The sequence below is a fragment of the Eutrigla gurnardus genome (assembly GCF_963514095.1).
Source record: "Eutrigla gurnardus genome assembly, chromosome: 6".
In the NCBI taxonomy this organism is placed as follows: Eukaryota; Metazoa; Chordata; class Actinopteri; order Perciformes; family Triglidae; genus Eutrigla; species Eutrigla gurnardus.
This window is the reverse complement of record NC_139920.1, coordinates 13,340,966-13,412,788: the sequence shown is the minus strand read 5'-3', so window position 1 is coordinate 13,412,788 and position 71,823 is coordinate 13,340,966. Positions and strand designations below refer to the sequence as shown.

At 40.8% G+C, this 71,823-nt stretch overlaps 4 protein-coding genes across 10 annotated transcripts in view; 2 read left to right on the top strand and 2 right to left on the bottom strand.

Moving 5' to 3' along the window:
- kng1 (kininogen 1) overlaps positions 1-1,988 on the bottom strand; it is a 5,013-nt gene extending 3,025 nt beyond the window's left edge. Inside the window, exons 1-5 of one of the 2 annotated variants that reach the window (XM_084011952.1) lie at positions 1,852-1,988; positions 1,670-1,771; positions 1,058-1,201; positions 548-664; positions 258-333 (exon numbers count right to left, since the gene is read on the bottom strand). In XM_084011952.1, coding sequence (XP_083868078.1) covers positions 258-333; positions 548-664; positions 1,058-1,201; positions 1,670-1,735 — 403 coding nt within the window. In that variant the 5' untranslated portion in view covers positions 1,736-1,771; positions 1,852-1,988. The remainder of the gene's footprint in view (positions 1-257; positions 334-547; positions 665-1,057; positions 1,202-1,669; positions 1,772-1,851) is intronic. The other variant, XM_084011951.1, reaches the window with a different exon arrangement.
- On the top strand, positions 1,822-7,022 carry lamp3 (lysosomal associated membrane protein 3). Of its 2 annotated transcripts, none has more exons than XM_084011954.1 (7): positions 1,822-1,948; positions 3,628-3,732; positions 4,226-4,308; positions 4,712-4,837; positions 5,954-6,026; positions 6,132-6,302; positions 6,546-7,022. In XM_084011954.1, the coding sequence occupies exons 3-7, from the start codon at positions 4,234-4,236 to the stop codon at positions 6,677-6,679; spliced, it is 579 nt and encodes a 192-aa protein (XP_083868080.1). In that variant the 5' UTR covers positions 1,822-1,948; positions 3,628-3,732; positions 4,226-4,233; the 3' UTR covers positions 6,680-7,022. The 2 variants fall into 2 exon arrangements, with proteins under 2 accessions (XP_083868080.1, XP_083868079.1); XM_084011953.1 differs by lacking the exon at positions 1,822-1,948 and adding an exon at positions 3,145-3,277.
- A 230-nt stretch (positions 7,023-7,252) lies between these two features.
- Positions 7,253-16,246, top strand: mccc1 (methylcrotonyl-CoA carboxylase subunit). 2 transcript variants are annotated; one of them, XR_014597303.1, is made up of 19 exons: positions 7,253-7,458; positions 7,933-7,976; positions 8,656-8,795; positions 8,997-9,092; positions 9,223-9,344; positions 9,508-9,655; positions 9,910-10,031; positions 10,135-10,246; positions 11,011-11,092; positions 11,183-11,310; positions 11,393-11,576; positions 11,687-11,796; positions 11,878-12,094; positions 12,199-12,289; positions 13,044-13,090; positions 13,490-13,627; positions 14,178-14,285; positions 14,472-14,543; positions 14,649-14,766. XR_014597303.1 is itself a non-coding variant. In XM_084011714.1 (19 exons), the coding sequence occupies exons 1-19, from the start codon at positions 7,403-7,405 to the stop codon at positions 14,784-14,786; spliced, it is 2,154 nt and encodes a 717-aa protein (XP_083867840.1). In that variant the 5' UTR covers positions 7,254-7,402; the 3' UTR covers positions 14,787-16,246. The 2 variants fall into 2 exon arrangements, 1 of the variants encoding a protein (XP_083867840.1); XM_084011714.1 differs by having other exon boundaries at positions 7,254-7,458; positions 12,199-12,285; positions 13,041-13,090; positions 14,649-16,246.
- Positions 16,247-18,014: 1,768 nt separating this feature from the next.
- atp11b (ATPase phospholipid transporting 11B) lies at positions 18,015-71,081 on the bottom strand. Of its 4 annotated transcripts, XM_084012175.1 has the most exons (32): positions 70,789-71,081; positions 62,216-62,332; positions 59,734-59,823; positions 57,935-58,015; positions 57,238-57,345; positions 55,122-55,250; positions 54,081-54,184; positions 53,242-53,289; positions 52,603-52,667; positions 52,170-52,251; positions 51,921-52,071; positions 50,248-50,445; positions 49,914-50,072; positions 49,409-49,596; positions 46,132-46,200; positions 45,896-45,969; positions 45,140-45,243; positions 44,372-44,553; positions 43,444-43,647; positions 41,459-41,612; positions 41,256-41,358; positions 41,019-41,164; positions 40,770-40,829; positions 40,055-40,182; positions 39,695-39,833; positions 39,134-39,157; positions 36,782-36,847; positions 36,008-36,111; positions 35,432-35,597; positions 34,119-34,204; positions 30,344-30,480; positions 27,512-27,647 (listed from the first exon to the last, which is right to left on the bottom strand). In XM_084012175.1, exons 1-31 carry the CDS (start codon positions 70,813-70,815, stop codon positions 30,393-30,395), a joined length of 3,444 nt encoding a protein of 1,147 aa, XP_083868301.1. In that variant the 5' UTR covers positions 70,816-71,081; the 3' UTR covers positions 27,512-27,647; positions 30,344-30,392. The 4 variants fall into 4 exon arrangements, with proteins under 4 accessions (XP_083868298.1, XP_083868300.1, XP_083868299.1 ...); XM_084012172.1 differs by lacking the exons at positions 30,344-30,480; positions 34,119-34,204 and adding an exon at positions 18,015-21,583 and having other exon boundaries at positions 27,360-27,647; XM_084012174.1 differs by lacking the exons at positions 30,344-30,480; positions 34,119-34,204 and adding an exon at positions 18,015-21,583 and having other exon boundaries at positions 27,484-27,647.
- Positions 71,082-71,823: the final 742 nt, after the last annotated feature.

Genomic DNA, 71,823 nt, shown 5'->3' with positions numbered 1-71,823 from the left:
ATTTTTAAAAGACTCCTCATTTTTAATTCGGTTTCAGACAAATCACTTGTCCTTTAAGTGACAGATTATTTCACACTGCAGTAATCACAAGTAAAGCAAGAGGCTTTATCTTGCATTCAGACACTATTTATAGGTTTCTCTGGCCAAGAAGGCAAATTAAAATGCATTTGCATGAATGAAAGCTAATTCTGGTGGTTTTGGTCCGAGTTGTGTCGTTGCTGCTAAAAGACAGTCAAGCTGGGTTTGGTTTCACTCACCTAGCTGGCAATCCACCTGTTTAGTGTCTGCCTCAGTCTCTGTCATGTAGACCGTGGCGTTGCATGAAAGTGGTTTCTGGAGGAACAGCAGGATGGATGATGTGAGGCTTTACATGAACTTTAAGCAATACATTCCCCTCTTTGAGGAAATCTTCAGTATTTATTATAGAGATTATTATTATTATTCTCCTCGGGGATGAACGGAGGACAGTGTTGGAGAGATTGTGTGTCACCTTGACCAACAACATGAACATCTGCAGCTGTATTTCATCTCATGGTTGTTACGCTACCTGGTTATCATAATGCAGATAGTTGCACTCTGTCCAGGGTTTGTTGCTCCCAGTTGGACAGTCACTCCTCCTGCTGGTGAACTGCAGCGAGTACACCGAGTCTGAGCCATTCTCTGACTGCACGGACACACACACACACACACACACACACACACACAATCAGTGTGTACCAGAGGTTAAAGTGCCCAAACACATATTCCTAAATGTCCTTATTAGTGTTATTATTATTATTATTATTATTATTATTATTATTATTATTATTATTATTATTATTATTATTAAGTAACTTCCTCACAGTGTCAGTGAATAGAAGAACTTCTATGTACTCGGATATGATTTTCCCCATGTGTAGGACAACAATGCAACAGTGTCAGAGTAACCAAAAAACCTACAGCTCTTAACACCTCTTTGCTCTTTGTTTAGATTATCAGTTTGCAGGATTAATGTGTCTTGTCTGTAGTCAAAATATATGAGAGAAAAGCAGAAAGCCTCATTTATGCAACAGTGTACCTTACTGGCCGTTAGTATCTGATAGAGGGCCAGCTTGTGTACGCTGCTCGTCCCCTCGTTGAACTTGTTCAAAGCGCTGTCGACGGCCTTCTGCACAGACGGGTCGTCACAGAAGATCAGGACACCGGGCTGGACATCCAACGCCTACCAAGGAGCACAAACAGAGGAAAATGCATTTCTGTTGCAAAAAAAAAGACGTATGACTGAGGAAACAAGGGTATTTAATCAAGTAAACGAGTACTATTTATACACTTCCTGAGTATTTCCATCCGCTGCTACTTCTACTCTGCTACATTTCAAAAGAAAATATTGAATTTTTTACTCCACAACATGTATCTATACAGCTAAAGTTCCTTTACAGATTACATTTTACATATAAAACATGTCATCCTCATATGGAATATGATTTATTAGTGATTATAAGTAAAAGGTGCTTCCATGATGCATCAAAATGACAATGACCATACTGTATTACTTTTAGTCTAGATATTTTTACTACATTTTCTGGTTATTCTGTTAGTTATCAATAATGCATTTGTTCTCCCAAAGTAGTCGGGGGTCTTAACACCAGACACCAGTGAGAAGTTCTGATTCCCAACACTTTCTGCTTACCTGCACAAAGACTGAGCTGTGGAGGCACAGCAGGCCGAGCACACACAGCCCCACTCTGCTCCTCATTGTCTGGTCCTGGTGGATGGTTTGACTCTCGCTCTGCTTCGGGGCAAATAAATGTCAAATGTTGCTGATGAACCCTTTCAGCCACAGTTTATCTATGATGGTGCTGCAGTACTGACCGGTTCTGAAGCTGGAGGCCTGCTGTCCTCTCTCCTCTCTGCACGGGGACGGACGACTGAGTGGAGTTCTTGTGAAACTGTGGACGGGAATCCTAAAGTAAGATGATGACTAACAGACACAGAGAGGACAGGAGGGCACAGAGGACACACACACACACACACACACACACACACACACACACACACACACACACACACACACACACACACATTCATGCTACTGTCGGTAAAAGGAGAGTAAATGTTTGCTCTTTTGTTTGCCCTCCTACATGTTGGATCAATACACAGTAACAAAAAGAGAGAAGTCCATGTCAGGAGATGTACTGACTTCATATATCGGTGACTTTGAAGGAGCAAACATTCTCCTACCTCCGCTCATGTGCTCACAAATTAAACCACGCAAAAGTAGCGTATGGTTGCAACAAAACAACAACAACCCAACCGGACGTGTTCGGGGGCCCACTGTGTGTTTGCTCGCTGCGTGTTTTGTGTGTTTTAACTGGTACTTTGTCCCCGTCGACCTTTAGCCTATCCCACTCTGATTTCCCCACTGCTCCTCTATGTAATAAGGTCAAATATGTTTCGCTCCATAAAGACTTATAATGCAGACATTGTGTTTGCTCTGTCTGCGTGTGCTTACTATAAAGGATTACAGCAAAGTTCATCAGGTGCAATGAGGTCGACTCTACCTGCCGAGCTGATGACGAGGTGCCAAAATCTTTCACGTGTCCCTGGCTTGTCGTTGACTCCCTAACACTTAAAAAGCCACGTTAGAATCACGATACAGCTAGTTATTGATACAAATCAGGCTTTACCTTTGTGACAATGTAAAGAAAAAGATGTGATTGTGTAAAAATCAAGAGGTGAGCAGATTTGTAGGAACAGGATTCTGCCCTCTTGTGGTCACTAAAGAAATACTGAGCTATCAGGCACCACACGAGTAGAAGCCTGCAGGCCACAAGTTCCCGTTCCAACATGGCCACTGTTTGACCTGTTTGTCTGTTACATATGAAGCCAACAGTTGGTTTGAGGGTGATGATGAACGTCGTCCACTTGGTGCTCTAAGCAAAGGAAAGCACTCTGATTTTGCTCTCTTTGTTTGATCAGTCATTCAGCACATGAAGTTAGACTCATGTATGGGGTAGTCTCTGCTCATAGTCAGTCTGTTTGACTGACGCACAGTTACCATCAGAGGTGTCTGTTCAGTGGTCTCCCTGCCCACCTTCTGTGAGACTTCACTTCCTCTGCGCGGCTCATTTAGCTGTTAAAGTGTTCAACGGTTTCACATTTACAAGTCAAACCACAGCTGCAGCACTTGCACCACACGCGTGATCTATTACCGTAGCATTATTCTACTCCCTTCTATTCTTCTCTTCACTGAATATGATGCTACGGTGTCTTTTCTTCCTGACTGCTGTTATTCCAGGTAAGTTTGGTAACATTCAAATCTCATTTCATCTCTGAAAGTGGACTTTACTGTCTTGTGTTCTCTGTCTCAGTTCACTGTTTATGGGAGACTTTGACGGATGAATTGTGAAGGTTTCGTTATGTCTTCACCACCCAACTGATGGTTTAAAGAAACAGATTGTATATCACGGTGATCATTTTCTATGTGTTTATCACCGATGCCACTACATCCTATAATTATGCCTAAATATCTTGGAAATGGAGCTTAAAGAAGGAAATTAGTCAAAAAGTGAAAAATGTATATAAATACATCTTTAAAGCCACTGCTGATGCAATAACAGTCAAGATGTATTGTCTTTCCTCCACCAGGTGTCCACCTCCAGAGAAATGATGGCTGGTTTGACTCTGTGCTGCCCTTTGAAGCCCCGACGTACCAGCCGGCGCTGCAGCCCTCCGAAGCCGCTCCTCCAATAGGTACACGCCAACACAACACCAGCTTTATTACAAACAACAAATGCACCAGACCTCATATAATCTATCATAGAAGGAAACACAAAGGGGATGGCATCAATAACATGACAACAATATGTCTATAGGATTTATTAAATACAAAATTAATTCATAATACAAGTAAAAACAAGATTTACACAGTTAGAGAAATAAAACATCTCAGTAGCACGCTATAAATATTTGACATACACTAACAATCCCACATCACGAGGACATAAAGCTGCTGGTATTCCCAAGAATATACATTCATTATTGTCAACACAGTTAGTTTACCTGCATTTTGAGAGAGAAGGGTCAGACGAAGGAACATATTTGGAAGTTATAGACGTGTGTGTGTGTTTGTGTTTGTGTGTGTGTGTGTGTGTGTGTGTGTGTGTGTGTGTGTGTGTGTGTGTGTGTGTGTGTGTGTGTGTGTGTGTGTGTGTGTGTGTGTGTGTGTGTGTGTGTGTGTGTGCAGGGACCTACATGCTGAAAACCATTACCGGGCAACTCTGCATCAAAGCCACCATGGCAGCAGAGTACATTGTCTTCGAAAAGAAGGTTAGTGGCTGTGACTGGCTTAGCTGTGTGTGTGTGTGTGTGTGTGTGTGTGTGTGTGTGTGTGTGTGTGTGTGTGTGCTGGCTGCATTGATACATATTTACATGTAAATCCATCCTCTCATATGTCTCCTGTATAAGTGATGAGTGTTAATACAGTCACATTTTGGCAAACATTAAACAACATAGTATTACTCAGATGAGGATCTAACACTTGTTCTATTTTTAGCTCTTACTTCATCGGCAATGATATGTTGTGGTTTCTTTGTTTCCTTCTTTTGACAAATGTACTTATTGTAAGTCGCTTTGGACAAAAGCGTCTGCTAAATGACCTAAACGTTAATGTAAAAGAGACACTTGTGATACTCGTGATGTAAAGTCATATTTCTCCCCTGTGTGCATCCAGAAGTCTTGGTATTTGAACCTGGACCCCTCCAGGGTCAGGACCAGTGGTTACTGTGGCAACGAATCAGCTGTTCTCTGTCTCACGCTGCCACACAATGCTGCCAGTCTACAGTTCACCTTCAGAAAGGTATTTGACAACACACTTCACACACCCTCCCTGTGCATGTTCACCCAGTCCTACACTTTTACTCAAGTACTTATGTACAGCATTTGAGGTACTTGTACTTTGAGTGTTTTCATTTTATGCAACTTTATACTCCTCTACATCTCAGAGGCAAATATTAAACCTTTTACTCCACTGCTTCTGTCTTACAGCTTTACTTACTTACCCTTCTCAAATCCAGAAAAAAAATCTATATTTTCAAATTTGGAGATTTTGAATGAATTTGTTTTACCCTCATAGTCTGAATGATGAAGTATTCCTCTTTGGCTTGAAGAAATGCTCCTACTTATTTTGATTATTAACTATATTAAAACATCTTGGATCAGCTAGAAAATGCTGAAAGCAGGGCTGTTTTCTGAGCTCATGAAAAGTTGACTTTTAAAAAGATGGCCCTCACAAGACAATTATAAAGTTATGTTATAAAATGATCTTATAGAATATGATGCACATCTGGAGTTATAATCAGCACAACTTTAAACATCTACAGCAGTGGACTACCACAGTGATATTAAACATAATATATCATAAAACAGGATCTACACAATAGCAAAACACTGGCAGAGGCTACATTTCTGGATTTTACTATTTTTGATCATTTAAGTGAATCTTGCTGATTAATACATTCATATTTTCAAGGGTTTGTATGCAGGGCATTTACTTGTAGTGGAGTATTGTGGCATTAGTGCTTTTATCCAAGTAAAAGATGTAAATACTTCTTCCTCCACTGTATGCAGTTTTATTACTGGTAACAACTACGCTGTAAAGGCCTCATTGTTACTGGTCTATCGATACTCCTGCAATGCAAAATATCAGTTCATGTTTGTGCCCCCGAGTTTAAAACCGTCTGTATTTTTTTATTAACACCTATTCTAATTTTGAAAGGTCGTTACACACAAACTGTTCAGGAATCAAAGCTGGATGTAAAAGCAACACAGTCCATCATCATCAGGGTGTCTTCAGGCTTCACAGCGAGATCAAAACGTTTACAACAAATGATGAAATGATTATACTTAGTAAGAAATGTGTGTATCTGTTACAAATGTCTGGATGAGCTTCAATCGCTTCTAATTTTGTCTTCAGGAAAAGAACATTTTCTACGTCGACAAGCTGACTGCTCACGTGTCTCCTCTGCCTGTCTGCCAAGGATGTGCCAGTAAGATCACAACGAGAGAGGAAAACAGGTATCATGTGATGTGGAACAACGACCTGCAAACACAGAGGATGTAACTGTCCCTGTCTCGCATCCTCTTCCTCCCAGATAAGACTTACTCGGGTTTGTTGGACCATGACAAGCTGTTCGCAGCAGCTAACGGACAGAGCTTCAAATGCAAATCTGAGAAGCTGCTCTCGATGTCGTCGGAGCTGAGTATCAAGCTGGTTCATCTGCAGATTCAGGCCTTCACCCTGCCCAAAGGACAGTACGGAGAAGGTGACTGAGCTGATCATTTGGGTTCAGTGATGCAGGGACACATTTAGTCTGCTCCACAAATTTAAATGAGATCTAAATAGATGCATCTAGATCTAGAATAATAGCTGCTGAAAGTCTAGTTTTATTATTAATCAAATCAGAGATTGTTCATGTTTCTGGTTAAATAAGTCAAGTCCTTGTTTGTCTTAAATAATTCTCCTCCTTCTTCCTGATTTTGCTCTCCTTCTGCATCGTGTGTTTCAGAAGTGGAGTGTTGGGCCGACTATAACAAGCGTGTTTTCACCATCGTTGTCGGTGCCACAGTGGTGGGTCTCCTTCTGATTGCTGCGTTGACCCTCCTGCTCATCAAAGACCGCCGAGGATACGACAGGCTCTAAGCTTGTTGTGAAACTGGAGGGAGATTTACTCCATCTGAAAGCATATTTCATTCTCAATTAATTACACTTGCAATATAAATGAATCAGACTGTTGTAAAATGTGATTTATCATGCTTTGACTCTTAAACACCTTAAAACCTAAATGGTAGTGTACCCCACAGATTATGTTTTGAAGCTTCATTACCCTTTATTTGTTAGTTAGTGAGCAAAAATACCTTTTTTTAATAAAATATATTTTGTTTTTAACTGTTAAGGTAATGCGTCACACAAACATATTAAAGTGTGACCTATATAGACTGTAAGGCAATTCTTCCTTAAAAGTAAAATAAAATGTGTTTTATTTTTATTATTGAGTTTGATTTTCTTTTAAATGTAAACGCTGCACTCTGCTGGCGGCTTGTGGTAATTGCAGCCGCCTGCAGCTTCCTCCACCTCCATACCCCCTTTTCTTATTGGCTGCTGGATACTACGAGTCCTTGGGAAGGTCATAAATACTAATACAGATATAAGTGATTGGCAGTCTTTATTAGCGCGAGTTTAACATTGCAATGCCCCAATTACTTCTGTCTGGTTTGAGTTGAGTGGTATGCTGCAGTGAAAATAGAAATATAAACGGTGTACGAGCTGTTAACTAAATTACCACTTCGCTTTTTCCTCCTCGGTTGGTCTGTCATTTAGCTAGTGAGTTAGCTAGCTAGCAGCTAGCCTCAGCAGCTGGTAGCCATGGCTGCAGTCATTCTGAGTTTCCCAACTCTGCATGGTCCGAGGATATTTACACAGTGAGTAAACCAAAGCGTTACCCGGTTGTTATTTGTCTGACTTTGTCTCCCATCAACCGACTTACTTTGAACGTTAACAGCTAATGTTTGTGCTACTTCACGTCTGAGCTAACTTCTGCGTTGTCGCTACCTGAGCAGCTATCATTGCCACACATCACAATATATATAAGTAGATGCTCATCATCGCTGGATAGTAACACTATTACGTCATCTATCCCCCCGACACCAACGTGTTGATAAAATGTCATTTACCATTTTGCCAGCTTAGTGAATCAGATAAGGTCTGAGCAAGGTTAAATAGAGGTAGCAAACTGTCGGCTAGCGTGGCTAATGTTGCCGTTAGCCTTCACTGGGTGTCAGATCAGTTATTTAGGCTGGCTTATGGTGCTATTATAGGTGCTATATAGCACCATGGCATCCCCTCGCAGCCACGTAGAGATGTGAAAGACACTGACGTTGTCCTCCCCTCCTCAGAAAACTGTCATGGACCAAAAGAGGCGTACGGCTCGTTTCAGGAGGTGAGTGAAGGAAACGCTGCTTGCAATATCATAAGCACTTAAAACAGAGTAGAGGTCGACTTGAGTGACGGCTGTGTTGGGTGACATGTTATCAAGTGTGATGGTGATGTGGTCAAAGTAAAACACAGGAGCTATTATTTAATTACCACACCATTAATTGATTGTCTTTTGATTGATCCAATAACTGTTTAGTCTATGAAACGTCAGAAAGGGAACATGAAATATCCATACTGCTTGTTTTATCCCACCAACAGTCTAAAGCCAAAAGATAGATAGATGGATAGATAGATATTCACTGTTCGCTTTAAGTGATTAACATGGAGCAAAACAAAGCCCTTACTTTTGAAAAGTTTCTAAATTTTTTTTAGATTTTTGCATGAATATTGTTAAGATATTCATGCTGATCCATTATCTGACTAATACATTCTTTAACTCTATAAATATTATCTAACAGCTACACACTGTGGATCCCAAACCATTGTCTGTGCTTTGATCAGTGTGTTTGTTCATGTTTGTGTTGCATAAACAAGTATAACTTACAGACCTCAGGACAATTATGGTTGCAAGCTCTTATTATTATGGGCACTTTCGCTTTTATTCGTGAAATGATGACTGATCATTTTAGGAATGTTTTGCTATTTTGAGATGAACACCTAAGTGTCTGCTGTGTCTTCTTTAGGGGTGGGAAGGATAGAGAAGGTGCTGATTGCCAATCGAGGAGAGATTGCGTGTCGTGTGATGCGTACGGCCAAGAAGATGGGCATCCGCTCTGTGGCTGTGTACAGCGATGCAGACAGACACTCCATGCATGTGGCCATGGTGAGATCCTGGATAGCTCTGTCTAGCTCAGAGCTGTGTCTTAGTAATTGTAATCCTCTACTTCTGAGTCTTTCCTTTCTGTGTTTTGCTTTAAAAGCATAATGAGGAATGAGCGTGTTGTTAAAGTGGTGTTTTTTTAAACAAATTGCATTTGTTGTGTTCATTTGGAAATAGTCTTATTTAGCTTTTTTTCTTTCGTAGGCAGATGAAGCCTACCACATCGGCCCTGCACCCTCCCAGCAGAGTTACCTCTCTATGGAGAAAGTTCTGGAAGTGGCCAAGACGTCAGGATCACATGTGAGTAGTCCTCTACAGTTCTGGGAAGAGAAGTGTCACTTTCCTTATAGTCTTGCTTTAAGGTGCTACTTGAAAAGGAATAGAAGATTGGGAAGTTGAGGTTTTTTAAAGGCCGTGGTTGTGTGTCCAGGCGGTCCATCCTGGATATGGCTTCCTCTCAGAAAACACAGAGTTTGCAGAGGCGTGCAAACAGGAAGGCATCATCTTCATCGGGCCTCCTTCCTCTGCCATCCGAGACATGGGCATTAAAAGGTAACACACACATAACAATTACATTTATATCCTATGTTAATTTCTCACTAATTAGATTTAATAACATTTAATAATAGCTTGAAACATCATTGATCCCAGGGGAGATAGTGGTAAAATATATAAAACATAAGTACATTAGTGTTATTGCTTTGTCTCCTTTTAGCACGTCCAAACACATCATGTCAGCTGCTGGGGTGCCAATCATTGGTGGCTACCATGGAGACGACCAATCAAATGAGAGGCTGCAAGCAGAGGCCGCCCAGATAGGATTCCCTGTGATGATTAAGGCAGTCCGTGGAGGAGGAGGGAAGGTGAGAGAACCTGGAAAAAACAATATTATTTTGACAAAGTAACTTCAGGAAACATAGGGTGTGTGTGTGTGTGTGTGTGTGTGTGTGTGTGTGTGTGTGTGTGTGTGTGTGTGTGTGTGTGTGTGTGTGTGTGTGTGTGTGTGTGTGTGTGTGTGTGTGTGTGTGTGTGTGTGTGTGTGTGTGTGTGTGTGTGTGTGTGTGTGTGTGTGTGTGTGTGTGTGTGTGTGTGTGTGTGTGTGTGTGTGTGTGTTTAGGGAATGCGTATCGCACGGTCAGCCTCAGACTTCTTGGAGCAGTTGGAGTCGGCGAGACGAGAAGCCAGGAAATCCTTCAATGATGATGTCATGCTGGTTGAGAAGTTTGTAGAGGATCCCAGGTAATAATAATGAATTTAGAACCGCTAACTAGCCAGATCTACCATGCTTCTTATGTTTATTTAAAGCTTAACTCATCCTTTTATGTCCGTCTGCCTCCTGTAGACATGTGGAGGTTCAGGTGTTCGGGGACATGCACGGTAACGCTGTCTATCTGTTTGAGAGAGACTGCAGCGTCCAGAGGAGACATCAGAAGATCATAGAGGAAGCACCGGGGGTGAGTGCATGATGGGGGTCAGGAAGAACAGCTGTGAATGCCCACAAATGAGACTAAAGCAACAGTATAGGTTTGAATTAATTCAAATTCTGACTTTTAAAACTCTTAATCTCTTCCTCCAGAGGAAGGTTAGAGTGTAAAAGGGCTCAACATTATGATGGAAGTGTATTATGGACAGTTTTTCACCACTCGAGCATTGATAAAAATGGTCAAAATACCACCTTAAAACACCAAATCTTGAGGAACACACTAGAAATATCCATTTGGAGAGTTCTTTAGTTTTTCAGTGATTGGATGGCGAGCGCTTCCGAAACCCTACGTCCTTAAATCCTAAGAGTGGTTGAAGTTTCAGGAGGCTATGATTATCATAGAGGTCACAACTGGTCATTTTATACAGAGACGTCTAGTTAAAAACATGGTCTCTATGTGAGATTGCCACTATGGGGACTAACGTCATCAAACATGAATACAGTTGAGCTCATTGAATACACTCATTGAGTCTCAGCTGTCCAGTTGTGCATGCTGCAGAAATATTCATATTCATAGGTCATTGGGAATATCTGTACCATGGTGACATAAAAAACACTTTACACACAAACTACAGTCAACCTGTGTTGGTAGAATTTACTGTTGCATTTTTGTTAAACCAATTACCAGCTTGAACGTGTCACGTGCATCTATATTATGGAACAGGATATTAGGGTTATGATTACTTGAATATATCTGTGTCAACTTTTGAAGGTTTCACTGTATTTTTCCCCCAGCCTGATATTAGTGCTGGAGTTCGGAGGAAACTTGGCGAGGCTGCTGTTAAAGCAGCGAAGGCTGTGGACTATGTAGGAGCAGGTGAGACACGCAAACATTCACCTGAGACTCACCAGCCCCACAACACGCAGTACATTAACATGAGACTTCTTTGTCTTCCTGACTGTGTAGGTACAGTGGAGTTCATAATGGACGCCCAGCATAACTTTTACTTCATGGAGATGAACACGAGGCTGCAGGTGGAGCATCCCGTCTCTGAGATGATCACTGGAACTGACCTGGTGGAGTGGCAGCTCAGGGTGAGAGAGGAAGGCAGACCTTGTGCCAGTGAAATGTTTTCTTTGAGTCACACTGATAACTCTTGGTGTGAATCTCCTCCAGGTGGCAGCAGGGGAACGCCTGCCTCTCCTCCAGGATGACATCATTTTAAGAGGACACTCTTTTGAGGCTCGGATCTACGCCGAGGACCCAAATAACGACTTCCTTCCAGGGGCCGGGCCTCTGCTGCATCTGTCCACCCCTTCACCAGACGAGCACACGCGCATAGAGACGGGAGTCAGGGAAGGTAGGAAGTCCATGGCTTGATGCATCACACGACGAAACAATACACAACAATGATCATCCCATCTCATGAGACAACGCCAGTATATAAATGATCCGTGTGTTTGTTTTCAGGAGACGAGGTGTCGGCACATTATGACCCAATGATCGCCAAGCTTGTGGTGTGGGGAGAAGACCGATCTGCTGCATTAAAGAAGCTGCGGTACTGCTTACGACGGTACAATGTAAGACGCACACAGTCAAATGACCCTTAAATAATTAATGTTTCTGTGTTTTAACTTTCTTTGCACCGTTTCCGTCCTCAGATCGTGGGACTGAACACTAACATTGACTTTTTGCTGAGTCTTTCGGGCCACCCCGAGTTTGAGGCTGGAAACGTGACGACCAGCTTCATCCCTCAGCACTACGCGGACCTCTTCCCCGCTCCGAGGGCTCCCTCTGGGGAAACCATGTGCCAGGCGGCCCTCGGCCTGGTGCTGCAGGAGAGGAAACGCACACAGGAGTTCACACAGACCTCAACTGGTGAGAGGATAACGTGTTCCTTGTTAGGATTAAATGTTTGTAGCACATTTATTTTGAAAAAGTAACTCAGTGTGCGTCTGTGTGTTTGCTGTTATGATTTTTAGACCCCTTCTCCCCGTTTGGCTCCAGCAGCGGCTGGAGGAGCAACATTGAGTTTAACAGAAACATGACGCTACAGCTGGGAGACAAAAGTAAGTAACGGCTGTATTCTGAGCTTTTACCGCCCCCTACTGGACAGGAAGGTGGATGATCAATAGACAAATGTGGAATTCCAACTGGATTTGATCAAAATCCCAGTTTAATTACAGAGAAGCATTTTTCTACTTAACTTCTTCTCTAGTCGAAGCTTATCGTTATTTCTTTCGATGGACTTCAGCACTAATTTAGAGTGATGGCAGGATGGGAAACTCCTATTAGTCTCTTTCAGTTAGACGGGAATCATCTGAAGAAGTACTTTTTATTTAGCAGCATGTGGTTTTTATTATAGTTTATTGTCTATATCCACAACTCCATCCTATGCACAATAGGTGTGCAATGAAAAAACAAGTAATATACTGTATATGAACACATGATAAATAGATAAAATATATACATTATGTTCATGGATTCCATGGGTTATTTTTACAGGACCTCAGATCACTACTTATTAAAACACACTATACCGTTCTCAACATACTGTGTCCTGTAAGACTCACGACTGTTTTATGACTATTTGAATAATTAATATTAGAGCTGATCTGGTCTCTGGCACTTTGTTAATGAACTCATATTCATTATTCAATGTTTCTATTATTAATATCACTGCAAGGGCAAAAATAATAAGTGATGATGATGTTCAACGAAAGCCTTGAAATAACTCCAGAGTCTCCTCTTGTTTGCTCCCTTCTTCCTCTCAGACGTGTTAACAATCACAAAACATGTCATTTGTTGTGTTTGGTGTCTTTAGAAGTCGATGTGGTTGTCGTGTACAACAAAGATGGCAGCTACAGAATGCAGGTGAGCTGGAATATCTCCCGTTTCTATTTTTATTTGTCTTTTATTTGTTGTTTTCACTATTTTTAAATACTGTTTGTAGCCACATTGTTGTATGATTGTGTATTTTTTCCCTATAATGAAAACAAACAACTCAGATGAATTCTCCAACACTTGATCGTTAGGAACAGTGCTTTGACTTTTTCTGGAGCTTTCAACCACATCTCACGGCCTTTATCAGTGAGTTAAATACTGAGGAAACTCACTGATTTACACTGTTAAAACGGTGCAAAAAGCAACTTAGTGGATCTTGAGTTAAGATTATTTTGTCAAACTACTGTCCCTAAGGTCAAGAACGAAAGAAGAATTAAGAATTTAGGTCTGCTCTCTTAACATTCATCATGAATGCACTTGTACTTTCAGATTGGCGAGGAGGTGTACCATGTGACGGGGGAGGTGGAGCTGGAAGGTGGAGCATCGTTCCTTCACTGTTCTGTCAACGGCATGAAGTCACGTCCCAAACTGGTGATTCTGGACAACACGGTGCACCTTTTCTCCACGGTATGATCCCACCACCATGAAGTTACTCTCATCACCTGTCATGGGATTTGTGTTTATTCAAAGGAACAGAAATATCTATAAGTTAAATAAAACAAGGAGTAATTATTTCATGGCTGACTGCCGATTTGATTATTCTGCTGTTTATCTTCTTGATTAGTTGATTCATTGTTTTGTCCATAGAATTTAAAAATATATTTATTATCACAAAATGGTAAACATTTCAATCTGGAGACGGAGATTACTTTTGACTTGAAATTTAAACATTTAATTATTTATGTTTTTAGTGGATGGGAAGTGTGAGAACGTGTTTCCTAAACCCAAACAAACGTTTTTAATTCCACATGTATTATAGTAAATTACAAACAGTCATCCTTTCACTGAAGGTTCGTTTTCCCACTCAATTTAAGGAAAGCTACACTTCACCTTTCGTCTCCATTTCCTGAATTTAACCGCCGCCATCTTTTGTGATGTCGGGGAGTTAAAGTGCGTTACCCTCGACTCAGATTAGCCGTCCCCTCTCTTTCTGACATCTCTACACGTTTCTCTGCAGGAGGGGAGCTCCGAGGTCTCTGTCCCCGTGCCCAAGTATCTGGCTGGTGTGAGCGGCTCTGGGGCCCAGGCTGGAGCTGTGGCCCCCATGACTGGAACTATTGAGAAGGTGAGTTTGTTTATTATTTCTATAAATACATTATAATTGGCAGTGCATTACATTTTTTTTCCTCACAAGGGAATCTGTTTACAAACTAGTTGTTGTAAATGTTTTTCTAGACATTTGAAGGACATGGAGGTCAGAATATTAAGTAATGTTTTATTATTTATAAACAATCTGTTGTATTATGTTTAGGTGATGGTGAAGGCCGGAGACAAAGTGTCTGTAGGAGACCCGCTGATGGTCATGATAGCCATGAAGATGGAGGTGAGGGATCCTGCTGACTCTGCCTCCAACACATTCTCACATTTACCTCATAGGTTCACATCCTCTCGGCCACGTTTCTAAATCAAAACATGTTTCTGTGTCTAGCATACGATCCGGGCGCCCAAGTCGGGGGTGATCAAGAGGGTTTTCTTCACCGAGGGCTCTCAGGCCAACCGCCATGCTCCACTGGTTGAACTGGAAGAGGAGGAGGAAGTGGTGGAGGTGGAGGGCAGCAGCCAGTGAACAGACTCGAACACACAACCACACCCATGAATACACACTGACAGGTAGGAGCTGGGAATAGTTACTGCAGCAGCTGGACGTTAACGGAGTCAGCGGGGTTGGTGTCCATCACGTCGTCGGTGTTTCTAAAAATGTCAGTCGGGACTTGAATCATGTGTTGGGAGTGAGTCTGGATCAGACCACGGATACTTTCTCCCCAGAGACCCAGCATGCATACAGGAAGGTCAGAAACGGTTTCAGTGACCTGACATGATCCTGGGTTTGACTTGTGTGACAGCCAGTGAGTACATCTCCCATCTACAGCTGCCTTTTACACATCAGAATATCACATTTGTGTTGATCGTAGAGCTTTTGTTTGTTTGTTCCTGCCTTTCTTTCTTGGGTGTTTATATGTTTGATTCTGTGAACCTCAAGTCTCGTCTGTTTCTGTCGTGTTAGTATAAGAGTTGGGTAATGGTTCAGTACAGTTTAATGCACTTCCCTACTGATGAGATTGATGGCTGAGCGTCCTCTCTATGGACACGCTGTCTTCTTCTTCTTCATCACAGAATTTAAAAAATGAAATGGTTGTTTGTAAGAAGATAATAAGTAGGTGGGATAGCAAATGTGAAATCAGATAAAACTACTTGCATAATAACAACACAGTGGGTTATAGGAAGAGTTACTGATTACTGAGGATGAACAGCTTTGCATTTACATGAACTTAAAATATTAACTGAGACAATACCACAAACTAATGCTTTAAAACCGGTTTGTTGGAGGAAAAAGGCAATAAAAGGTTTCGTCACTGCCTGGTAGAACCATGTATCTCAAATTGTGTCAATTTCTAAAATTGAAAAAGAGTTTAGAAAACTGTCCGACTACTTGTAAATATCATTACACCTTCCAAAATCAATTCTGTTTTTTGTAGTCATCGAAAATTGACACTTTGAAGCTACGTGGCTTTCACTGGACAGGGATTTAAAAAGGAAGGAGCCTGAATGTAAACTTGTTTTGGTGCAAGAAAATATTTGGTATTGGGGTTTGATGATGTCCAGTGTTTCAACATCCACATAATCTGTCCTTCCGGACTGACTCCAAAGAGTGTTTGCTCTTATAAACAAAGCAGAGGTCTGCCGTGTGTTGTTGTAACAGTGTAGACGGTGACGAGGAAGGCCTTTAAAAGGCAGAAAAACACTCCAGAATTATCAAATCATTCAAAACTTTTGTGACCGGATTTGGCTCTGATTTGACAATAACTGTATAGGATGAAAAGTCGGCCACACGGGGCTTTAAACTGATGGACGGTTTGTTTGTATGTGCAATCAGTCCAAGTGACCTTGACCCGTTTGTGTTGATCACTGTCTGCTTGTGTGATATGAGGCCTTGTAGACTAAAACTACACCTTTTTGTAGATGTGTGACAGATGATTTAACAAATATATATTGGACTGGTCAGATACTGTAATAAAAATGTTTCTAAAGTACAAACAGCTCTGTGTGATTCTTCATTCTCTGTTTAACACTTCACTTAAGAGAACACCTTATGTTTTATTGATCGACATCACTGTCATCCTCTTATGACCTTTGTCACCCAGCCTTAACTTGGAGGAAGTCTTTTCAATCAGAATTAGTGGCTCTGTGCCGAGTCATGTCACATTCAGAGTGGAAGCATTCATCATTCCAAAGAAATACTTCACCCACTAAAATTACTCTCCCGGGCTTCCCTGAATACTTCCTCCATAGTGAACAAAGAATTAAAAAACGGAGAAAATTGTTAAATTGAAGTAAATGGGGGCCGTTATATCAAAACGTAATTTTTCCACTCTCATTACTGCTTCCTAAACACATGCATCTTCGCTCAAACCCTTACCAGTTTAAACACTTCCCCATGAACCGTGCATGTGTTGCATTTACGAGTAACACACAAGCTCAACACTTTTTATGGGAAGAGTTTTTAAATAGAAACATTTTCTTTAAATTGTCACTATGGGGATGAAGTATTCCTTTAAGGAAAAAGTACTAATAACAAACTGAAAACTCCATTACAAGTAAAAGTAATGCATTGAAAAGGATCCCAGCTGACACTGGGAGAAGGCGGGGTAAACCCTGGACAGGATGCTAATCTATCACAGGGCCGACGGAGAGACGGACAACGGGAGAACCTGGAGAGAACCCACGCTTACATGGGAGAACATGCAAAACCCAAACCCGACCCGGGAATCAAACCCGTGACCGTTTCGCTGTGAGGCGACAGTGCTATCCACTACACAACCATGCACCCCCATTTCATGACTTGACTTTTTTTTTACATACTATGTTTTTCATGACTTTTTTTCAACATACTAAACTCACTTTTTTCATGATTGTTTTTGACAAATTAAACTATGAATTTTTCCCATTAACATTTTTTGACATAATACACAACTACTTTTTTCAACAGTATTTTTCGAAAAAGTCATAGTAAAGAATGTATTGGGGATGAATATCTATCTATGTATCTATCTATCTATGTATCTATCTATCTATGTATCTATCTATCTATCTATCTATCTATCTATCTATCTATCTATCTATCTATCTATCTATCTATCTATCTATCTATCTATCTATCTATCTATCTATCTATCTATCTATCTATCTATCTATCTATCCATCCATCCATCCATCCATCCATCCATCCATCCATCCATCCATCTTGTATGTTAAAAAAGTCAGTATTATATGTCGAAAAGGTAATGAAAAAGACTATACAATGCTGCTATACTATGACTTTTCTCGTGAGATAGTTCGACATACATACAATCCTTTTTTCATTACTTTTTTTCAAAATACTATACTACACCTTTGTTGGATACTATACCATTTTTTCCTATAAACTATGACTTTTTATTTTTTCCCCCCCGACATAAAATTACTTTTTTCTACAAACTGTGACTTATTGTTTTCCCCCTGACATAAAATATGACTTTATTTTTCCCCGACATAAAATATGACTTTTTTCTACAAACTATGACTTTTTATGTTTTTCCCCTAATATAAAATATGACTTTTTATTTTTTTCCCCCTAATATAAAATATGACTTTTTATTTTTTTTCCCCTAATATAAAATATGACTTTTTATTTTTTTCCCCTAATATAAAATATGACTTTTTATTTTTTTTCCCCTAATATAAAATATGACTTTTTTCTACAAACTATGACTTTTTAAGAGCATTTTGAAATGAATGAATTTCCACTGCCCAGAGCTTTTTCTTAAAAATTATTTATTTCGTAAATATAACTGCATCTTCATTAACATCAGCTATAAGACAGTTTATAGACAGAAGTACGAGGAAGGACAGACAGACAGACAGACAGCGACAGGTCAACAGAAGTGTGATGATGGCGGTGTGTCTGGTGCAACATGATTTGCTGATGAAAATCAGTTCAACAAACGTTCAGCTCAGACCTGTAACTTTGTGTCATAGTGGCTGATGCTCATTCACAGGACATTCGGCTGATTTTAATTTAGATTCCTGTTTTAAGCTTATCTGATAAAGAAAACCACATTTTGATTCATGTTTACAAACTGAGTTCTTCAATAGTATCTCTGCACTAACAGCATTTCTACATGTTTAGTTAACACTTTCTTTTCTGCAAAACTTGAAGATTTAGCTTGATAAGTTTAATTTATGGTAAAAATCGGTGGTTACACATATTCAATAAATGGCCAATATTTCCAGAAGCAGGAGTAATTTAACTGCTCTAAATAAGGTATCCAATTAAACTTGGATGGTGCAGCTGATGAATGACCTGGTAATCACCTGTAGTCAAGGTTTCATAAAAAAAATGAACAGACCGTTTCTTAATTATGTCATTCAGTAATCTCCTGCTTCTTGAAATACCCAGAGGCCTCGTATCAAACCTTGCTGCTCTCTTGTAAAGAAGCTTGGATGACGTCAGTACTGTGATGCTTTAGAGAATCAGGTCTTGGTTGTAACTAATGCACCTTTAACGTTAATTTTTCCTCTTCCAGGTAAAGATTACAGATATAAAAGGTGTAACCAGTTAGACGTTTTAATAGGAGATATAAACTCAAATGATCTAAAAGAGAAAAAAAAGGGTAATTTTCTGTGTAAATGTGGCCGTATCATTTTCTGTTGGGTTCTAGGGGGAAATGATCTAACTGAAGTTCCCAAACGCCCTTTTTCTCAAATGTCCTGTAACATACAAACATCAGGCTGACACCTTTCAGGTCAAGCAGAACAAACACCGCTGAGATGAAGATGTTCAACCTCCCGATTACATGTTTAAGATCAAGTAAAACATTGTGGGCAGTTGCTGCATTCAGCCAATCTACAACAAAGGACACATGTTATATCAATATGTAAGAAAAGTTCAACACAAACACAGGAGAAAAAAAAAAAGTACTGCAATAATAAATAGACATTTCATTGTCAGTTGTACCTGTATGAACAGAAAGGATATAACAGGCCCAGGTATGCAGCAAACAATGTGTACCGTATAGAAAATAAACATTAAGAATATTGAATGAATTAACCGACAAAGACAGCGTTGACTCTTTAAATGGTAACCATAGCAACAGAAACCTCCTATGACTCTTTATGTCCCCTGTGTGAGCTGAGGCATGCACTGGACATTATCGTGTGGTTGTTGATGTCAAGTTTAAAACGGTTGTCTACATTACACTTCTGGAGTCAACTCAGTTTTCCTACAAACAACAACCGTCAAACTGGAAGAAGAGACGTCAAACTAAATATGAAGAGAAACATTTGACCTTTGACCTGCGTACACCCTGTGGCCACTGAGGTCGTACAAAGAGCTTTACAACAAGGCTACGTAACGTCCTGCCTTCAATCGACATGGCTGCCGTACAAGAAACACTTCCACACACACACACACACACACACACACACACACACACACACACACACACACACACACACACACACACACACACACACACACACACACACACACACACACACACACACACACACACACACACACACACACACACACACACACACACACACACACACACACACACACACACACACACACACTTCATCAACAACGTAACAGCAAAAACATGATTCGGATGATTACAGCGATGACAGATGAGCAATGATTGAGAAATAACAAAATGTGATTTTGATATGTGACTTGTGCAAACGTTCTGCTCTTCTTCTCACCTTTGAGGAGGCTGGATTATATTCGTGTGATAAAGCGATCTCTCTACAGATAGAGACATTCTGCTGTCTGGGTTGGTGTGCGTCAGCCGGGATTTGGAAAAGCATCCCACCATTACGGCCATTTCATTCTCGTGGAAATGAACACGGTACCTTCATCCGATGTGATACTTGGGTAATATTTTTAGGCAACGCAGAGGTATGATTCCACCTATAAAACCTCTGGAAGTCAGGTTTCAACACTGATCCTGTTACCTCCAAATATTCGCTGAGTGTCACGGTCCTTAATGCTGAGATGCCCTTGCTAACCCGGCTGAATGAGCAAAGGCATTCAAGGGGAACAACTTTACACAAAAGTAATAAGAACAGACTCAAACCGCTTCTACCTGCAGTACCTTCAATGATCTTTCAATAATATAACCTCCTGACAACGTATGGCTTTATAAACAGACCCCATCTGGTCTCTTTCAGAGCAGGGAGACGGAGGCCTGAACAGTTGGAGGAGAAAGCAGCACGAACAATAATAAGAGTCCTCTGTACAACCAGGCACAAAAATAAACCGTTTCCTTTTTAACTCGTTTGAATCCTTTGGTCTTTGGTCACACGGTAGAGATGAATCTCCTTGTACAGTTTTGAGGTTCTGTATCAACAGAACCAGCAAGGCTCTGAAAGAGGAACAAAGGTGCAGCGGGGCCGGCAGCTGTAAGAGGAAGTTTATGGAAGCAACATGATGTTGGGCTGCACGCCGACACCTGAAATGTACTGATAATGCAGGCTGGCTTTGAGGAGCATCTGACCTGGTGCTACATGAACCATCCTGGTCTGTGTTGAGGTTAATCAGCGTGTCCAAACCACCTAGATCAGGTTACAGTCCTTAGGCTTGCTTCAAGCAGGACTGCTGTCTGACAACAGCTAGCAAAGAGTCCAGATCGTCAGGAATCTTCATTCTGGGTCTACAAATATGTGAGACTTACAAGATGCCAGTTGCAAGAAAAAAAAGTTTGGCAACTGTACACAGAATTAAAAATAAATATCCTTTATTATTATTATTATTTATTATTATTATTTTTTTTTTCGTTTACCTGGGCTAATCTTAGAGGGCAGCACCTGTGAGCCGACACGTCTTCTTTAACTTCTAAAAGAGGGCCTGAATGGAAATATGATGTATATGGATACTTTTGAAGGACTTGCAGACGGTAAGCCGCAGGAATCTGATCGGTGTTGCTCAGATGCTGACTGGAACTTCTTCGAGGAGTAGCTTCATAACGTGCTGACTTGCTCCACACGTCAGCTTTTATTCCGTCCATGTTGCAGCTCCCGTCTGACGTCCTCAACCTTTCTACTTAGAATTGATTTACTCGGGGGAAACTAGTTGGTGAAAGCAGCCTGCCGTACCGAGCCCGTTCCTTTGGTTTCACACGACGTGTCCGTGTTGCATCTAGTTGAGAATGCGCTGAGCTTAAAGTAGGTTTATAAAACGGTGACAGGGACTCAGGGGATGAGTTTGTGGAGTAGAAGCTCCCTCCCAGCGGCCCTGGGAGTCAGCAGTGGGTGGCCTCGATGGGCGACAGCGTCAGGATACTGCGATCGTTGGAGTAGAAGTTCTCCGTGTCGCTCCAACACCTGAAAACAGGCAGCAGTGACTGAGGGTTAGGAGAACGACGGAGTGTATTTGAGTATAAGTGTGTGTTTGAGTGTAGTGGGCAACAGTGGGAACACAGTGCTGTCCAGATGTTTGCCATTACAATCCACACAACCAGGCTGGAAGAAGCAGAGAGGAGCGAGGCATGGAAGAGTGAAGAGTTAGTAATATGGGTGTGATGATGTCGTTAGTGATGAGTATCTATAAAGTTCATTACCTCACACCAATCCAGGTCTATCAGGGAACATTTCATTTAAATGAGTATTATGTATTTCCCGTTTGTTCTGAACTTCCTCTATCATTATTGGTTTTAAGAGACTGTGGCATATGTTTTTTTTCCCCCCCAATACATATGAAAAATCCATTGTACCTTAAATAGGGAGGTTTTTAAATGATAAATTAAAGTAAGAGCTAAAGGGAGAACATCATTTTTGAAGGGTATTAAAGTCCAGGCAGGAGCAATGACTACTGGACATTACACTGTTTCGTATCCATTTTAAATAGCACATCCAGAAAAAAAACTTTTCGGTGCACTCTAAAGAATAAGGTCACTAATTACTGCACTAAGTCCATAAATCTTTCAAGCTGCTAATACTCTCATCTGGATCAAAGAAAAGCCTCTCCAGTTCTGGGAAAGAACAAATACGTTCAAATCCGTCCACGTCCTTTGCAGTGCTTTTAAATGCAAAGGTCTGAAACGGTCTGAAGGTTTCCATTTGATCAAGCTGTTCAGAGACACCTCATTAGCAAGGTTCTCTGTGTCCGTGACCTCCCACTTTAAATATGAAGGTAAAGGTTCCTCGCTGCATCTGCTCGGTGCTTCTTAAAACACAAGTTACTGGAAATGTTCACGCGTTACAACACGCTTCTGTTGTCTGAAACTCTCTGGAGACTCTGGAGTTGGGGTGAGACTTGAGCTACTAGAGCCATGGATAAAAATCAAAACAATCATCATAAAGAGAAATAAATCATGATAAACAAACATCAACATTCTTGCCTCACATATCCACTCTCAAGATAAACAGGACTAGCATCCGATTTACCGCAGGTAAAATATACATCCTATATTATATTCAAATATCTTCACTTTTCTACTAGAAAAATAGGTATAATACTATCTTCTACAATAATAAACATATATGCATGTAGTATAAAATCTATGATATACTGTGTATTTGTATTTAGAGACATGACGGGCATGACATGAGTCCCTTCATGTTATTAGCTTAACTAGCTGGATATTATTTTTGAAACATACCTAGTACACAATCTCATCCATTTCTAGTCCCCTCAAAACGTTTTCCAACTACAATGCCAGTGATCGGGCTGGACGAGAAATAGCATTCAACAAGGACACAACGTGAAAGTCACAGCTTGCCACCGTTTGATAGGTGAAGGTCACAACAAACCAACCACCAGCATGCTGACTCGCATCAAAGTAGAACCACCGTCAGCGATCAGAGCTTCTACCTTAAAGCACCAGCAGGGAGGAGCAGAGAGGCCGTGGTTCAACAGTTCAAACAGTGCCTCCATTCTGGCCGCCACACCTGATCTTCACATGACTGCACGAGTAACGCCGGATAGCTCCGTAGCTGAATGAGTGGGAGACGGCACCCGTCCATCCACATCTTCAGATAGCCTTTGATTTCTAAATGTCAGCCGCTACACTCTGAAGAATTCTCCTGACCTTTAATTCAACGCTAATCTCTGAGATGAAGACAACCGTTTTAAGACCTGGTAACCGGGAAAACAGGGCCACCCAGGGACTTTAAATAGACTGGCGCTGATGACTCAAATGGCGGTTTGACTGGAGGCGCACTCACGTGCTACATCACCAGCTTTGCTGTCTAACAGGGCCGGGGTCAGACTGAAACATCTCAGTGCTAGAGCCATTTTTACTCCCCGGGCGATGGCAGAACAAAGAGGATGTTAACACTTTTTTGATAAGCCGGTGGGAACATGAACCCAAGGAAAGAACAGAACAGGCAGATTTCTGACCAGACGAAGCTCACGGGGGACGTTAACAGCACATGAATAATTAATCTGGAAGGTCGAACAACATTATGCAGATTTCAGACAGAGAAGGACAAGGACAGAGACAGACAGAGAGGACAGAAAAACGACAAGTGCTAGAGGAGGAGTGTGTGAGGGGGGGCACGGATAACATACAAGTTTACATTGTATACAAAGTACCAAAGGCAACAGCAGCCCCCATGCAACAAGACAGAGTCTGGGCATTCTTGTTTTGTAAGCCAGTAGTGGACAAGACAGGTGGAGTTAAATACTGTCATTCAAACCGGTGGAGAAGGGAAGCTCCACCCACCTGGAACACCCCTGGTTCTAAAACAAGCATGTCCCCAAAGATGGCCTCCTCTCAGAAGCACATATAAGGCTTCGGGATCCAGTAGAAAAAGACGGATAGATACAGTAAGTAGCAAAAGACGAAGACTCTCTGAGACTATATGTCCCAGCAGCCTCTCTGGTTTAGGGTCCCCTTGTTCGAGATGTGGAGCAAGGGATGCCAGACAGCTGAGTTTCCATCCAAGGAGTATAAGGATATAGAATTATAATGCATTATGTAAGAGAAGGGGTGTAACAATACCTGTATTCACATTGAACTGTTCGGTACAGGACTTTTAGATCGGTATGCAACATCCTTTTGGTAAACAACTGCTTGAATGCACTCACAGAACAGAAATTCTGGAGCGGACTTTTACCGGGAAAATTTGGCGGCACACCAGTTGTTGTCAGCTGTTGCATGCTGGTTGAGCTCAGTCAGTTAGGTTAATGAAGCTCAATGGACCAAGATCTGGGTCAAAATGTATGCCGCGAAGTTAAACTGAAGAAGGGTACACCCCCAAGGGGGAATTGGGTTACATTACAGACAATTCTGTGATTTATTTTAGTTTTCATTTTCATTTTTGAAATAAATAAATGACAAACCTTATTTTAAGATTTTTCTTTGTTTTACCTTTTGTACAGAAAATGAACTGAACTCGTACCGAAACATGAATCTTGTGTGCCGTTACACCCCTAATGAACAGATGTTGCAAAGCTTAATCAAATTTCCAACAAACTGCTTTTAAAGCAGACACAAAGAATTAAGTTTGTTGATGAAATAATCATCAACTTTTTAAACATTTTATATAGATTTTCTGCATATTTGGCTACTAATTATATCCAAATACTACCAAGTAGTTCTATGTTTACTCCTAATTTTCAACTACATGAGTAAAAAGGTCTGTAACAAAAGTGTTTGCCATTTGGATGGAGATGCAGTTGCAGGGAATAACTTCACACGGGCATGTATCTCAGTTATTATGGAAATCATGTTTGACTCCTGACATCCGTGTCGGTTCCTGCTTTCCCCCTTGAGCCACTCAGCTGTAGCCAGCTTTCAGCAGCCGGCTACAGTTGGGCTTCCAATATATAAACGCTGTATGTATTATATGAGGTTGAAAATATGCTTAAACATACCAGTTATTGAGTATGTTATATAGGACTGAGTGGATACAATCCCTTTCCCATATGGCAGTATCCTAGCATTAAGGCCAAATGTGGGCTGAGTCTCACTTGTTTTTCATTAATTCTTTGTGGTTTTATGCTTTATTTCCTCAAACCCTGAAGATAAAGAAGAGGGTGAGAAGAGGACAAGGAGAGAAGGAAAGAAGAGTTGACGGTAAGGGAATTAAACCAGGGATAAAAACTAAACCTTCATATTCAGCCCCAATTCTGCTGATTGTGTCAATTTCTGAATTCACAGTATAAAGCCCACCTAAGCAGAGTATTTTCCTGATGTTCAGTCTTTATGTGCATCCTTCTGGAAGTACAAATCGGCTGCTGTTTGCTCAGTTGGAAGAATTAAATTGGCTGCTCCGTGCCAAGGTCAGAAAACAAATCAATCATTCCCACAGGAAGCAATTCATCTAAATTGAATCACACATTTAGTGACAGTTTGACCCCCGGAGCGAAGGGAATAGTTTCCTTTTTGTCAGTTAAGTGACCCTGACAACAATTGAAATATATTATTCCATGGAACGCATCCCACCCACCTCTATCTGAGGAATAATGAGTTACAGATATTAAGATGTAGGACTGATATTATGCTCCCAACTGGCTGAATCAAAGTAAAAAAAATAAATAAATCAGATGTTAATTCTTTGGCCAGAGGCCTGGTATCGAATAACATTACTGCCAAAGAGATGTTGTCGCAGCAAGTGGCAATTTTGTGCCTCTACTTTGAGAAAACTCATAAGACTGCTGTATCTCCAGGGCCCGACTGGCATGACACAGCCCTTTACCACAGAGAGTCGGCAGGTTGCTGTCCAGAGGGGCTGAAGGGAGGAACAGTGTATCCCTTATTTGACCCGCATGCTGTTATTTCCTTTACAAACACACACATAAAGGAGCAAACATGCGTGGCTCTGTGCAAGGTCCACTGCAAAACTCTCACACACACACGAAGAACAAGAATGCTACATCTTCATTACTGATGTAATCAATACTGAGCGTCCCAAGCTGTTTTGGGGAGTATCGATTACTCAGCAGGAAAGGACGATCAGATAAATGAATCCATGACCCCACTGAGTCACGGGGATTCAGGCAAAAAGACATAACAACACTGAAAGTGCAGACTGGGCAGCCCGGCAAACCGTGAACTCAGCTCCCTTGTCTTTAAAGCTGCATTCGGCAATAACTTTTCAAGAAAAAAAAAAAAAAAGAGAAGTTTCCATCTGCACTTACTGAGAGCTCACATTGTGCAGGAAATTGACATCATTGTTAATTACTTTAACTGCTTTCGGCAATTTTTAGGTGACCAAAATGCAAAATTACCAAATGCAGCTTGAAAGCAAAGTCGCCATATCACTTATGATGCATGTTCATACTAGAGATGGGCATATCCAAATTTGGTACCGTTCAACCAGCAAGCCATGATTGGGCCTTATCTCAAGTGGAGAAGCTGTGAACAACAAGACCTACAGGACTTAAAGATAGGAGTCAACCTAAAGATAATATGTCATCTTGACATAAATACATTAGTGTCATCTGATAAAGTGCATTATAGATTAGGTAGTTCTCCTTGAAAACCGTCTAAACAGGCTAATTTGGACACCAGCCTTTCGATTTTAAGGGGAGTATTGAAAAGAAACAGAAAAGACAGACAGGACAGACAGAATGAGCAATCATAGCATAGATGATTAGGACATAGACACATGGACTATTAGACAGACCCGCCCTAATGTAGGGGCTACATAGACAAGACAGGTTACATCGTGTAATACTGAGACCTGTTGGATGCCTGTGTATTGCAGCAAGTCTCCTTTGTAAGGGCCTTTATATAAAGACTAGAATCCAAATCATCCCTGGCTAGTCTGCCCAACATCCATTGCAGTGCATGCTATCTAGAAGGCATTGCCATTACAATCTATGAAGTCATTGGTATCTATGATTTTGGTTACACGGTGTACCGATATATTTCTGATAGTACACTACAGTTGATATGAGAGCACAATGTTCGGTCTGCGTAATCAAAATGTTCAGACTCCAGACTCTCCTCACCCAGACTTTGATAAAAAGGAGAAACTCATAATAGTGCAGTCCATGATAACTTCATCCACGCATCTTCAGCCTCTCCTTGCTCGGTTGTTATCCACAAGTTATGCTAAGCAGCACCCTAAAACCAGTTTCTTTGACCAAACCCTGCTCTCCCACAACTGTGTACTCAACCTGCAACAGATCTGAACAAGAAGGACTTACAGTAGAGTTGGAGCCACATTATGGGACAAAGCAGTCAGGACTGCAGGCCAAATTTTTGACACCAAGATCCGGCGTCGGTTCATCAGGATTCCTAATCATTGTTTCTTGCAGTTGTCCTCCCCACCTGTTGCTGCGGCTGGATGTGTGGCAATGGTTGGCGCTGTCTTGGCACCGCCCAGTCATTTGCTCCAGGAGGTGGGCCAGGCGGGAACAGCCGCTCTGCCCATGTTGGTAGCAGCACAGGGACTCCACACAGCTGAGGGTCTGCGCCTGGGGGGCTGATAGAGACTGGAGGGAAGGAGAAAGAGGAGGGCAAAGAGCAGGAGGTAGAGAGGGTGACGTGAAAGGTTGGTGGCGTAGAGAGAGCGAGACAAAAACGAGAGGAGAAAAAATAAGAAAATGAATACCAACACTATGCAGGCTCAACGTCACATTCTGACAAGATGATGGATGACTGGAGGATGACATATTGCATGCTGTCACGGGAAGAATGATTTACAGGGAAAACATTCAAAACGTGCTGCACAAGTGGCTGAAATGTCACAAATAAATACATAAATCATAAAACCTGTAAACAACTAAAAATGTGAGCGAAAAAAAGCTCTAAAGTTTGGATTTTAGGGTGGTTGGAAAGCAAATTTACTCTGTCTTGGCCATTGTTTATACAATATTTTGACTAAGTACCAAAAGCCCCAGGGCAATCATATCATGTGAATGATAAGAAACTAAGACAGTGTTAAAAACATGTAAAAAAAACAACAAAAGAGAAATACTAAATATTGTCTGTTTTAATGTAGAAGTTGACATTCACTGCAAAGAAACATCTCACTGACTAAATGAAAACACTGAACTATAGTGAATGACTAATCAGGCTTTTCAATGAGGCAGCGGTGCATCGGTAGAGCTGAATGAAGTTGCTGCCTGGAAACCTGCAGGGTCAGGTGGCTCTATTAATCTGAGTCAGCACTCAGAGTGAGACAGTGTGTAATGGAGGAGAGAGAGAGAGAGAGAGACAAAGAGGGAACAGACACAGTGTCTGTCATTTAATGTGAGTGTGAGCTTAGACTCATGGAGTTTGCATTCTGTATGCTCCTTTCTTACAGCATGACGGGGAAACGTCATCATAGATTAGATACATCAATTTACAGGTTTTGCTGTTTTCCATTACAGGTGATATTCTTGAAGATGTTTCGTAAAAATAAGCAACTTTTCGGCTGAACGCCCATTTCAGTAAACACTAAGATGCTTGTTATGGTCTACAATCGGCAAGAAAACACAAAAAGCATTATCATATGTGCCCTGTGATGTAGCCAAAAGGTGTCCTATTAAGTAGCTGAACAAGCAACCTATGGATTCTACAGTGCTTCAGATTGTGATGTTGCTGCAGAAATTGGAGACAGTCTTGGCATGAAATCAAACTTCTACCTCTTGGCTGACAACAGCAAAACAGAGACCCGACAATGTGACTTATTCTGGCAAGGTCAGATGTCGCAAAAATAAATAAATAAAAGTGTTTTGCTCATCCTCTAACGGAGTTATTTCTCCTTTTGAGGAAAAGGTAAACCGATTTGTGCTTGTAACTGTAAGAGTCACCACTTAGGCAAAGTGAAAAGTTGTAGAATGTGATTAATCAGTTCAAACCACAGTAAAGCCACAGGGACAGCAGCTACGCCACAGCTGCAGCCCTGACTGTAATGAATCCTAGTGTTTATCTGTTGGTGAAGAGGCCTTAGTGTATCTATGCTGGTATGACCATATGAGTGATAACCCGTCAGCTTTTCATTAGCTTGCAGATTAATGCACTAGCTTGCATTAATCTACCGATCAAATCAATCTGCAGGAATCAGTCATTGCAAGGTTTGAACTGCAAATCAGAAACGACGACAGGCACAGTTGAGATATTTCAGGGTTCAGTGGCAGTCGTGTTTCAATAAAACTTCCTCTCCAATGATGAACAAGAAAGAAATGAGTTTCTGAGGAACTGTTTCGATCCATGTTTTAGATGGAGAAGCAGTGATATGATGCCCTCAGGCCAAACCTTGAGATGAATAGCTCTGTTGTAAACTCGAGTTTTCCAAGAAAACCATGCCAACCCCGGAATTGAAGGTTTTGTCATAAATTAGCCTCAGTGACAGCTATATGGGCGACATCATCCCCTCCATGACTTACTATATTAGCTATAAGGTTCAGTTTAACTTCATTTAGCACAACCTTATGTTGGTCTACCCAACTAGGACAGCAGAGTGACTATGATGGATCTTTTTGGCGACTCTCTGCATAAGAAAATGTATATTTTAATTTTGGATTTATAGTATGATATAGTGTTCATAAAGGTATGTAGAAAACAAAACAATTTAAGTCTTCACTTATAGAACAAACAAAACAGAAAATAACTTAAAACCACACTTGAAACTCAAAAGGGGTTTGTAAGACATCAAATACTTACAAGCAGACCATGATGTATCATTCAGGTTTCAATATGGAGCATTATTATGGTGGGATTAGATGGTTGAACAAAAAACAACAACAAAAAACAGCGCGGACAATGAAATCAAACACCAACAGCATTCTCTCTCTAAATTCTGATGATCCCAGATCTGCTCAACGACAGTAAGGGGGAGGGGCTGAGATGAATAGGTAGGAATGAGACAATAAAGGGAGGACCAGTGATGTCTGTGTAGGGAAGGATGACGTTATTCAAGGAAGGGTTTGTGTGGGAGAGGATGGGACCATTCATACAGGAAGTGAGGCTGACAGAGAGACATACAGTACAGGATTCATATTTAGAACATGAAATAAAGGGGCAGGCAGGGACAGCTGGGGAACACAGCCATGGGTCAATGACTGAAGGTGCAGGTTGCTTTAATCAAATATAAGGACATATGGGGTGGACTGCAGCCGTTGGGGGGTGCAGAGGGTTGGTTGGTCGTTAGGTGAAGCTGTAATGCTATGAGGGGGACAATGGGAGTGAAGTATGGTACTACCTAGGGGAGCAGGGGTCTGGGCCTGGGGCAGCAGGGGGAGGATAAGCAGCTAGCAGGTGCCAATTGTCCTCCCCTGGGCTCCGCTGGGCTTTAACAGGGTCATATTCTGGGCCGACTGAACCCTCACCCTCTTCCATCTGAAGGACACAAGATGCTTACAGTGAGCCCTGCCGGCTGGTCAAACAGCTCATCAGTCAGCCAGGTAGACTGTTGGTAGGTCAGACATCGACACAGCGACATAACCCGTAAAGCAAGCCTGTTAACTAACCAATCACGCTGCAAACATGACGTCACAAGTCATTTGGTCCTATATTTAGTCACGAGTCAGTTGAGATGACTGCTCGTTTACAATTCAGTTTCAGTTTTCCATTAACCAGTTAAGAAATATATTTGAAAACAAGTATAAGTTATTTTTATTAGAATGTTATTTTTTTAAGTGATTTTCATTTGGGGAAGATTTTAAATGAATCTCATAATTGTCATCTTTTAAATTCTGTTTTGTTATTCTATAGACTCAATACAAGACTAAATGACTGTGGATATAGTGGTTCAGTCCAGACTGCACTGTAGGGGGGCAAACCAATTTCTGACCTTCGCTCTGCAGCGCATTCTTATACACATAAACATAACGGTATATAGAAATCAAATACATTCTGGTCCCCTTTTAAAGCCCTTCACAAGTGGCCTCACCAACAATAGTCAACAGAGTTGAGAGCAGGTTTTTGTCTCACACAGCAAACAGGATCCGCTGCTTCCTGCTGTTTCCAACAAGACACCGATGTGTTTCCCAGGTGTTATTCCCCTGCCACCGATCTGAACCTCGTTTTAATTGGCACTGTGACAGGATGATAAATCACTGAAGAGGTCTTTCATAAAAATTGGAGTCGGGGTGATGAGTCACTTGAGGAGGGCTTTAATTTGTCACAAAAGCCAAGACAACTGAACGCGGAATGAAGCTGCAGGCATTAGAATTATGACTCATGGGGAACGCATCTTTCTAGTGCTGATAAGAGCAAATCTATTAGGATCAAAACCAATTAACCTCATGCTGAATCTATCAGAGCAAAAGAGTAGGCAAACAACCCCAAAACACAGGAGAGCCCTCTGGGTTCCTTTGCGATTACCTCCTTCTAATCCAATTAAGAAAATAAATTAAGAGGAAAAAAAAAAAAAGACTGATAAGATACAGTAATTCTTTCAGCAGAGCTGAATCATTATTGAGCACATTAAAATGAATACACTATGATTTTGAATGCAGTAAGAGCATCTTGCAAAGATTTGTTCAAAAAACAAATGACTAGAAACTAAATAAATAGGATAGGATCTCTTTTGCATAATGTGCTTTGTGCCCTCCCTAACCATAATGGGTACAATGCTTCTGATCAGTAAATATACACATTATTTCTGCTCATTCAGTTCGTGGGATGGGATTGCCTACATCATCTGTGACTTGGAATAAACATTCAGTTGCCATTTATTTGGGGATATATCTCGTTAAAACTACTGCAAGTAATCCTACATTTAAGAAGGTAACAAAAGTTCAGTTGTGGTGAAACTGTTTCTGAGAGTTGTTTTATAGTCTTCCCTTGATTGATATAACTGTTAGTGATAAAAAAAAGTTCAACAGCACCACAAACTGCTGCCTCCAAAATAACAATTAAGTTGAACGAGCACCTCTCTAAATGTTTTTTAAAAGCGTTAAAACACTAATGAGGGTAAGATTTATTGGAGAGCTTTCATTATTTTTTATTAATTCAGAGTATTCCCCTGCCAGTGCTACAGAACCAACAGCCATAGAGCTGTATGGATAAAGATATCCATGCAGCAACATTAGCCTTTTAAAGTACTTTACCGTTCTAGGGTTCCAAATAGTGGTTATTTCTTATCATCAACTAATTTGCAGATTGTTTGGGCTATAAAATAGCCATTATTACGTTCAACAGTCTAAGGGGTTGTGTTTAAAAAGCTTTGTTTTCTTTGACTCGTCGTCTAAATCCCAGAAGATATTCTATTTACTATGAACATGACAAAGAAAAGTATTAAATCCTCATCATTTGGGACTCAGATGTTTTTCTTGATTATTGGATTATCATAATAACTGCCGATTAATTTTCTGTCTTTGTACAAATCGAATAATCATATCACCTATAAACTTTACACAAAATACAGTTACAGGAATATTAACCCTATATATTCCACGTGATCTTGGACGGTTATCTAAGCAAAATTAGAACCTTTAAAAACGTAACATTTTGTGTGTTCACTAGTCAAGACCGGTGACGTGTTCAACAAAGTGAACGCACACAATTGCAAGCATTTCCCTTGCAGGTTGTTTAAAACAGCACAAGATCTTCTCGTCATCAGTCTGATAACACAGCGATCCGTCATGCTTCTAACAGGACAGCAACATGCTGCTGTACAAGGCAGCGCAGACCAGTCTGCCATGCAGCCGTGGGGGAGCACCAGTCTTGTGCTGTGGTTCTGCTGAAACCATGCAGGTGGACTGGACTCTGAGGCAAGGACAGTGTCTCAAGTGGTGAACCCAGTTTGAGGGTGTTTGACACCATGTCGAGAGGACGGACCATGCTAGAGATAAAAGGGGTGGCGTGATGAGCTGCAGCATGCCAGCCTGTGGTTTCATGACCAGCCCATAGCCGATGGCGAGGTGGGTCTGACCAGGATCTGGGATTGGTGTCTAAGGCAGATGCAGGATGTCACAGTCAGAACCACTCAGGACCCCAACAATACTGCTGTCATTATAATGAGTAATGAGGGTAGGGGAAATCAAAATGAATGAATGAATTCCTTCACTCATTGATGTGATCATGCAGAGGGGGAGTAAAAACCATGCTGTAACTGTAACAGGCAGCGCTGGATGTCTCAGAGCACATTCTCTGTCAGCCTCTCACTAAAATGCAACACATGCAGGTGAAATGCAAGATGCCACATATTTTTGCGTTATGTCCGAGCCCACGAAGCCCCAAAATATGTTTATCCTGCCCACCCGTCCCATTAATGGAGAATGCTGATTGGCTTGTCTAGGGCATGCAGTCACAGATGTAACAGAGAAGCAACTGTTCCAACACTAACAGCACACGTCTCTGCAGTCAGTGAGCTGCCAGTGTTAGAAACAGGCCTTGGAGGGAATAAATTGAGTCTACACCGGGGAGAAAAGAACATTTCTGTATTGTTTGAATCATAAACAGGAGTGCTTGCTTCCTAAAGCAATATTTATTTTAAGAGGCTGTCCATAAAACGCTGTAAATTAGACTTTAAAACCTGATTTTGTATCTTAAGCTCTGCATCAATAATGCACAAGTAAATGTATCTGAAAGTTTAAGAGTCTTGAAGATTATTAAACATAACACTTTTCAAAAGAAGTATATTTTTGAAGATGCATGGTTAATGGTCAGCCTCAAAGAGAACATTGAAACATTTCCATCATGTAAATTTGTTTTAGCTTGTAAAAATGCAAAGCAAAAAAACACAGACCTCTAATAACTTCATTAAGTCAAGCTGTCAGGAAATGCAAAACATTTGCAACAGGCCTTTAGGTAGTTTCTTCTAATGGAAGTAAAATTACATTTAGGAGCAGCATCCAAGTAGGGAAATGGGACAATCCAGTTATTTAGGCTGACACAAACATATAGATGCATCCCCAAACCTACTAATGAAGAAATATTGCTTCTGAATAAAGCACTCCTGGGATACCCGTTTAATTTCAATGAATTGGGTTATTTTAAGCCCAGGTCTGAATGAGTCTCATCTCCTCTACCTAATTTTGCCCAGCTGGCTCTTGGCTCTGGACAGAGGCTGCAGAGCGATGAAGTCATCACCTATCGCCACGCGGTTGGAATACATCTACGTCAGGAGAACATACAGAGAGGACAGGAGGAAGAACACACACACGAACGGAGAGGTTAGGAATCAAGCTCTCACATACAATTCATACTGAACCCCTTTCAGAATCACACACACACACGGTTAGAGCAGACAGGACAAACACCACAAAGGACTGGTAAAGGCAGTCCATTATTTTGAGAAACAAGGAGAGTTTTGAAGGAGGAAGGAATAAGCTAAAACATTAACAGTCCCCAGCTGGACCAATCAATGTAACAACAGTGTGGGTCTGCTAGAGGTGACCATGCACACCGTTTGATATGTGCGTGTGTATTGGAGCAGAAAGAAGTCATGTGGTGTGCGTGCAACTGAACACCATGTTGTTCCTGTTAAAAGTAGGTAACCCATGACGACAAAGGCTGAGAAAATAAAGAACTGTTTAAACAATAACTGTTTAGACAATGTGACACACATTTTGTCTCTGAGTTACCTTAAGATTTCCCTCCCTCCAGGCTCTTGTCACATTACAGGAAATATCATTTCCATTTTTGTGGAACTTCTGTTTGGCATTGCCCGTGCCATTTCATCACTTTGAATTAGTTTTGTTTTTTAGCCTGCAGACTATCAGGAAAACCCCCAAAACTATACACATTGCTTTTGACCAAAAACAAAAACAATAGATATGATTATCTTACAAATGTGGTAATGAATTAGCTAGTGTCCAATTGGTCAGAATAATTTAAATAAATATGTTTTGATCCCAAATGCAGCATTTGCCTTATGATTGATTTCTTTGTGAGCTTTTGCAGAATGTTTGTTCTCCATACCTGATCTTCTGACTTCTTTCTCTCATCCTGCTTTTCATTATTTTTAAATCATGATTTTGCCTTGACAAAAAAAAAAGTTTACTAACACTTTACTAATATTGAGAGCAGAGATAAGCAATGGCGCCTGCCATTCCGTTTCACTAAAAATCTATCAGAGAATAAAAAAGCAAGCAGTGAGTTGAGACCGGCTGTGACTACACTGCACCTTGACGTCAGGCTGCAGGGTGGAGGGCATGTGAAAGAGAGGGAAACCTCTGGGAAAAAACAGCCTCTTTAAATCCAATTTGAAATAAAACCTGTATTTGTTTATACCAAGTAGAATCCACTTTAGAGGAATGGCTGGACTTCTTTACAAAGGTTCCCTGTAACCAACAAATAAGAGATCTTCTCATTAACTCTCCGCCCCTCCTCTCAATGTTACCTGACTCTTCTGTGTGCTGGTGGGCTGCAGATGTCGATAGAAAACCTTCTTCACCACATCAGGAAAGAGGCAAGTTATGACGATGATGATGATGGCGAACCAGGCTGAACCGCTGGACAGCAGCTGTACGAATACAAAGTACATGTCCTGGGTGTGGAGGAAAGGCCTGGAGGGAGTGGAAGGGACAGATGGTTATGCACTGGAGAAGAAAGGGGAAAAATTAACCATTTATATCTGCTGCTCATCAGGGGTGGAAAGCATCACTAAACAAGCAGTCTGGCGATTACCGGCCAAGTGACAAGATCAGTGAATCTGTATATCAGTTTATTCATTCCAGAGCCTCAACACGGAGTTTATAACAAAGTATGTTAACACCTCTTTTTTTGAAGGTGGCATTAATGAAATAATTAATTAATTTAATGTAAACAACATATTTCTCGTGAGCAACTAAGGTTTTATGAAATTATTTTCAAAGCAGCTACTTCAACTACATGTTAAACCACAGCATAGCATTGTGAGTGTGAAATCAGTGTACAAAATAAAAGGAACATTTGTTATGTAAGAACTGATTCCTACCAGATGATCCCTCCATAGAAGAGAGAGAAGATGAAGTAGAAGGCAATCGAACCCCACGTCACAAAATGGTTCATCCATGTCCAGAAATGAGTCTCTAAAGCAAGCTATTACACACACACACACACACACACAAAAGAAGGCTAAGTGTCAAACATGGAGACAGGGACAGTTAGGGCATCAATAAACCACAGCAGTCTGTCTCTCTGCTGTGAAAAAAGACCTTGACCCCAACCTGTGACAAATGATTTCCTCTTAATGGCCACTGACATCATCGTTGTGCTTCACAAACACTTCATATTAGGACTGTGGCGATAGTGTGTCCCTGCTACAAAGCTCTCAGCTGTGAATCATCTTAAAGCTGCATTCAACCTTTTGTGACCATGAGAGGGCGCAACGTCTCAAAAACAAATATAAATTGGAAAACATGTTTGCAAACTGTTTTAGGCTCAATATTCAATTGCTTTTTTTGTGGTTGACTGGCTACAGAGTATAATATCAGAGTCTCCAGCGTGCTACCCTACTTTTATTTTCCAGCCATTCATTGTTGCTGTTTTGTGTAGATGCATTACCATTCAGAAATGGCTGAAACCAAACACTCCCTACACTAATATTTCACTGACACTATATACAAATAGCTTGCATATTTGCACCATAATATAACAGAAATTATGTTCATATAGCAACATTAGATATGCAAGAAAATACAGTTGAAAGTCATGAGAAATATAGTTAAAGAAAGAAAGAAGAGAGAATATAAGATTGGGTGTCATTTACCTTTAATGTAACTGTGATGACCATGACAGTAAAGACCAACGTGCCAAATGTCCAGTTCCCAAACATCTATAAAACAGAGATAAGACTGTCAACAGTATCACACTATGACAATTTAAAAAATATATAGTGGCTATGTTTGCATTTATGGACCCGGATACTAGCAATATAACAATACTCTCACTGTGTGGCCATCCTATTGATATGCTTTTATACCCTGCATATCTTATTACTGTTAATAATAATAATAATTTTATTTAAAAGGCGCTTTTAAGGACATAAACAAATCTACAATTGCTACAATTTTCAATGCATTGAATAATAGTCATATTGTCATATACATTTACAACAATTTGTTAGCATTTCATTTTCCTCGTGGATACAAAAAAATAAAAAAATAAAACACCAGTCACAATTGCTGTATGTGATATTTACTGATTATGTTGCTGGTATATAATCACAAATCTGGCTAAAGGTTGAGAGTCAGGACAGCTGAGACAGAGGAGAATGTTGTGCTTCAGTTGTGGGATGGAGAGAAAACAATCTGCCTCGGTGGAGTGTTATTACGATGCCTGTAATGAAGGCTTGCTCTCCGACCGTGACTATTGTCGGTGGCTCCACTGCTTGCTATGAGAATCACTCTACTTGCAGGGTGAGAGCTGTGGGGGGCATAGCGTTCTTTGCCAGCCAATTCAGGGCCCTTCTAGTCTGAACACTCAAAAACGAATTGGGAGTCGGCACTGGAAGGGAGACTGAGCAGCGCATAAGCGTTCTGTCATCCATTCCACAATGACACCGTCTACCGTAAACGTCTCTGCCCCTCTGTCAGCAGCAGCTCCTGGGAAACTGGGTGGACAGCAGCTCCCTAACCTGCCTTCACCAGGCAGATTTCACCAAAATAGATTTCATCTCAGTTCCAAGGGGAAAACATCAAAAGTGTTTGTAGGCCTATGTATTGATTGATTGATTTAATTTCCCCACCCACCATAGCAAGAGAGGGGAAACTGCCTGTAGTGAAACAAGCTCACAGAAACACTGGGAGCCTTGATCAATCAATGTGGATGCGGTAAATACCTTCAAAACACATTTGGGTGATTTAAATTGCTGTCTATGCAGATTATGCTTCATTAAACGCAACTCAAATGGACCTGAAGCAGAAGTGCATCTCACATAGCCAGTATTGATTGATACATTTTTTTAAAAATGAAATAAAAGCATCTGTTCCTTGAAATACGCCTCTAACAACAGTTTCAGTGGGGACTGGCCGTAAGAGTGACTAATATATCCACAGAAACACTCAGGGGAGTAGCCGACAATTCTGGAATGTTGTTCAAGTTCTAGTTTATTTATGTCCCAAGTTAAAAAAAAAACAGTCTGAACCAAAGTCCTTTACAAATTCTGCTCTATGGACCCAATTTTTTTGATACAACTTCTTACATTGGCCTTTTTCTACACCACCACCTTTTAACCTGCTAGTGACAGCACTTGTAACACTTTAACCTTGCATATTTGTCATGATCAAAGTACGAACTGACCCCTGATGTGCTTTCACTACTGCAGTGCGAGTTGAAAACATGCCTGTTCAGATAGGACCTTGCAGCTTTCTCGAGAACCGCTTATACAAGCAACTTCATGCTCAACAACAGGCTTTCTATGCTGCCCACTTGCTTGTCTGTAGAGACCTGAAGCCCTCCCCCCTGCTGTTGAAAGAACGTTGTTTACTTGTTTATTCATTTTGAACATGCCTTGTGCCATAATTGCACCAAATTCGACAATGCACTACCAATATTAACTGCTAGGTTGTCCACGATGATGACTGTGATGTTGTTGACCTGGAGAGGCAGTGACTCCAACTAAGTAAGAGTAGGAGAGCTATACGTAGGGAAAGGTCTGCTAGCCACACGAAAGCATGCAGTGTAAAATGCCATAGGCATTCTGTGTTCTCTCTAGAGCTGCCACTGTATGAAATGAAAAACATATTTTTGTAAATTACAGCGCACTTGTAATTAACTGCAGGAGAATTAATGCTTTGGTTTTTTTAATGGTCATGTTTTGTGTTTAGCGTTTTATATCATAGACTAATGTAGTCTGATTTTAAAAGCACGTTCTCAATAAAACAAGCTCAGATTTATCTGACTGGTTGTATATGCAGTAAGATGAGAAACAAATTATCTTTGCACCTTTTGGCAGATGAGGCCAAAACTGTAGCTGTACAGCTCATTTCAATGTTTAGGACAAAATATGTCAACATGTAAATATACTGTAGAGGATACATATGAAAAATTATCATAAGCAAGAACAATAATACGGTTAGGAATAAATTCCCCGCCCAAAAACTGCAGAGCAGACTCTTACCAGCTGCCTGTTAGCTCGCAAGATCTGAAGACATGCACACCGTGAAGGCAGAAGGAAAAAGAGAAATCAACGAAAGACAGAAGAAAAAGACAAGCAAGAAAAACAAAAGGAGTGAGATTTCCACCAAACTTCGAACAGAGAGGCAGATGGTAACAATATGCAGCCGGTAAGAAAACTGATTTGATGTAGAACCAGAGAGAAACAGAACATAAGATAAGAACAATAGGTCAAATTACTAGACATTACTTATCAATTAGTGAATGGAAATAATAGAGAAAAACAAACTGTATACATGGCTGTTAAACAAAACGACAGAATGAGGATGAGACGGATAAAAACAAAGAGCAGGATTAAGTGAAGCGTGACTGAAGAAAGACCAGCGGGCATCCAGCCCCATACATAACAAATAAATCATCATAACATGCACTGTAAAATGACATTTCTTTCTTATCTACCATCCAATTCCTAAAGCAACAGTTCCCTAATTCCTCTCAACAGGACAGTATATTTTCCTCAGAATTCGACCAGAAACACAATACAAAGAGAAAGCCAAGTACACACCTGCCCATTGCCCATAAGTGTGGTGTCCTCTCCCATCAGTATGTAGGATCCGAAGAAGAAGACAAAGGCGTGACAGAAGCCCAACAGAGTCCAGTACAGGAACGTCCGGAAAGACAGCAGAGAATTCTTGCTGATGTCCCTGTAGGATACAATTAAACCTTAGAGGATATACTGTATTAAAGTGCAGTCAAACTATGTTTTGGTTGATCTTATTTAAAGTTACATAAAATTCTGATTTTATTAATTCTCTTATTTTTTCCATTAAGTTATGGCAGATATACATTTTTGGCATACGAAAGCTTCCCACAAACAGTTAATGCTTTTCTACAGTGTGCACCTCCAGATGACATGTAAACTTACCTGTACAGGCCAGGTTTATTCTGCAGCACGTGTGGATGGACCAGCTGTTCAAACAGACTGTACACCAGGATGGGCAGCGAGGTGAAGCAGATGTTGTACAGTGTCAGATAAACACTGTCATACAGGGTCTGGGATGGACACGGACAGAATTTCACTTCACACCAATCTATTAGCTTCACCTGACATACACAAGGCATCTAAACTTAAAACAAAACGGGCCGAGCACTTTATCAGATACACAGGCAAAACAGAGAATGGCAGTCTTTTAATGAGGTCATTTTTCTTTTGTCTCAGATGAAAGTAATAACCTTAATATCAGACTAAAGCTTGAGCAACACACTTAATGCTAATAATGGTTTCATTAATCATTTAACTTGAAGCCAACTTCATTGATATTAAAGAGTTTAATGGCAAAATGTGAGATCCACTGTTTAAATGTTAAAGGACTTTTATGAGCTCCATGTATTAAGTAAAAGTCATGACTGAATCTCAATGAAGTTGTGGCTTCTCGAGCATTTACAATCTTCTAATTAAAAATCTTAATCAAACTGGATATCAAACTGCCTCATGCCAACATTAGTTGTGAAAAGAAACTTTTGGTAAAGTAAAGAAGGCATTCCATGAAATCAATGACAGAATGTGCAACATTAAAACCACATATAACTCTACGATGGCATATGAGAGAGTGGAGAGATCGGGAGATAAAGAGACTTACTTGTTGTGAAAACAGACAGAAGAACTGGTATAAAAACTGGGGCGTGATAAAACACACATTCTAGAAAAGACAGAATGAAGGAACGAAACATTAAAAACATTGCAGTGAAAGGAGACATGGTCGAACTATCCAGTTGAGCTCCTAAGGACTAATTCCTCCTCAAGGAATACGTTTAATTAAGATGCAATGTTTTTTTCAAACCACTGGATTATCATAGAAAGCATGTGCAGATACAGTTAAGTTGCTTACCTTGTAGAAAAAGTACTGTACAAGGGTAGCTATTCGAATGTAGTAGAAGTGACCGTGGACAAGCAGAAGTTTAGCCAGGAACTTAAACCTGGCAATTGCATAGTCACTGTTTCTCACGGCCTGACGACCCTCCTTCCCCATGATACCTGGAGATACACGCACATATGTTGGAGGACACGCTGCAGAATACCATTTAAGGCTTAGAGACCATATTGTGTGTGTGTGATGAGTGTTTACCTATGCCCACATGAGCTTCCTGTATCATGCTGACATCATTAGCTCCATCCCCAATAGCAAGGGTGATAGGTTTCTCTGGGGAGGTTTTGAAAAGACGCACCACCTGGACAAAACAAAGTAAGAATGACTCTAGGTCAAAATGAGGGTAATGTATTTGGGTGTGTGTGTGTGTGTGTGTGTGGGGGGCGGGGGGCATCCGGTACCTTGGCTTTCTGCAGAGGGGCCATGCGGCAGCACAGCACAGCTGAACAGTTTTTACACACTTCCATGAAGAGCTTCTCGTGTTCCCTCAACGCTAAAGACAGACTGGCCCCATCCACGACTAACCCGTGCTGAATGACGTGGTCCTCCTTTATCCTGTAAAAATATAGAGATAATGGTGAAGATACTGTCTGTACCTTACAAACAGGCTCAGTAGTGAATGAGCTGCTACTGTGTTGGCAGATACAGTGTTGTAACTGAGCTGGACCCGAGAGGAGTCGGTCAAAACAGATCAGCGATGCCGTTTTGTTCTCTGTGAATGATGTAATGTAATGTAATGTAATGTAATGTGCCCCGCCTGTGTATTTTGTGAGCAGTGAACAATGTGCTGAACTCCATTTAAAAGATTGGAAACCAGTCATCAAACCAGCTTTAAATGTCTTGTCTCTTTTAATATGTGCTGTGTGGTTATTCTAATTTATGCCGATGTGAATAGTGCTTCATGTGGATTTTGAAATTAGTATTTGGAAAAAGTATTGAAAAAAGTAACTGATAAATATTTAACTTAACTTCAAAAGGGTGAGAACAGAATTTGGTGGTGGGGTAGAATGAGTGTTTAATTGGGTTATTTCCTTTTGATGTTGCCAACATGTTGGTTTTACAATGAACAAATACTCTCGTTATTCACAAAGGAAGACTGTTCACATAACGAACCGTCATTCCAATAAAATGGAATGTTTTAGTAATAAACTGTTTTGCAATTAGAAGATAAATGAACTGTAATAATTTAAAGAAAAATATAAAGCTTGTTGCTACTTCCCTCCACCTCCCCCCTGTGATAGTGGTACGACCCGAGGGGGTAGGGGCTCTATGTGTGCACGAACACAGCCCTGCGTGCTGAGTGGACAGGATGATCAGCGCTGTCGATCTTTGCAAAACAAATAACAGGCTCTACGTGCACGTAAAGGCGCGTTTTTTTCTAAAACCAGATGATTTATGTTGTTCTATCGGAGCATAGTGTCGGCTTCAGTGAATAATAAAAAAAATGTTGCCGGCTGGGGCTTTAAAGGTTCATCACTCAGGAGCACTTTTGAGCTTTGTTTTTATGCAGTGTATGTAAGTAGACCCAAATATGAGATTAAATATTTAGGTCCAGTTTCAGAGCTATTTGGAAACTAGCATACAAATCAATGGTCAAAGTGGGCCAGAACTCACCGGTACATTTTACTCTTTGGAGTAAAGTCACTTTTCTTGCCACTTCTCACAAGCTGTCGCTACTGTTTTCTGCCCTCTCCATATCAATACTCTCTGGGTGATTCAGATTTATACGGTGCACCGCCAGCATGTTTGGGTCACGCCTCATAAGCCGCAACATAAAAATACTCCTGTGAATGTCTGGATTCCTGAAGAATACAACTTTCAGATGAACGCTGTGTGTGAAAATGTTATATTATGTGTATATAAAAATATTCAATTATAGCGAGAATTATAGCTTTTTGGCCATTATCTATTATAATGAAGAATTTCCACATGATGTGAAATTGCTTAGTTTTCAGTCAAAAATATTAAAATATTACAAACCCATTATCACCTAGAATTGATAATTCACTGTTTAAAATAATGATTGCTTATTCTGGTCAATAGACATGGCAACATGCGACTAAGGAGAGTACTGGCACTTTCCACTTCAAGTACAGATATAAACAACATATTCACTAGAGCCATGGCCGTTCCTTTCTGCCTATAAGCTTTATCAAAGAACCAGCACTTTATACAACTTGTGTAAATCATAAAAACATGACAAGTTGAGTTCCAGAAAGTTTCACACTGATGGAGACAGTAACAATGCAACATCAATCAAAGTGAATGTTATCCAATTAAAACCAAACTCTAACACTAATAGTTAAAGAACTCCATTGTTAGAATCCAAGGCTTCAATGTTGTTCAAGATACACTGTTAATAGTCAGTAGTCACAAACACACTCACCTCCTGGCGAGTCTGCGGAGCTGCTCAGCACACTCGTTGTCAGACTGCTGTTGCAGCAGCTCCAGGATGTTCATGGTTCTGTGGAAGTGGCCACAGGACAGGCTGACGCTGACTGCAGTCTCATGTTTGTCCCCTGTCAGCACCCATACTTTGATCCCTGCCAGACGCAGAGCTTCAATGGTCTCCTGGACTTTTTCTTGGAGTCTGAGAAAGACATGGTAATAATTCTCTTTAGTTGGGTTATTTTCTTTAATCCTCTAGCTCTGAGCAACTCCCGTCATTATTATCCCGTCTCCTAAATCCATGACTACACAACCAATAGTTGTTCAGATATTTCAGTCTGGATGAAAGTGGAGGACTGACCAACCTTCAGCCCAACATTGCCATCCACACAGCAATGCTGCTAGCGTGACTTTGAATGCACAGGAGGCACTGAAACGCGAATCTGGGGCCACATTACATAGATTGTTGGAAAAGACAACCAGGCGGAAATAAGACATATGTCTCAACCAAACAGTAACTACATGTTATGTTCTCGCTGCCAGTGGCAACACACGAAGAAGAAAAAGGAAAAAAAAAACATGGGTTACATAATTTGACATTATATGGTATGTTGGATTTCACTGTAACTGGGTAGTATGAGTGACTACTAGATGATGGTGGTATAGGTCGTCAGTCAAACCTATACCTTTCAGTGGCTTTAACTTAAAGCCAGTAGCCATACTGTAGTCAAAAGCAAGACACTGTTGATTTAGAATCAATCTCTCGCATCAGTCTATATACATGCTACTGCTTTCTGTATGGAAAAAAGTATAACAAGTAAAGACTTCAAGTTGAAGTGAAAGACGTCCTGTCCATAAGGGGAAGAGAACTGGTTTTCAGGAGGGACAACCAAAATATATTCTAATTTATTTGTCAGTCTCCATACTTGTCCTCAACCCCCGTTGCTCCCAGCAGCTGCAGGTCTCTCTCAATGTAGCTGAAGGCCTCTTGCAGTCTCTCCTCCCTCTGCTGCAGCGCGGTGCGGGCAGCGTTCAGATGCCTGTCCACATCAATGTATTCCTCTGGGCTGAAGTGGCGACATGCGACAACCAAGGTCCGCAGACCTTTCTACAGGAGGAGGATGAAAAAATGATGAAGATGTGGTTAGGAGAAGAGGAAGCAGAAGGAGAAAGGACAGAAAAACAAATTATCAGAGCTTGGCTTTAAATCACACAACCAGCCTGAGGGGTAGATAACCACGAATCAACCGAGTACAGAGCCCCAACTCCTGGGAACTGACGTCCCATGACATGATGTGGAGGCCAGATATGCCTGTATGTTTTTATGTGGCCACTGTGGTGAAGGGTACAGTCTAATGAATCTACAGTCTAATGGGTAACATGGAGCAATAAAGCCAAAAGTAATCACTTCAACGCCAGAAAATGCCAAGCCTATGCACAAAGAGAACGCAATTGTGAACACATGGAACAAGAGGCATTTCGGAGTCAGATATTTAAAGGTTTCACTATAAAACCGAGGAGTTTTTTTCTGTAAGAAATTCTTTGAAGTGGCAAATGTGTCACGTGTCTCAAAAGTCTGCACATCTTCCATCCCTTGTATGAGGAAAATATACATTTTTACATCAAGTTGCCGGTGAAGCTATTGTAGCAACATACACATTGAAAAAAACTGAAAGTAAAAAATCAAATCTCACCAACGCAAACTCGTCAACGTGCAGTCTCGTCTTTTCTATCTCACCACTGGTAGTTAAAGGCAAGATGGACGACTCCGCGCCCTTGGTGAACAGCACTTTGCCTCCTTGAAAGTCAGGCCAACAAGAAAAAAGAATACAAGGTAAAACAAATAAAGAAAAAATATAGAAAATATATATATTTGTGAAAAGTACTATGAAAAACTGTAGCTTTGGACAAAAATAAAAAATCTTAACATTTATATTCGCTCTCTAAAACCATTTTAATGTGTTTTCAATTGCATTTATTTTGCTTTTAAAATCTCCCTTGCATATTTTTTTAATCTCTACTCTTCTTTTTGACCTCATGATCAACCTTTCATTCTGAGGTGCTGCAGTCAATAATTCTAAAAATAATAGTTAACGTTAGGGCTGGGCGATTTGGAGAAAATTAAATATCACAACATTTTTGGCTAAATACCTCAATATCGATATTGCGATGATATTGTGGGATTTACCATAGGTGCTTTTACACAATGGGATTTTTGAAAAATAATCATCAGTAATGTCCATATAATGACTAAGTGGGTTAAAAGGCAAATAATAGATCAGCTGGAACAGTGTGGTAGATTCCTAAAATTATTTTACTGTAATGAAGCCTTAAAAAAAAAAAAGGAAAACAATAATGCCATATGATGACATCCAAAATCTCAGATGACAGGTAGTCTCATATGAAGATAGATATAAAATATATTGTCCAATCCAAGTTTAAGGTGTTACCTGAGGGAGTCTGCAGTATGACGCTCATCCTCCTGCGGTCAGCATCAAACTCCAACACATGAAGCAGTTTATATCTGAGAGAGGAAAGAGAGGAGCTCCTGTTAACCTCACTTTGGACTCACAGGCAATATTTTTCAATAGTAGCTTACGCAGCCATTTTTCTGTCTGCAGTCTGGATCATGTTTTTTATTGCATGGGTATTTGTCATTTAAGAAAATGAACAGGATTAGACGTACTTCTCTGATTTGCCAAATGTTTTGATCTCCATGGTATCTCCACTGCTTCGTGTGAAGGCCACTCCAATCCTTGGGGGAAAAAAACAAGATGGCAGTTAAAGCTGGAGATTTTTGGAGAATGAACCTTTACATACTGGATGAAAATATAATTTGGGAGGATTTTGAAGGTTACTGGGCCTTTAAAGATACAAAAATATAATTTTTAGCTATAGCACTCCCCCTCAGGCTGTTGAGGGCCCTATTTCATAAACAACTGCAAAGTGGTAGGTCTTTGGAGCAGGGACTACATCTCTAAGCACTCCTGCTATTTTGGTTCATGCATTTGCAGCAGTGCAAAGTGCAAAAGGTCTGGGTGAGGTGGTTCACTCAACTCTTCCCTTAACTGGTCTCATCTCTCTGAAACAGCTGAGCCAATCACAGTGACAAACCAAAACTCCAAAAATATTGAGGAAAACATATATGATCGCACTGTATTACATGTTGTCAAGGGTTACGTCATACATCGTTAATTCAATTGTTAACAGTATAAAGCAGCCCAGGAAAACAGATACTGTTAGAAATACTCATGCAGATTTAAATGCATCTACTAGTTGGAGAGTGATCAGTTAAAATGGTTTACTTAAATTTTAAGAATTACTATATCCACATATTTAGTTTGTGCTTGTTGCTAAAATCCCCAAATTGGGGACAAATGGAAACCCAATGGTTGTAAAATGTCTATTCCTCAGCACTCTCCAAGACCCAGTTTCCACCAAAGTACCAATGACTGGCTTAGAACTGCCTCACACCTGTACAGGCAAAACAGATTTCAAGGTCAGGAAAATACCAAATGGTGGGAGCACTGCTTGTGCTGGTCATTGAACTGCCACGAATGGAGGACTGTCAATCACTCATCTATCTAATTATTAATCTTCCTCAGGGTCATGGTCACGGAGAGATAGTGCTTAAAGTTTATGGCAGACGTGGGATAAAATCTAAGACCTTCTTGCAGCAAAGTCACAGAACACTTTCCATTTCAATCCAGTGCCATGATATGTAATCCCTATGAGGTTTGTGTAATCTGACCAATAGTGTGACATTTCAGATAACTGATGTTTAAACATGAAGTAATTGTGTTATTTTTGCAGTTAATTGGACTTGGATGGTAAATGGACTACCATTTATGTAGAACTGTTCTAGTTTCTAGCGGTCAACATTAACCCATTGACACACACATTCATACACTGATGGTTGAGGCTGCCATGCAATTGTTGCGGCTACGCTTCCAACTGTGCCCGCTTTCGGTTTAAATCAACACACATACATTGTCTGTGGCTCAATGGAGCGTGAACAACCTGGGTCATGGGCGCAGCCTCTCACTTCCCCCGACATAATTCATTTTGATAGTATGAAACTACATTGACCAGGATCACTGACTCCATGGTGTTACACAGTCCGATGAGTCTATGTTCAATGCTCCACTCTTTTAAAAATGCCTCACCTCCGTCATCATAACAGTCAAGGCATGTGATCAAAATAATGCGCTGTCACTCCGAGATAACTGTGGTTGCTGAGTGAACTCTAATAGTCCCCGGTGAGCGCAACGGCTACTCTTATTTTCTGCTCTTCATACACGTTGTGTATCTTGGAGGCAGTTCATAAGTGCAGTCGTTGGATGCCATCCAAAGTTTTTCATGCAGACCCTCATCCAGAGCAATGTTAATTGGCCTGCAAGCTGTAGCCACTCAATTAGCTACTGCTGTAGAAGGCTGGCTGCTTGCAGTTTCGTCCAGGGGTTTCCCTCTCACACTAACAGCACGCAGGGCTAACGGGCTGTCGGCATTAGCTGTGTGCTTTGCTTGACTCATCTGACAGGGCTTTGTAGCCAAACTTATCAATCAAAATCTCTTTTTCTTTATTATAAATTATTATATATTATTATTATCAACTTTAGTTTAAGGTTTACCAAGACATGCCACAATGTGGCTTAACATACTGTTTAACTACAAACTTAAATGCATTGCTTATTAAACGGAAATAAGCAAGTTTATTTTCATGCGGAACCGGTTTGACCCCATCTCTAATCTAGATCAAGGGTTCCCAAACTTTTCAGCCCGTGACCCCAAAAATAACACTAGCGATAGACACTAATAGACACTGGCGACCCCCAAAAGGTGATTGAAAACATCAGAATGCGTGCATACGGGATAAACGCACTAATAGGCGCATCCAAACAAGGGCATAACGACACACAAACACACAAACGAACTGAACAGTCTGACAACCTTGATATGAATTTTCATCAACAATTTACTTTTAGATAAAAGCAGGATACCTAAATCAAAGCAATCTCCATGTAACTTATGAGTGAACATTGTTGCTGTCATGTGCAAACTTAATTTTGACACAATACTTTCATTTCCATGTTACCAGAATAACATCTCAGTCAAAGTCATGAAAATCATCTTGCGACCCCTCTTCTGCAGTCCCGACCCCCACTTTGGGAACCCCTGGTCTAGACTATGTATTGTTTAAAATTAAATTAATGAAACTGTTGTCAACAGTGTTTTATAAACTAGCCAGTTCAATGAGGATGCCCTGTCTGTGTAATTAATACAATTCTTAATGTGTTTTGTCATCAACAATTATGTTGCTAATATTTGTCAAACACTGAAGATGACGCTTTCAAATCAGCGGGGACAAACCCTCTCAGCTGAGTGCCTGCAAACACATTCATGTAGAGCATGTGGGGGTGGGACTGATACAGGTGGACTGGCACGTTTCTCTTCCGTCATGCTCGCATTGCTTTGAACTTTGTTTGGAAAATGTACAAATGGCAAAAAAAACGTATGTAACAAAGTGGCCGGCTGGATATAAATGAGTAGTTTGACTTGCAGCCAGCACTTATATTTGGTGAACTTGCTACTAGCTATTTGCCACTTCATTTGAATGAATCATACTGTCAATACAGTGGTGTGTTCAAACTGCTTTTAATTTGCTGCTATGTCAACTACAGTCCAGCAAGACTAGAGTAAACAATAACCCTGCACACTGCAGTTCACTTACATGAGCGTGACGGAAATACACAAGAAATTCTTAATTGATAACTGTCACCATAGTTTTCCAATTGGTCATGGAGCACAACTGCTTTTGATTAAGTTAGGGATGTGTCAAATGGGATTTAGTGACGATGGTTATGCAAACAGCGGAGTTGAAGGGTGGAGTAGCTTTGTGCAATTCACCTAGCTTAGCTGGTTCCTCAATCTATGCGCTACATTTACAGTATAGGTAGCCTTACCTCTTTGTTGCCTCTACTAAAGCTTTCTCGTCCGGGGAAGAGGCGTAGTATTCCATGTAATTGGAAGAAAAACCGTTTGCATGGGAGAATGGGTCTCCTCCCCCAACCAGGCAGTCTGGCTGGTCGTAGCTGATCTGAACCGTGTGACACAATGACACCGCCTTGAGGAATAACAACTCCTCACCAATCTGGATCCAGAGACAACAGGGAGGAATGAGAGAGAAAGAAACACCATCACCATCTTATTCTAGAGCGACACACTGTATGTCATTGTAAATACAAGTGAGATGTTATAGTTTATTAACAAGAAATGGTATCGTATCACATTAGTCCACTTATCTATTGTTGATTACCTGAATGGCCTGAGGCAAAAAGACATGACTAACATTTTAGGTTTATTTAGGTATAGAATATGGTTCTGCTTGTTTGATGAGAGAAGTGACAACAGTATACTTGTAAAATGTGTATGTGTCTGCCAAAAGAAAATGAATGTAATGATTTATACCAGATCAGGTATAGAACCATCTGGTGAATCGTCAGTCATTCCCTCTGGCACCAGTTTGCCGTTAACTTCCCGGTACTTGGTTCCGTTAATTGAACACTCGCGGAACTGCATCTCGTTCTCCGTCAGCGTGCCCGTCTTATCTGTAAACACATACTCCACCTGGGAAACAGAAACACACAGATGCACACATCCTAGAGTATTATGTTGTCGAGTACTAAAGTTCTCTTTCATCCTATAAGAATAACATTTTATGTGTTATGTTCCTAGTGGTGTGTTGATTAATTAGCTTTACTCTTCTGCTTCATGTATGTATTCCTGCACTTGCATTCCTTACCTGTCCCAGCTCCTCGTTGAGGTCAGAGGTGTTGACCTGAGCTTTCTGGTCGCTCTCCTCATGGTAAAGGTCTAAATCCCAGCCAATAAAAAAGGAGCCCAAGAACTTCTGCATCTCCACAGTAACGTAGAGCGAGATGGGGATGATAAAGTTATAGAGGACCAGAAACGCCAAGAAGTCGGAGATGAATTTCAGGATCTAAAAAATGATAAGGGTAGATTTTATTAGAATGAGACACAAAAGGAGGGCAATGCACCGAGGATAAATTTAAGCTGTGAAACAAGATAGGAAGATAACCCAATAAGTCAAGTAAACTATGGGGTGGAAACAGTTGAATTTTTGTTGGAAGCAAAACCGAGAGTGGGTGAAAGAGAACAAAAACTATAATTAGCACCACATAGTTGTGTGTTTTTGCCAACCGGTCAGTCAAGTTGCCGTTTAAAACATGTCCAAAATGCTATTACTTCATGATTTTTTTCCTATTAGACCTTTGTGTGAAATTCAATGAGCATATGAATTTTCGAGTAATGGCCGAAAGCATCTGTTAATCTCTTCAGCCCTGAGTCTAAGTGAATGTTTGAACCATATTTAAAGTAATTCCCTGGTGTTGCTACAGAGATATCGGGCTCACAAGAGCCTTCCGACGGACAGATAACCCCGAAAAATTCCTTTGGCCATATCGGTCGCTACACACAGAAGGATGGTCTGATCACTGATTCTAAATCAAAGCAGGCAGGGTAATTTATTCCCATTATGGAGTTAATTACTTCATGTGACAAGAAAGGAGAGTGAGAGAGGACCACAGTGAGAGAGCAGGGCTTCAGGGTGCGACCATTTTGGGCACACATGCGACCAAAAATCAGTGAAGTGGGACTAAAAAATGGCCTTGGTCACACCTGTGCGCCTAATATTTAGCTGGTCTGTTTATGTGTGTAGTGAATATGGGAACTGTAAGTTTGATGTCTAGGAGAAGTATATCAATACTATGTTTGAGCCGGTTTGGACGTAATGTTTAAATGCTTTAAATTTAAACATTTTTCAGACTGTTGAAGGACTAAAAGATTCCCTGGAGAGCGTAGATAGCCGTTATACTGAATGTAAAAAGGCAGCCATCATTTGTTGCTGGTATTCTTCTGTTTGTCTCAAGGGAGGAGTGAAGCAAGTATACTGGACTGTGTGCCTCAATACATGGAAACTGCTGTTCTCACTGACTGATTCATGATGGCAGGTAGGCTGATAGGCCGGCAGACCGTCCCCATGAGCAGCACTTCCTCCCTTAAGCACCCTTCTAGGACTGTGTGTGTGTGTGTGTGTGTGTGTGTGTGTGTGTGTGTGTGTGTGTGTGTGTGTGTGTGTGTGTGTGTGTGTGTGTCCATGTGGATTCAAGCGTGGGCTCATCTTTATATCTTCACTTACTCCCTCGATTAACTTATATTGGCAGCAGAGAGAAATATCCTACTTTGTGTGGAGGGAAAGAAATAGAGAGAGAGAGAAATAGAGAGAGAGAGAGAGAGAGAGAGAGAGAGAGAGAGAGAGAGAGAGAGAGTTAAGTGGGGTGTCGACTAAAACCAAACCCTCATCTCATCTCTGGGGCCGACAGCCTGAACAACTTGTAAAAGAAAAAAATCTATAAGAACCCATCCTTCTGATGCTTGTATTCTAAGAAGACTTACCGGACTGCTGTTTCTCTCTTGTTCAGTCTTTTGGTTGTAGAAAGGCTCATCCCATTTGTCCTCAGCCTGCCAGGCGTACTTCAAGATGGTGCTAAGGACGGCTTCGAACAGCAAGATGCCCAGGTAGATGATTAAGAAGGTATTCATGGACCTGAGGGCGGGACGGTATTTTGAAGTTGAATGTTAAATTAACAACACGCCAAAAGAGCAATATTTTGCTTACTCTGAGAGATAACAGAAAGTGCTCACTTCTCTACAGTAGAGCGTTTCTGGGACTTGCACTTGTAGTTCAGGGCCATCTTGGACTCCATCCCTGTGTAAACTGCCACACCTGGGACAGCATAGTTGGTTGAAGTATTACATTGACACACAACACCAAAATGATCCATGTGTCCACAGTAGGCAAGATTGAGCAGTGAGTATCTTGTTCTAGCCATAATGTCAACTGAGTTTTGCTCGCTATTTTCACAGCTCCATTGTAAAAGTGTCACCTCTTTATCATACTTCCTATATGTAGGGGAAGTAGTTCAAAAGCAACCTGTCCTTTAGTGGATCCATTTTGCTTTTTTCTCACTCAATTCAGCCGGGAAATAAATCATTTACCCCCTTAGCCGTTTCCCTCTCAAGTGGAGGTTTTGCTTTTGCAGAATCATTTCTTTTGATTCCAAGGGTATTGACTCACCAAAAATCTCTTTGGTGTTTTTCAACCTGGCTCCTCTCAGCAGCAAATTTTCTGGACCCAGCGGTCTGACACAAAAGCAAACAAAAGCAGCATGAATACAGAAAAAGATGGACATGGCTATATGACTTTGGCACAATCAAAACACAATAGGCTCTTGACATAAACTCAGATCACTCAACAACGATCTGTGAGTCTCATACATCTTCTGCATATCAGCATGAAAAATCATCGGGTGAAAAATGTGACAAAAATGATCAATCACTTAAGTTAGGTCAACCTTGGCTATATGGCAATGTAAATGCCAGTTCATTCTGTAATTGTTTTATCCCGTTCTGCTTTTGCAAGATCAAGGCTGCCTGAAAGCAGCCAGGATAAGGACTTGGCTGCAGTGTGTGTTTTTTCCTTGTCCCGGTGATTGGTACATCTTGGTGATGCTGTCGATTGTGCATTAGAGTGTCCACTATCATTCCATTTTATTTGTCTGATGCTGTATGCTTGGTAGCAGCCCGTGCACTAATCTGAAGGCCATGTATCCAAAGCATCTTTATGGTGACGTCTGTTTAGCAGACTTAAGCTCAAGTGCAGATATAATTATGAATTCAATCATTGGCCAAAGAAGCTGGATACATTTTGTCTCACCTGACTATCTCCTCTCCGTGTTGAGTCACCATAATCCGACCGACAAACCTGGAAAACACCATTTCATTGAGAAAGGCTTTCAAACGCATGTCAATAACCCTTCCGTTTCAATTGGTCTTTGGAAAAATAACTCCATAAGACTCCATCCTGGTAAATAGTATACAATCAGGCTCTTCCAGCAGGACAATGTGGTTTATATTAATGCCTGAACCTGATTAAGGAAACCATGTTTAATTAATAAAAATCCAATTATTGCAGAAAGCTCACATTGGCTGGATAAGTTAAGTGCATTTAAACACAGACAGTTTTAAGAGAGAGAGACCAAGAAGGGGACACACACACACACACACACACACACACACACACACACACACACACACACACACACACACACACACACACACACACACACACACACACACACACACACACACACACACACACACACACACACACACACACACACACACACACACACACACACACACACACACACACACAGATCGATCCTAAACAGCCAGCTGAGTCAGACAAGAGTAAGAGGGGTTGTTAGAGGCCATGAAGCAATCTCAACCTGTCATCCATTTAATAATGCATCTCTTGCAGAGCATGTCAAACATGTATTTATCTTTTGGCTTTTAAAGTGGTAGTTTTACAGTTATACAATTTTAAATAAAAAGCTAGAAAACAAAACAATAAAGAAAAAGATCTTCCGAAATTATTTGAAAGGCAGGATCTTTATTTCTAATGTTCTTGATTAGCAGGGAATACCTGTGTTTATTGTATTGTGACTTCACGCACTTCACACTTTCAACCTGACGGTGTTCACACATGTTTACCTGTACAGGTCAGCGTCTGGTTGCTGACACTCCACCACAGCCTGCAGAGCCTCCAGTTGGGACACTGACTGACACACTGCTGTTTCTGCCGCAGAGTGGTGAGTCTACAAACATACATACAAGAAAAAATAAGTTAACGCTTACAAAAGAGAAGCATTGTTTAAAATTGGACAAAGATTTTCATACAAAAGAAAATACAAAATTCCCCAAAATATGCCAACTATTTGCATTTACACAGCTTTAAAATGACTCTCAATGATGTAATTCCTCAGAGCATACAGCGACACAATTAAAAGGTAGCCTGTGGAGTTTTAGACCACTTGTAGAACAACACTACCATTTGTATAAGTGGCGTGAGGTTGCACACACACTCAAACGAGTTACCATGAGAGGTCCTTGAGCATACATTCAGAAATACGTACTAAAATGATTACAGTGAAGGGTCCAGTAGAAGTTTAGCAATGGACAAAGATGGAGACAGATGCACAGCTGATCTCCCCCCTTAGGCTTTTGTTAGGTGGAGAAAAATAATCTGTTTTGTAAATGTGTTACAAGAATGGAAATTAACTCAACATGTTTTTCCAGGCCTAGAGGACAAAAATGTTAACTTTTTAACTGACGGCAAATTCTGTTTGTTTAAACTCCAAGGGGCACCGTTAAGGTGGAGCAGTTGGCTTGTCGAGTTTACTTAATCAAATGGTTGTTTGCACCACAAAGAGAAGTACAAGTATATCAGTTAATAAAAGTTTTCACACCACAAACTCAAGACATGCCACTGATAATTTCACATATCTTTGGAAATTCCAGAGAATATATTTTTTATATCCCTGCCTAACTCTTTTAACAGTTATATTGTCGACATTTGTAACTACAGTTTTTAAATTCTAATATTTGTATTGTAGTGTAAGGTTTTTCTATTCAGTATGTGTTTCCTGTCTATGCACCAACAAACCAAAGCAAATTCTTTGTATGTGAAAATCTACTTAGCAATAAACCCCATTCTGATATACTCCCAAAGCCAACGCTCTCCCACAAACAGACCTTAAGGTTGGTTTCTCCATCGAGGCTGGCTGTGGTAATGTGACAGGTGCCATCTGCACGATCGGACGACAGCAAGGCCAGGTCAGCGGGGAACGTCTCATCTTTAGCCACGCGAACAATGTCCCCCACCTGGATGGACAGGAAGAAAAAAACACACATACACACACAGGGCAACAGAGTTTAAGTTTTATACCGACATTTACTTCAACTGTTTTGGCAAGGGTCAATTGATAATCAGAATTTTCTGAATTTTGAACTCATTTTTGTGTTGGACTAAAGTGGAAACACATTTTTTTTCTTATCAATGTTCTCATTTTGGTGTTCTGAAAAGAAGTGCAGATATGGTGTAGCTTTAAATATCTCACTCCTGTAGGTCTCCTGGCTGTGACTAGGTCAACAATATCAAGTGTGCTGAATATATTTAGTCAGTCAGTAAATGAACCTCTCAAACACACACGTCACTAAAGTAGCGTTGCATTGGCTCCAGACACACTTGTTACGGTATCTCTGACCTCTAGGATTTGTGTGCACACTCCAATGTTCCAGTTATAGGCACCACCAGACAGCTTATCAGTGACAGGAGAGGTAACGGGTAAAACTGGTTTAGGATTTTTGTGGGCTGTAAATATGCAAATAGCTCAAGAAATTGGAAACTATAGTAAATCAGTAGTCTTCAGGAAAACAACAGGGCTACAAAAAAAAATAATAGCAACCAGTCAACTACTGACAATGTATTGACATGATACAAAGTGACTTTCAACATGCAACAAATGCATCATTCACACAACATTTCCATTGCAATTTAACACATTTAACACTACAAACGGTCCAGTTTCTTGTAATCCTAAAATCTTCCGATACCACGTTAAAACGATAATAAAAGAAATAGAAATAAAACTAAATGATCAATAATCAGATTTTCAACTCAGGGCTGCACAGACTAAACAATGTGGTTGTTACAGCATTGTCTCCAGCACCAAAGTCACCACATGACTGGAGTAGAGATGCTGAGATTAGATATTTTTAGTAAAATCCATCTCTCTCGACTTAACCAGTCTCTACAACCTGCAGCCTGTCAGTCAGTCACCAGGGCAACACCGTTGTTTTTCCACGCAGGTTGCACGCGCAACTTCCTTCCTGTTGCTGTACAGCACATCATAGTGTGATACTTCCCTGTTAATAGTCTGCCATTTACAAATACTGGTTTCATACTGAGGTGTCGGACATACTTATAAATGTCACACATTGTTGTGGTGACTTAATATCACGTTGGTGAGGAGTTTCAGGCGCAGCCAGTGGCTGTGTGTTGGCTAATGTAATGAATATGCTAAGCCAACCAAGACCGTTATCACAGTAAACAGTCCAGTTATCTCCAACAACAACGTATCCAACGAGCCAATTAATCACCTTAATGATATTAATGAAGTTGATGAGGCTTCACTTACAGTTTTGCGGTTTATGAGGGGGGAATTTAGATTGTTTAGATACTGGCTGCAGCTGCTGTTCTTAGGCTAGCTGGAGCTGCTGTGGGGATTTAACTTTTAGACAATGATAAACGGTGCACTGATTAGCTTTGAGATCCATCATATTCTGTGTGTTCTAGATGTGTTAACTTCTTCAGCTTTGCATTTCACATTACAAGCATAAGCAAAACCAGCAGGCGACCCGTCACTGTTATTCTCCGAGTGCAGACACAAACAGGCTCTGTAGTGAACGACATGCTGACGGATTTGGTGTGCCATTTTTTACTTTTTGCTGTAGTATTGAAAGAGGTAAATACTATTTTTTTAGATTGGCATTGTATCGAAGTTTAAAATTCCTGAAACCTATAAAACAGTTCTCTTTTCATTGACAGTATGATCTTATATGGCCCTTCTACACAGAACAGCTCTACAGAAACACCACTAGGACCAGGAATTTGACAGCAAAGTTTAAGGTATGTATGGCTGTTCTCTTTGAGCTGTGAAAAACGTATTCTTATGTACTTTGAAGTCCAAGTTTTCCCCCAATAAGACAATGCTTCACTTTGTTCACAAAATGCGTCTCTGAGTAAAGCTTTGAACGGTAACAACTAATAGAACGAAGTTCCTTTAGGGTGTAGTTTTTGCCATCTTACCCTGATGTTCTTGGATTTCGTCTGGACCAGACTTCCACTGCGGACCACAAACACTGGAGCCCCATTCACCTCGTTGTCGGCTTTGTGTCTCAGCCAATCCTCATAGCCCTATGAAGAAATTCCCTCAGTAACAAAGCACATACAGCAACTGATAGGGATATAGTCGTTTTGATGGAGGTGATGCGTGGCTGACACGACTAGCTGCTGATCAACTGAAGCTCATTCCAAACTCGGGATGTCAGTTTCACTTCATTTTGCTTTTGATAGCCTGACACCCATACATTTTCCAGCAAAAAAATCATAAATACAATTTCATAAATGAAAATTGACGTGACATAGAAGATGCATTTTCCTTTTAGTATGGCGCTCCACTGACTTTAAAAATGTTGCAGCTGCATTTCCAAGCGCTAAAGCCATCCTGTTTTAATGTCTTGTGTTGTAAATGTCTTACTTTTAATTCTCTGTTATGGTTGCAGCTCACGAATAATGTAATGACTCATCGATTCTGAATTGAAACATTTTCAATAATTATTTGTTTGCCTTCAGGCCTGCTTTGTAAATTCTTCTGAGAGGGACATAGCTCGACACGCACACACACTGACTACAATTCATCTACATTAATGATACTGGATGATGCACATTAGTTCCCCATTTTCAGCCCGACAAAGAGGAAGTTATCGTGTGCTTGTGTTCTCACCTGTTTAATGGCAGTTACTGTGATCACAAAGAAGAGAGGCAGGCCGCTGGTGACTGGAGATGTTGGGGTGTCTATCATTAACTAGAAAGACAGACACAGCGGCAGGTTTGCAGAGATTTAAAAAAATTGTAAGGGCAGCATAAACATATATATATATATATATATATATTTTTTAACTGAGTCAATTATACCAAAGACTCAGTAAAAGTGGGTGTGCCCTGTTAGAGAGAAAACAAGAGAACTAGAAAGGCAGCAGAGAGAAGTAGTGGCTGATGTGTCAAACAGGAAATCCTTATAACGTCCCTTAAAGGTTAACTGCCAGAAACACACACACACACACACACACACACACACACACACACACACACACACACACACACACACACACACACACACACACACACACACACACACACACACACACACACACACACGCAGACACACGCAGACACACACACACACACGCACACACACACACGCACACACACACACGCAGACACACACACGCAGCCACACACACGCAGCCACGCGCACGCACACGCAGACACGCACACACACACACACACACACACACACACACACACACACACACACACACACACACACACACACACACACACACACACACACACACACACACACACACACACACACACACACACACACACACACACACACAGTGAACCACCATGAATCAGTGAACCTATAAACCCAGTGAATTTATAAATTACGTTTACAAATATTTTCCCCAAAACATCAGTGATACAAAAAAGAAAGCCAAGCATCATTCTCTGCAAATGTAAAAAAAAAAAAAAAAAAAAAAAACTTTTACCTTTTATTCATTCATTCAATTACAAACCTATCTTCAATGATTATTTTTTGGCACTTATTGCATTTGTTGGAAAGTTGAGAGTATAGAGAAACAGGAAAATGAAGAAAGAGAATTGTAGAATGGCTTATAATGGTTTAGAGTAGAGAAGAACATCAAACAGAGAACATGGAACACAGTGTTATATATTATCTTCTGTCATTACATGATTACATTTGAACCTTTTGCTGCTCAGCATTGCAACAAGAAAGCAGTTATTGGATGGAACTGCATCTACTTCCTGGTAGTTGACAGAGAATGAGCCGAAATGCATGTATTCACATTCAAAGGCTCTATAGAGATCCCAATATTATTTAGTACTTACTGTAGAAAAGTGAAACCATATTTCTTCAAGGCGTGTCAAATTTAAATATGCAACAAAACATTCAACTCTAAGATGCTTAGATTCCATCTAAAAACGGTCAAATTGGTCATATAATAGGACATCATGTTCACAATGTCAAGATGAAAAAAGGCCCTCTATTCAGTGATTTGAGACTAAGCTGACTTCAGCTTCACTGACAAGTTGAGTGGGTGAAAAGAGAGCCTTTTTTGACAGAGTCAAGTCGATTACTCTGGCTCCACTACACAGGCCCAAATAAATCAGGAGACGGCTGAAAATTTGAAAGCCAAATCCTTCTTCAGCACAGGCTGACTGATGCATAGTGAGAGCCTCACGCCTAAGGATGGCTCTAAAGACACACATATTACTTAATGTGTGGGTGTAATGTTTTAATACGCAGGCAGACCTGTCTCGCGACTGGTACCTAGAAGTTGATGAGTCACACACACTCTCTCTCCCTCTCTCTCACACACACACATTTGTATTGAGTGCAGGAAAACTGAAGTCACACATGGCTTGTCACCAACCGAGGGGGTAATGAGTACCTGCCACAAAGAATTGTGTGTATACATTTGTGAGTGTTATTACCTGCACAAGGAAGATGATGAGAAAATAGAAGTTGGCTATTCTTCTGAACTGCTCAAACAGATTCTTTGGGACAAAATTCCAAATCGTGTACTGAAAGGGAAAGAACAACAAAGAAAAACAACAGCATTTAGGATAACGACTAAGAGAAGAGTATTTACGCAGGGTATATGTGGGTTTCAAAAAGCCATATTTAAGACTAGTGCTGAAACGGTTTGTACGTTTCCACCGAATCATCTGAGAATTGTGGACACTGATAGATTTTCAAGTTTGTAAATAAAACTTTTGGCCCCAATTCCATTTCCCATCATTGCAGCAATCCAGTCACTAAGAGAAACAGGGAAGCAAAAGGGATAGTCATCCAGGGAGAGCGAGAGCCTCAAGATGCAAATAGCTGTTTCTACGTGCCTCCCTCTGATGATTTAGTGAGTCTTTCAGAAATTCAACAACATCTAGCACTCTGATGGTGCTACGTTTTACGTGAGTAATCCTCAATAAATGTATTCTTTGACTGTGGAACAGTAGCCTTATGTTGTTGTTATTGACCCTTTCTGAGGCTATTGCCAAAATGCTTCTCTGATGGTCCTTGGAGACTGAAGCACATGAGATATTTTAAATAGTTTATTAACGGTATTATTATTAATAGGCTGATATTTACACCACAATATGGTGGATAGCTCAGGGGGTAACACCACTGCATTCCTGCTAGAAAATGTGAATGCACAACTACACTGTCCCCGCTACCATAACTGAGACCAACAAGCTGATAAACAGTACAGCAGCAGTGATTCTCGAGATGCTTGGTTACAAGATAAACAGCATAAGCCATTAGGAGCTGTATCCCCCATGGAGAAGAAGGTTGGAGGCAAAGATCAAGGCAACATGGAGAGAAGTTAGCCAGCTATCACAGCTACAGAAAGGCACTAGCAAAGAACAACCTCAGAAGTATACCAAACTCTCCATACCAGAGGCACTGGAGAGCATCTTGAGAGCAGACCACAACAACCTCCCAGAAGACCCAGTTACCATCACGATGGCAGACAACCAAGAAAGAGTGGCATGGATGGAGAGCTGGACACCACCAGGCCCTGATATGATCCACACCTACTGGATAAAGAGACTAACTGCACTCCATGAATGCCTGGCAGCATGGATGAACCAACTGCTGATGGATGGGACCCACCCAGAGTGCTTACATAGTAGCATTCCTACAGTTCCATAGTCTCTTCCATCATCCATGTATTTGCTGTTCCAGTAGCTAATTTCTCATCAGGTCGCCCTGGTTCCCCGACACCAGACAGGGGACCTTGTTGACCTGGGTGTTGGCCGATATGACTCTTGTATTGGTTTCAGTTATGTCTGAGTTAGGCAGATAGCATCAAGGGTCTTGCCTAAGGGCCCACACTGGTTTCCAAACCACGCCCTAACCGAAAATCAAACCCCCAGTCTCCTATACCAGTCACTGAGCTATCCTGCTGTAAACAGTTGTTGAGTCATATTAAGATGAACTGTTTTATCATACTAATCCAGTCCCTGAATGACCACTGAATGACTGACAAACATATTATGCATCATCAGGCATCAAATAACTAAAGTACTGAAGCCATCATTTATAGGTCTCCGCTTCAGACAATTCATTTTTTCATACTTCCTGCCAACATTGCCCACTGGTAGTTCCAAATATAAAGAGTATATAGCCTGTCATCAGTAAATTGTGATTAGTGCCAGAATAATCCTGTTCGCGCTTACGCTTGAATCCATAACTACAAAGAATATCTGATGAAAGAAAAGTTTTGTTTTTTTGTCATTCAGCATATTTAATGGCCCGCTTTGACTTCATTCTGTGAAGTTAATCACATTATTACACACCTCCACCAAGAATGATCTTTTAGCCGTTTCTGTCTCTTAAAAATGCATGACTTAAAATCTATTTAATTCTGCCCCAGGTGACTTAACCCTGTTGTCAATCATTTAATCAACTGCCTAATCCTGGCGGACAGCAGCCTCTTCGGTTTATTGTCTTTTTTTCCAGTTAATCTTCCAACTGACCTCCTAATCCTCTCACCAACACAAACATTATTTTTTTTGTCACAGTTGATCCCGTTAACGACAAATCATGCTTCACCCCTCATGACTCTCCCACCATGCCACAGCTCCAGGTTATTTTAAAGACTGATTAAGCTGCCAGAAATCCGTGTACAAGTTAAGAGTTTCTGTAAGTGACACTTTTTCCTTTAGGTTACAGTCCAAGCTCATGCATAATGTCATGGTTCATATCTTAAAAAAAAGAAAAGAAAAAGGAAGTGGCAGTTTTGTGAAAAAGATCTAAGACTAAGAATATTACCTCAGACATTAACCTACTTTATTAAGGAGACAATACGCAAATCACATCAAGTTTAATTAAAATGATACACTGAGTGACTATTATGAAATCCTGTTGTGATAACACCATGGGGAAACTACCGATTAAAATTACATTTGGTACCTTGGAGGAGATGATTCTGTTGTCAGCAAAGCGTTGTGGTATGTAGTGGCCATGCTGGGGGAAACGGTTCGCTACATAGACCGTCCTGGTGTCACTCTGATGAGGGGGGTCAAAGCCCTGAGGGAAGGGAAGGTATATGAGGAGAGAGAGGGGTGGGACAGGAAAAGGGACGAATGGAAAGGAAAAAGGAGGGAAAGGTTAATTACGTTACAACTCATGTTACATTTTATAGTAGCGATCTCACTTCATTTTTCTTTGCACAATTGATATAAATCATCCAGTTGATGTCAAAGTTTTGTTTATATATAGTGCAATGCCATTTTTCGGACAAAGTCTTGATAAATGATGACAATTTGTAAATTCATTAATTAGTACATTTCCAAAAGATTTCAGATGATTGATAAATAATAATTAATTGTTTATACAATAAATCAGTCAATCATCATTACTTGTACAGATGAAAATGGCAAAACTACACTAACGTGTGAACTAGCTCACAGTAACTTGCAGAAAACAACAACAACTTTCATCACAGTCAAGTCACCAGCCTTCTGACACTCTCTTACCCATAACCACAGAAATGAAGTCACATTCTTTGATCAGCTGTGTTTATTTAGCTGGAAAGTTAAGAGGAACACAACATTACTGTGACCTGCAAACACTCTTCTATATCTCAGATAGTTATTAAGCTAAGTAGTTCAGATTATGCTGGTTATTTTTCATCCATTCATCTGCAGGCTATAACAAAAGAGATGCACTTTTCACTTCTCCTCCTGCTTAGTTCTAACATTATTTCCTGATAGTGTCCTGCGTGTCACACTCGGCCCGGCTGCTATTCGAAGAAGGTTAAAGCAAATGCTTACAATCATTTGCAAATGTTCTATGACGTAGGTCCAACACACACACACATACACACACACCCATACGCATGCACAGAGGAATGTATCCGGGCCACGTCACTCACTCCCACACAGATTCACCTCTGTTCAGAGACACATGTGAACCATTACCTCCCTTCTGTTTCACTCTCTTAAGCTCTCCTTCTGCTGCTGCTTTCTTATTGTTCCTTAAGTAAATGCACTGAACACATAATCAACACGTCATTGAGGCATTTATCAAAATGGCAATAACAACAAAGTCTCGTCTTTTCCTCTTGGTGATATTGTAGCTGTTGGAGCTAATATTTGAGCATAGTGACTGAGTATATTTGTAGTTTTGCATACGCAGTGCCTTAAAACCCTTAAATATTTAATCAGAAGCTCTAACTTTTAGAGGGAAGGCCAAGTCAGCATCTTTGGGCAATATTTGAAAGCAACATCATACAGCTTCACATACAGTACTGAATTCGGAGTTAAACGGACCTGCGCTTTTCACACCGATGGTACAGGGGGAAATTTGGGGTTCAAAATCTTGGCCCAAGGACACTGGCATGCCGGGACTAGCTCTGGGCCACAGCTGCCCCCAAAGCATTGAGCTCTCTACCACCAGAGTTGGTTGAAGGAAACATAAACCTGTGCAGTATTCTGTTCATTAACACTGCTTACATTAAATCAACCTATACGAACCAGTAATTGCTGGCAGGCTAGGATGTGAGTTTTGTAAGCCAGAAATGATCACCACATTATTGAGTTACTGGCATTGATCAACACAACATCCTCACATATTGAGGGAAGTACCGTTTACTCCACATCTTCACATGATTACCGTAAAGACCCTTGATGGTGGTTATTGGAGGGGGAAATGAGTAGTTCCATTTCTTGATGTTCTGGCACACCACCAGAGCATCTTTGTAAAGAGGAGCTTAAGTTACCTTCACATGTTGGCTGAGTACATACAAAACTGCTGTGTGTAACAAAGACTTGTGAAATAAGGGAAGCACCACCTGAAAACACACGCAATGCAGCTTTAATACAGTAACTGTTGTCCATGCTTTAGTGTTCAGTGTTCATAATGGACAGATCTGTTTTAATCGTTTATGGTTAATCTTATTGAACTAGCGAGTTAACATACAGATGGATTACATCCAGTTTCGAATGGCTAGTGTGTTTCTTTGGCTCTGATGTCCATCAACACAAGCAAAGCAATAATGCTGCATAGTTAAAGTGATCCAACAGGCTGATTTTTCAAATACACACTTTGCTCAATACTCAATATGCACCTCAAATATACAAGAGATCTGCAAGAACTCAAACAGAATGAGTAAGGTAAATATCATGCTGATTGTGTTATTCAATCAGGGACAGCCTGTTGTGAGCATACACACATACTTCACCACCCAGAAAAACCCAAACTGGTAAAATTACATCAATCTGTCCGTCACAACGTTCTATCCCAAACAATAAATAATCATTTACACAAATGTACAGTTATACAAGTAGGAATCTCACAGCGGGATTATGTTTAAAACTCAAGTGTTTAAATCCTGAATCAGCTGCTTGAGCGCCGTGCTCCGCCTCAGGCAGCATATATCAAGTGACAATAATGATCCAAAATATATCTGTTGTGTCAAACAAATGAGGCTTACTTTTGAATCATTCCACAAACAATATAATTACATATTACACATAAAGAGTGCTGCCATGCTGCATTAAGCAAGGTATACTTGAGGAGGTAAAAAAAATATATAAATCATCTAAACAATGGATGGAAATGGATGAAGCGTGTTGCTGATTCCTAAGTGATGCATCCTATAATTTAACTCCAGAAGACAGACAGATGCATCACTCATTATACATAGAGCCAAAACAGCACTCATTCACTGGATTCAGGTCTCTTACTGTAGGTTAGAAACAAATCTGCTGCACTACAGTAACGTATATATTATACATGTACGTTATAGCTTTTTTAAAGAGAACTCTAGGAGCAGCAGATATGATGCAACAAAGATCTAACATGATGTCAAGAGTGCCAGACTTAGTTATTTGTGTCTGCCTCTAGTTGGAACAGATTAACAGATTGAGTAGAAATTAGGGTTGGGCTGATTCCCGGTTTCACCAGTTCGGTTTGGTGTACGGGGCTAAACCAGGTTGGATTTATGCAAACCGGTTTGATTTACGCAAACGGTTGAACCGGCATTTGTTCTTATGACACGTTGTGGAAGATTAAAAACATCAGCGACCTCAGGTTGCTGCTTATTACTAATAAGCAGCAATATTGACTAGGGGTGTGAATCTTTGGCTTCACAGTGATTCGATTCGATTAACGGTTCAGTAGTTGGCGATTCGATTCAAGGACAATTTCTTTTTTTGAACAATTCGATTCAATTCTGTAAAACCATGATTTGATTTAGTAACTGTTAACCAAAATTCTATATCCATGAAATAAACATGCAATAATGCAAGTGCGACTATCTGTATTCTTCTGAAATGTGAATTACTTATTAAACATATTTATTCTAATAATAATAATAATATTTTACGCTGAATACAAAAATGTAATTAAACATTGCTCAGTTATTTTGAACATTTTTTAATAGGCTACATGCTGGCAGGGGAGAGAGTGTCTTAAACGTATTAAAACATTAATCATAAGTAAGAATCGCGATTCATAAGATTTAACGCATTTATATCGATTATTGGTGAAGCCAAAACGATTCATTCTATTTATGTATTTTAGCAGATCGACTGATTCCTAATAATGGCAAGTGATTAAAACAATATTGTGATTATTAAAAACGGATCGGTAAGTGCCCAAATGTGCAGCCGCCCCGCCACCGAACGAGCAGAGGCCGGCGTGACCAATGTGGCATCATGACTTTTCGTAAATATACACGCCACTTCCTGTGGCGTGTTATCTGTACGCAATTTGAGCTATCCACGTGTATGTGTACGTTCTGAGGGAAACGACCCATCACATCCGTGTGTTTGTCAGCGCCCTCTACCGAAACGACCCATCATATCTGCGTGTTTGTCAGCGCCCTCTAGCGAAACGACCCATCACATCCGCGTGTTTGTCAGCGCCCTCTAGCGAAACGACCCATCACATCCGCATGTAAACGCCCTTTAGGGTTAGGGTTCGGCGTTGATAAACACGCGAAAAGGCGATTGTGCGTAGTGATAACACGCCATAATGGCATACAAGTTGGAGTGTCATACATACGCCACTTCATGAGATCAGTCTGGCGTGACAGAGATCACATTTCAGTCGAGGTGGGAGGAGGGAGATGGGCACACAGTACCTTGTGTTTGTTTACATCGACGTTTTGAGGTTGGTTAGGCTACTAGGCAACGCGCCACCAGAGCATTTAACGAGCTGAGAACGTTGATCCGAAGAAGATAAAAAGCTGCTTCTTGTTCGTACGAGGCCACCATTGTATGCAGCAATACGTACATGATGCACAGTAACTTCACTTGCAGTTGAAGAGTCATGTAAACAAGCAAGACGAGCAAAAGTTCTCCTTTCACAGTTTTTTGAAGCCACAAGCTAATCGTAATTACGATGCTAATTGAATACGTCACACAGCCTGCGGCGCCGTATCAGTCTTTTTCGCTCCGCAAAGAGACACCGTTGCGGCCTTACGCTGCAAAGAAACGGTACGATCGCGGCATATTTTTGACTCTCCTTTCGGTGATTACGCCACAATCTTCTGTGTAAAAAAACAACTATCACCCGGGAGCGTCTGATATGGCAAGTGCGACGCCTAGTGGGAAAGGTCTGTATAACCGGTTCGGTCCGGTCTTCAGCTTGATATCAGACCGGTTTGAAAATGTTTAAACTGGCCTAAGCCTAGTAGCTGAAGGATAGGTATGACTGGATCGTATTAGAGACACCCAACCTTAAGTACGAGGTAAATCCAAGTAGGAGCCATTTTCCATTTTTACTTCTCCCAATTAGAATTAAACCAACCATAAAAGAGAAGACGGATATGACAAGTAAAAGGTGAGTGAAAGAAAGATTTCCAAGCCTCCAGATAGGGCTGGGTATTATTTATATAATGTAAATTTCATTTTCTTGAAATGGCAGTTCATGATGTAATGCAACATCAAAATAAATTAATTAAACACTCATTCTACCACCTACCACCACCAAATTAAGTTCTCAAATTTAACAAATTCTTTAAATATTCATCAGTTGATTTTTCAAATATATATATTCAGTCCCTTTTCAAAATCCACATGAACCAGCCTTCAGATCGGCATAAATTAGATCCAGAGCGCACCTGGGCTACATTACATCGCTTCCAGCAAACTTCACGGAGAACAATGAGGATCTTTCTTCATTGAATATTCTCCGGTGTAGCTCAGCTTAAACACAGGATCTGTCGGCATGGTGTGTGTCGTTCACTACAGAGCCTGAACCGTACTGAACTTTTGTGAACGGTACTAACATTCCCTAAACTTCAGCCGTCTCTCTTCTAGTCTGCCATGTCCATCTGTCTGCGTGGAGAATCTCGTACGCACTTGGTGAAACACAACAGCAGAGCATATTAATGGCCGTGAAATTTTTGCATCACTGCATGACAATGGGGGAAACACCGGCCAACCTTTGGAATGCATGTTGAAATTATTGAGATGTTGCTTGCAGGTGAATCATATATATATAGATTTCTCCCCTTCTAAATTTGGCACCATTCTCTCCAACGTTTTTCAATAATGCGCAGGTCCTCTGGTTGGTCGGTGCCTGATGTCACCTTTTGACGATATCCAAAAATTCTCATGCACCCGTCAATTTGTAGGCTGACAGGGAATTACTCCCTGCACAAAGATTACACGTCCCACAGCGCCTTGGGGGAATCATTGCCCTGAACAATGGCAGGACAACAGACTAATACATCACACCCCAATGCATCAGAGTCGTATCAGAGACCAATCGGAGATGGAAAGAGGGAGTAACATGAAGCATAGGTTCTAATTTTTTTTCAGCCAAGGACCCATTACAACATAGAAAATATCTATCACGAGCAAGTTGCAAGAGAGAAAGAGCTGCAATACAAAGAGGAAGAAAGGGAGTATTGGACCATCTGTAGTCAGATGTGGTAGGTGCTGATTTTGACTGGATTACTGATGACAACAGTTAACAACATAACTACAGGAATGCCAAAAAGATATATAAAATGTGGCATGAAATGAGTAGCCTGAAGCAGAGCTACAGATGATAAAGGAACTTCAACAATATTCAGAGCATTAATACAGCGGCAAGAGGAACTCTCCCTTTGTGTTGTAATCTGAACTTCTCCTTGCCTTTAGTGCATGTTTGTTTCATGTACGAAAGTAAAACGCATATTATATTGGATGTTTTACAACTGACATTTATCCACATAATGACCTTTCTAACATCCCACTCTGGCACAAAATCTTGAGACTGAAACCTGATTGTGGTAATGCATCAAAGTGAGTATTTTATCATCTCAAGTTTTGTTTTTCAAAATTATATTATGAAAATGGTCACTGCTAACAAGCAATGACTATATCGAAACTCTTCTCTCCTTACTGCATTGAGTCAATATCCATAATGCGAGATCAGCCATATCAAGCCTTACTGCGGAGAAACTAGTATGGCTTTGGGAAATCAAACTCATAATACAACCACTAATAATGTATCACTAAGGTTATCAAAAGGACAACATGAGTTTGTATGTTTCTTGAAATAAGGCAGGAATCGAAGATATCCTGAACATGCAAGTTGACTTTCACACCATGTGGTATCAATATCCTATATTAAATATATATATATGATCGATTCATTGGTGGTTGAGAATTTGATTGAGTACATGCAGTTTAATTGATGTATCAAATAAAGATCTGAAACATACACAAAGACACTCCTTTTGATTCTTGATATCAATATCAGTATCAAATCATGTTTCAACGGCTGTGCTGGGAGCGGTCCTGCGGGCCAAAAGTAATGCATCCCTCCGAGACGCTCACTCAGCAGCATCGGGAGCTGCAGCCATGCATCAATCCTCCTCAATGGCTCTAACTGGCAGCATGGACACAGGGATTGAGAACTTTCCCCTAGGGGATTCACCTATCTTTCAAGAACAAAAACTTTCCATGTAAAACTTGTAGAACAGGATGTCCAAGGTTTTTCCTAGTTGCTACCGATGCTTTAACTGTAATTATAGTAGGTCTTTTATCATGTAAATACATTCCGAACATGATGTGGTGGAAGAAGACCGACAATAAAAGGCTGTCACACTGCCAGTTAGGACTCTCACACATATCCTCCTTTCTCCTTACTGTCAACCACCATCCTCAGAAATAAACTGATAATGAATAGGTGAGGGGATAAACATTTACTGTAGTACCTCCCAGCTGATATAAAAGGTCAGACAAATGCTCCCAAGAAACTTTTTCATTAGGGCATTTTAATTACATTTTTAATGAACTGGTCAATTATATGGAAAGGGTCAAATGAACAAAAGTTTTCTCAAATTAGGAGGAGACTACCATTTCTATGGAGGCTAACTCTCTGTGGTGCTCTTTGAAAAGGACAGAATTAACCTCTAAAAGCAGAAAGAAACTTTTTTTGTACAGGTGGACAAACTTGCAACTGAGCAAGTCACTCTGACCCAACTCGAAGAACGGGGATGGGGCCGTGAGAGCTCAGACACACCTTAACATCGATTCATTTCACTGGCTGTGGCAACATCAACAGATTGACCAATGCGTTACTAATCTCATTACATGCTCTCATCCATCCATTCACAGTTACACGCCCACCTAACATGCTCACAGTCACACGTCTTTCATTTACACTGTATGTCAATGCAGGTTCTTACTCAAACTTTGGTAAAGAGAAATTACCACAGATACTCAATATGCACCTGTAACTCACTCTTGTACAGGGAACATTGGTTTAAATCAGACTGGACTCCTTAGCTCGACGTGGACCAGTATTATCGTTGAACTGCCCCACTTGCCTTTCCCTGTCAAGGCGTCACTCGACAGCCATGTTTGTAGGCAAACAACAGGTGATTACAGCAAATACAGGATACTCTTTGAGCATATCTAATCATTCAAATACAGTCAACGTTCAACTTTGGCCAGTGCATACCGATGGATCGATCCGACTGCATCATAGAAGTTAAAATAAGTCAGGCTAATATTACGTAATGATCTAACCAGGTGTTAAAATGAGTTTGTTGGATCGTCATGAGCCGCAAACAAGTCACTATACGAGTTGAGTGAGGAGTTAGCAACGCTCTTTAACTTTGCCAAGTTTTACATTGTTAGCCACATAGCTAGCGTTAACTGTCAGTTAAACAAACGATTCATCTGGAGTTTAACATGCAAGCAAACTTCAAATCAACTCACAACTCCAGTTGAAGCCCAACCCGTTTGCTTTACAGGTTTCGACCAACGTTATCGTGACAAATCAATCAGAGACTTAACGTTAGCTAACTGGGAAGGTGGCTAACGTTAGCGGTAACGTTACCTACACCTGACTTCACTGCGATACACAACAATGTTTTGGACACATCGTCAACAGCTAATTGGCTAGGTTAGCTCGCCAAATGTGATTTAAGTAAAGTTTCTACAGGTTTCCGTGGGCAAACCATTTTAATACGCGACTGGTGTGCTGAGCTAACGAGTGCTAGCCGTGTGAGAAAGGTAACGTTAGAGTAGGTTTACCAGCTGTTGTCGTATCCACCGTAGCATCCTTAACAAATGCGTTACGAAGTGGCCAGCGCAGTCGCTAGCCCCGCGCTAGCAACTAGCTACTCCAACAAAATCGTCCAGAAACATAAATATTTCCCCCCAAAAGCAGCTCTTCTGGGTCGCATTACGCGACACGGTCACGCAGGGGAACAAATCCGGTCCTTCCCATTCCGCGGTAATGTTTGACAAATGAGCCCCGGTTAAAGTGACAGACGGCTGGCCACGGAGTCCCAGCGAGCTACACTACATCTCCGCTCTGCCACGACCAGTCCTCCCTCTGCCAGCACACACAGTTCTGTGCAGACGCTGGCCGCTCTCTGGCGGTCTCTCAACGCCCCCTACCTGTTTGCATCCACAAATGATGGAACCGACCTATGACTGACTGTCTGTCTGACTGACTGACTGACTGACTGACATCAATGTATATATTTTTTAAATACATGGACACTACGAGTTTATTATATATCTGCCTTAATAAAGGATGGATGGATTACTAAAAGGCCAAACAGGGCAACTGGCCAAAAGCCCCATGTCCACTGTTTGGCAAGTGGTTTGTGGTCATTTTAGTTGCATTTTAGTTGTATCTTGTCATCTTAATTTTTGCTCTGTCAACCCAGCCGAACATCCGAAGAGTGACAGCGACCGTTAAAAGCTACAATGAGTAAACAGATCTGAAGATGAGCAGTAGTGCATCAGACACGCGCACTCATTTTCATTTGAAAGTTTTTCTTCTTCATACTGTGCTTGAATGAGCATACACTACTGTAGAGGTGCTGTATACACCAAGACAGTGGTTAAGTTATATCCAGATTGCTTACTTTGCACTTTTTAAATTGTTGAACAAACTTTTGACATTAAGCCAACTGAGTGGAGATTTAAAGTGAATTTGCTTGCTCCAAATGTGTTTTATCTTAAGTCCAGGGGGAATTTGTTTCTCATCTCGTGCAGCAAGACCTAACCAAATATAAACTGAATACTTGTCCCATATACATTAATTCATGGCCCCTC

Coding starts and splice junctions, on each gene's coding strand:
- lamp3 (XM_084011953.1), top strand. CDS start 3,235: ATGATGCTACGGTGTCTTTTCTTCCTGACTGCTGTTATTCCAG. Junction 3,278..3,627: donor CCTGACTGCTGTTATTCCAG/GTAAGTTTGGTA, acceptor TTCCTCCACCAG/GTGTCCACCTCCAGAGAAAT. Junction 4,838..5,953: donor TACAGTTCACCTTCAGAAAG/GTATTTGACAAC, acceptor TTTTGTCTTCAG/GAAAAGAACATTTTCTACGT.
- mccc1 (XM_084011714.1), top strand. CDS start 7,403: ATGGCTGCAGTCATTCTGAGTTTCCCAACTCTGCATGGTCCGAGGATA. Junction 11,577..11,686: donor AGAGACGGGAGTCAGGGAAG/GTAGGAAGTCCA, acceptor GTTTGTTTTCAG/GAGACGAGGTGTCGGCACAT. Junction 14,286..14,471: donor TGACTGGAACTATTGAGAAG/GTGAGTTTGTTT, acceptor TATTATGTTTAG/GTGATGGTGAAGGCCGGAGA.
- atp11b (XM_084012172.1), bottom strand. CDS start 70,815: ATGCTACGGTGGATACGACAACAGCTG. Junction 53,290..54,080: donor CCAGACGCTGACCTGTACAG/GTAAACATGTGT, acceptor GGTGTTTTCCAG/GTTTGTCGGTCGGATTATGG. Junction 39,158..39,694: donor CACTTATGGGCAATGGGCAG/GTGTGTACTTGG, acceptor GCATGTCTTCAG/ATCTTGCGAGCTAACAGGCA.